This window comes from Malurus melanocephalus, unplaced genomic scaffold (genome assembly GCF_030028575.1).
Source record: "Malurus melanocephalus ecotype Western Australia unplaced genomic scaffold, MMel_1.1 scaffold_59, whole genome shotgun sequence".
Lineage (NCBI taxonomy): Eukaryota > Metazoa > Chordata > Aves > Passeriformes > Maluridae > Malurus > Malurus melanocephalus.
The window spans coordinates 1298593-1352217 of NW_026623291.1; the positions used below are offsets into that span (position 1 = coordinate 1298593).

Genomic DNA, 53625 nt, shown 5'->3' on the forward strand with positions numbered 1-53625 from the left:
AAACCAGAAAAAACAAACATTTCCTAGGGTCTTGTGTGAGCTTCCCTCCAAGGCTGGGCTGACTGCTCCTCACCCTGGTACTGCCAGACCCTGAGCAGCCCACGCTGCTGGACACCCACCAGCTCACACTGCTGGATCTCTGCCAGCCCCTGACAAATGATTTTGCCATTTCATGAGGGAAAGGAGACATTGATTAACTCCAGTACTTGCCTTTCTGGAAAGGTTATGGCTTAATTGGTCAAACTTGGGAGTCATAAATCATGTACTGAAGGATCAGCAGAGATAAGAAAATTTTTGCAGAATGTTGCAAAACACTTTTTGGTAGGAGGGAAGGAGCGATCCAGGTGTGCCCACCCAGCTGTGGGGGCTGATGGTTCTTCAGTGTCCAGGATTCTTCCAGGGAAACGATTCACCCTCCAGCCACAGGCTGGAAATTCCCCTTTCTGTTATCAGCTAAACTCATTTGCAAAATATCCTTTTTTATTTTACTTATGGAAAAAGAAAACAACAGGAAAGTCATTGTTTGCTTTACTCAGACAAATCGCAATTCCATCTGGTTTGAAAAATGACTCTGCTTTTCACTGGAAAGTGCTATTTCTCCAACCTAAAAACTGTAATGGTGGGGATACAGCAGATCAGCTCTCAGCAGAGCGGAAAATTGAGCARGGGAACTGTCAGGCTTGGTTTGGAATGATGCTGGAGGCAGATTTTTGTCTCTCTCARTGAGCTGGGCCCCATCCGGGTGGGCACGGCTTGCACTGGCCACATGGGATGGGGAGTGGGCACACTGGGCTGGGGGGAGTTGGGATGGGGAGCAGGGACATATCAGGAAAAGGTAGAAATGTCCTAGCTCGGTGACCTTGGTGCTGTTCAGGACATGGCATTATTGGAGAATGGGATGAACTCTAGGCTCACAGAGGACAGGATGTGCAGACCTGTTCAGGGTCATCTAGGACAATGATTTTTAAACCAAAAGGAATGGGATGGACTGACTCAGTGACCAGGATTTCAGTGGAGCAGGGACAGAATTATCAGTAGGGAAATCAGCGTTGAGCTGGGGAAGGTGGAGTCTAAAAAAATTACAGGGAGAAGGCAAACAGTTGTATAGGACTAGGAGCGGTGACAGGCTGGAGGTCCTGTGTCAGGGCAGGGCTGGGGCCGGTCCCATTAATTCCTSGTTAATGACCCAGACAGGAGGAGGTGGCGCCCACAGGGGGCAGCTGGGGCCGTCACCTCCCGAGAGGAGCTSAGCGGGGCTTGGCTTCGGGATCTGGCAAAAACAAGGCTGAGGGGGGTATGAGTGATGCTCAGCCAGACTGGGATGGGCGAGTGCCCTTTGCCGAGGCGCAGCATGCACGGGAGGAGGGCTGTGTTTTTCTGGAACGGCTTCCAAGGCAGAGGGTGCTTCTCCTGCGGCATCTCTTGATTAGCTCATGCTGTGCCTGCCCAGGGGGGTGGCCGGACGGTGCCGGGGTCCCGCCTGCAGTCAGGGTGCCCAAACGGGCGGTGCAGGACACGCCTGCAGGGACAGGATCCCCTGGGACCTCAGGCTGATTCCGACTGGGATCGGCAAGGTCGCACCCAGGCCAAACGGGTCCCCAAGGCTTCAGGACGGCGCGTTCCCAAAACAGAGTGGGGAGGCTGGGCAGGATGACACCACTCTGCTCGTGTACTGGGAGGGAGAACGAGAGGCTGAGGTTTACCCTTACAAAAGGGTCCTTTGAGCAGGAGCAAGGGGCTGGCAGCAAGCAGGAGAGCCAGGCTGTGGGCACAGCCAGTGATGGGGGCACCAGTTGCCTGTGGGCACGGTGCTGAGGTGGTGGGAGCAGCTGGAGCCTGGCGGAGAACCCCAACACTGGTTCTCAGTGGGACACAACTTCTCAGTCTCCTCCACGAGGACCAGCCAGGTGTTTCTTTTCAGGTTTATTGATGTTAATGCAGTTAGTCCCGTGTTAATGAGCGCACACAAACGCAGGGCCCATTGCTGGGGCTCAGCCAGGGTAAAACCACCCAGGAGAGCAGGGAGCAGTCAGTGTCAGAACATCTACAGGTCTGCACTCCCTGGGATGCTCCAGGCACAGCTTCCAATGCAGGAGCCCTCCCTACTGCCCGAGACACGGCTGGCACTGGCAGGGATAAAGGCACTTTAGGGAGAATTGCTACACTCCTGGTAGACTGTGAACRAACCTCGTGAGCGGGTGATGGGGTTACTGCTGACACACAGCAGGGAGAGCACTAAGGACAGGGAACCAAAGATTCTGGGAACTGAGGATGGGGTAAGAAGTCCCAGCACCCCAYCTCTGAGCATGGGAAGTCTCAACCAGTTGATGATCAAGACTTACACAGCTGGACAGAAACAGCTTCAGCTGGGGGGACTGGTTACTTGGCATCTGCTTTAGCTGAACTTTCAGTGTGGTGGTTCTCCAGGTATATGATCTGGGGGAACTTTTCAGAGGAACAGGGTGGTCTGGGACTCTGGAGGTCCCTGGGCAAAGCCAGGCTTGCTGCTGGGGCCTCTTCCATGGAGTTCTGTGAATCTGAGTCTTCAGAGGAGAAACTGCTCTGGCTGGAAACCTGGAAATACTGGGCAGCTTCTGCCCGTGGCCCTGCCGGTGCACCAGGTGTGCTGGGATCTGAGGCAGCCCCACAGGGCACAGCASTGGCACACGGTGGGTCAGCACCTGGGAAGCGTGTCCAGGGAGGCAGGGTGAAGAGACGCCTCCGGGGGGGCTGGCTGCACTCCTGGGTGAGGTGTCCTGCTGCTCCCAGGCTGCCTTTGCTCTTGGGTTTGGGGTGGAGGGTGTCAGCAGAGATGTGGTGCTGAGAGGTGTGGGCACCCTGAGGCCCCAGCTGGCAGTGAGGCTGCAGGGAACTCTGCTCCACACCCAGTGTGGAGCCAGGAGCAGTGCTGGCCTGGGGCTGTCCTGGCCCCTGGGGCTGTCCTGGCCCCTCAGTGCTGCTCTCTGGCTGCTCTGCCACACCCCTGCCCCCCAACACCGCTGGCTCAGGGCTGGGGGCTGCTCTGCACACTGGGGCCTCTGTGCAACACACCACAGACCCTGGGCTGGAGGAGTCTCCCTGCCCATCGGTTTGTGCTCCCCAGGCCTCCTGCAGCTCCGCCAGCATCTCCTGCAGCACCYGCTGCGTCTCCTGGTACCTGTGCCGTGCCTCTGTCCAGGCTGCCAGCCCTTGGCTGCTCTGCATCCTGCGCACCTGAGTCTTCATCTCCTGCAGCTTCTCGCGGGCGAACTCYGCCGAGAGCTTCTGGAAGGATCTCTGCAGGCACCGCAGCGCCTGGCCCTCCCCTCGCTGTGCCCGGGCCGAGCACTGCCGGCAGTCCACCTTCAGCCCCGCCACCTACAGAGAGGTGAGAGYGGCCGGTTTCGTGGCCATCACAGCCCCAGGTCCTGCAGGGGAAGGAAGGGAACTCCATGTGCTCCAGGTGCTCCCTTCACCCACCTTGTTGGAGAAGTGGACGAGCTCCTGCAGCAGCTCCCGTTCTGCCTGCCGCCGTTCCAGCTGCTTGGAGAAGCTCAGCAGCTTTGTCTGGAAAAGGGCTGCAGCCTCTTGGAAGGCGTCTGCCTCGGGGAACGCCGTGTCTCGGACCTCGGCCGCCTCCCGGCACAGGGTCAGGCCRTGCTGGTACTGAGCCTGCAGGGAGGACGGGAAGGAACAGGCTGCACTCTTGGGAATGGTGCTGACCTGGGATATGTGCACAGGGTCAGCACTGGGTATCACCATCACWGATGCACGGCAAACACTTCTGGGCAAGTCAGAAGAAACAAAGGGATGGGATTCTTCTGCATATGTCTGCTGTGTCCTGGCTTGGTTCAAAATGCACCAAATGCACCTCCTGTCCCTAGTGGGGTCACCATGCCTCGCCCTCCCTGCAGTGTGTGTGTGACTAAAGGGCCTACACATCCAGGGGAACAGGAAGATCCTCATCACAATGTTATTTGTTGTCTGATGGATGCCCAGGCTTTGCAGGAGAAAGGAGCTGCATGGATGGAGCACAGCAGGGRCTGGGGACAGCAGACCCAGCCCAGCACACCAAGGAACAACACAGCCACCCCCTCACTGGAGCAGGACCACCCAGAGTCCCCCCAATGCTGAGTTTGACAACTGCAGTGTGACTCAACAGCCCGGGGACACCCARYTCTGCCCAGAAGCCTCTTTCCAAACCCAGGGGATGTCTGTTACAGAAAAGTCCCTCCAGACGTACTGTGGCCTGGGCGAGGAACTCCTTGAAGTGCTCAGCAGAGCCTGGGCAGCTGTCGGGACTCCACTCCTCAGTGCCCATCTCCTGTAGCCGCGCTGCTGCTTCCCCTTCCAGCCAGGAGCTCAGCTGTGAGAGAGCAGAGCAGGGATAAGGTGGGACYGACCACGGCAGCAGCGTGTCCACAGCACCTCCCCTTCCTGCCCCCGCCAGCCATCMCAGCCCAGGCACAGCCACACACACTCACCCACAAGGAAAACCAATGCTCAGGCAATCCTGCCATTCTCCAGGCTCCCACCATCATCAAAAACAAAGGAAACAGGACCAAAACACTCAACCGTGGAACACCACAGAGGGCAACTTCAACTTGTGGCACCACAGGGACACCCAGCTCACCTTGCCAAACTCGGTCTCGAGCTCGCGGACCTTGCGGAGGAACTCCAGGTGCTCCAGGCAGCTGTTGGACTGGGACACGAGGTCATGAAGCTCTTCCTCTAGCTGGCTGTACAGCCCCTCAGCCAACTCCATACCGGTCCTGGGGATTGGGAGGAGAGGGGCCATCAGTGCCAGGTGAGTTTGGTGATGCACAAGATGGAGGGGACCCGTTGTGTTGATCAGCTCCTGAGCCCAGCCCTGCAGACACCTGGACATCTCCCCATCCCATGGAGTGACATGGATGGCAGGGACCATGGGATGGGAAAGCCTCATCTATCAGGGCAGCCCAACCCCTCTGAGCGAAGGGAACAGGAGGGAGCAGTGCATCAGTGCTGCCTGTGCATGCATGGATTATGGAGTAGCGTGGTGTGGCTGGACCAGTGCAGCATCTCCAGATGGGTGCAGCATCTGCAGATGGGTGCAGCATCACCAGATGGGTGCAGCATCACCAGATGGGTGCAGCATCACCAGACAAGAGCGACATCACCGGGTGAGTACGGAATGGCCCGATTACAGCACGGCTGGAGGAGTAACAGCACAGCCAGATTACGCCATCACTGGATGAGTATGGCACGTCCAGGTGGGGTGACATCACTGGATGAGTATGGCATGGCCACAGTACAGCATGGCCAGATCGTGGCATCACTGGATGAGTGTGGCATGGCCAGACAAGTGCGACATCACCAGACGAGTGCGACATCACTGGATGAGCACGGCACAGCCGGCCAAGCGCACCACGGCCGGGACTTGGCCCCATCTAGTGGCTTTTCCTGAGCCCAGCCCGAGGCATTACTGCCGGCATTGCACAGCAGTGACGGATCTGGCCTAGGGCAGGAGACCCTCCCAGGGGTCTGGAACCTTCCCCAGTAAAGATGAGTGGACTCCTGTAATGGGCTGTGCCAGACATGTGCTCCGTGCTCCAGAGCAGGACAGAGCACAGCAACAGCTGGGGCTCATGGGGACGGGGCTGTCCGTGGGGAGGTGGCTCTGTCAGCCAGCAGAAGCCGGGGGTCCCTGGCCTTGGCACCCCTTGACCAGCAGAAGTGCCCTGTCCTACCTGACGTGGTCAGAGGCGCGGAGGCGAGCGGCCTCCCTGCGCAGCCTGGCCAGCACGAAGCCGCCCTCGCGCTGCACCCGCACCAGCTGAGGGTCGCTCAGCACCTTCTGCATCAGCTCCTGGTGCCTCCTGATGCCCGCAGCTGCATCCTGAGGAGGGAAGGAGGGTCAGAGTGTCTTACCTGGTGTCTCACCTGGGGCCTCAGCCAGCACAGGACGGGTACCTGGGGMTGCACCCCAGGCAGGAGCAGAGGGGACAGGGGACAGCCCCATGGCCAGGAGCGGCCAGTCTAGGAGCAGTTGTGCCACGTTTTGGGCTACTGGAGTGAAATGTTGCTGTGGCTGCACTGCAGATGRGCACTTTGGGAATGTCCCCAACCTGTGGCACTGCCACCCCTGTTACCTGTGTCCCTGCCAGTGCRTCTGTGTTCCGCAGCTCCTGGATGCACCACTGCAGCAGCTCCGATGCCCGCCTGAGGCCGGCTGTGAAGGGATGCAGCTTCTGTGGGGACACACACAGCTGGTCAGCAGGGCAGCAGGCCATGAGGAGGAGGAGGAGGAGGATGAGGAGGTGGAGCAGTGCCAGGACAGAGCAGGGAATATTGTGAGGCACTGGGTTAAAGCTGGTAAGGAAGGGAGTGGAGGTGGATGGGCAGCTGCAGGCAGGAGCAGATAGGAAGGAGCTTGACCCTCCCGTGCTCAAAGCTCTCCTCATTCCCCTCTCCCAGCCCTTCCTRTCACTCTTCCAGGGATGTGTGTGGGATGTGTAAGATGCAGTGGGGACAGAGGGACACAGGGGAGGTGAGGCAATGGCTCATGGCGTGGTAACAGACACCTGGAAGAATTGAACCCACTCGCCGTGGCAGTAGGGGAAGGCACCATCCAGCTCTGGGGGCAGCTGGGAGCTGTCGATGTGGCGGCCCAGAGCCTTCAGCGACGTCAGGGTCTCCACCTGCAGGGCACAGGGTTTGTAAGGCTGCCTGGAGCAGGGAATAACCCTGTCCCACCCCAGCCCAGGACACAGGGACAGGCTCACCTGCACCCCAGGCAGCCTCTCACGGTGGGACAGCAGCTCCTTCTCGGCCAGGAGCAGCACGCTGTGGATGCAGCCTGGAGAGACACTCTATGGGAGGCAGGGGAGGGTCACCAGGGCAAACCCCACGTGCAGCCCTCAGGTCACCCATGGCAGTGCTGGGATTTCCTGGGGTGGCTGAGGCTGGTGAGCTGATTGCAAAGTAAAAGGCTCCCATGCTCATTGGTGTGGGAGATGGAAACAGGTCATTCAGGCCATGACCTCACCACAGCCACCAGCTCCCTGGCAAAGGACTSTGGGGAGACCCTCATGARYGAACCCCTTCTCTCACACCAGTGASRCTTCTCCATGTGAKGAGCATSAGGGCTGACATGGGTTTTATYAGGCATGCAAAGGCRAAGGGTGCTGTGGCAGCRGGGACCCCCTGGCCTYTGGACAGCACAGGGCACTCCTGTGACACARCCTGGGCACTGGCACGAGGACTCTGCCAGGACAATGGACTGTCACTGCAGAGCCCATTTCCTGGTGAGTTCACACAGCAGGATGCTGGAGGGCTCTGGGTGATGCCACAGGGCTGGGTGATGGCAGGGCTGGGAAGGGACTGTTGGGGATCGTGTGACGAAGTGGGCACAGGGCAGGCTCTGAGGGACCCCCAAAGGGTGGCAGCACTCCCTCTCAGACAGGGGCACCCTGGCATGTCTATGGCATGGACACACATACCTGGACGGAGCGGAGGGCTGAGAACAGGACAGGAGCAGGCGGCTGCTTCCGAGCATCCACCACGAGCGTGAGCCCAACATCCTTCGCTTCTCGCCTCTCACCATTCTTCACTTCTTGCCTAGTGAGGGGAAACACAGCAGGAGTGGGGGTCCTTCCCTGGGGCAGGGCCCTCTCAAAGCCCCCTCCCACATTCTGCAYCCCCAGGCAGGCAGGCAGGAACCCACAGCCACAAGCACTGGCCTTGTCCCTGTGGGATGCTGCAGCCACGGGCTCAGAGCGTGTGCCTCTGGCAGGGGCATGGTCCAGGGTCCTCAGGGATGWGCCCAAACCAGCGTGTGTGGGATGCTGGGCACCCATCCCAACTCTGCCTGGGAGCCCTGAGCCTGGCAGCAGCTGGGGATCCCTRGCAGGTCCTGCTGGCCCTTACCTGGGGAGGGAGCAGAGGCAGAGGATGAGCCTYGCCAGCTCCGCAGCTGAGCACCACGCAGCCCGCCAGGCACTGCCACTGGTGGTCACCACGAGGAGGGCCCTGCCCATCCTGTCCGAGCTCCCTGTGGGGAAAGGGTGAGTGACCCTCCTGACAGCCCCCTGCCACACCTGAGCACCCCACAATGGGCTGGGGCACCCAACTCAGCTCAGGGCGGCCATGGTGCAGCCCCTCTGGCCCTTCTGGAGGGGCAGAGCCAGCCAGGGGAGGGGGGTTCCAGTGAATGCCTGTTCCAGAACTGCTGGGGACATTTTTCCTGAGAAAAAGATGGTTTTTGTTACTGCGTTTTGGTTCTTGGGAAAAAGAAGGAGCCAAATGTTTAGTGTTTGGCAGCTAAAGCTGAACAGCTTCACTGGAGAGGAATGGTGTGGGAGGGCTCGGGGCGGCTGGGACCGGGGCAGCTGCACTGTGCAGGCTGCTTGCATTTATATGTTTTTAATGTTTTTGCCCAGCTGAAAGGAAATTTTCCGCTTGGAGTATTTCTGGCCTCCAGCAAAGAAAGCCCTGAAACCTTCCTGTGGAACAGTCTCTCCAGCAGCCCATGTTTCCCTCCAGAGACCTCTCTCACCATGCCAGCTCATGATGCCAGCGTACCTGGCAGGCAGATGATGCCSGAGCGCAGCAGCCCAGCGTGCAGGTCCTGCCAGGCTGGGGGCTCCCGACCAGCAGTGCCCGTGCTGGGCACAGAGGGACCGTTCTTGCAGCTGGCACTTTCCAGGGACCGTTCCTCCATGGGAGCAGCAGTGGCTGCATTCGTACCTGGGCACGGGGAACGAGGAGAGAGGAGCTGCTGACACTCAACAAAGCAGAGGAGTAGCAAAGCCCCAGCAGTGCCTGCTCAGGCCCTGCAGCCCCACAGGATGGTACCTTTCCCTGCTGCCCTGGCTCTGCCCATCCTGGGCGAATAGATGGCCGACATCTTCTTCCAGGCCCCCTCGTGCTGGCTGGTGACTCTTTCATCCACAGGGGCTGCCCCGAGCCGTGCACCCTTCAGGAAGGAGAACTTGTGTCTGGAACCTGGGGGGAGCCGGGGGCTGCCCCGCTGCACCAACCCCCCTTGCCCCGGCACCCCAGGAGTCGCTTGGCAGGACCGGCGGGTGAGGAGCGTGGGGCTGCCAGCCCCCTTCCTGTGCTCTGCGGGGCTCTCACGGGGGGTGGCAGGGGCCAGCTCGGGGCCGGGGCTGTCCGGCTCCTCCAGGATGGCCGCCATCAGCCCAGAGCCGAAGCTCACCGGGTTCTGCAGCGCGGCCATGTAGGAGTCTCGCTGGCGGCACTTTGGGCCATGTGGCCCTGGCTCCTGGCTCAGCCTCCTCCCCAGACTCGGGCTGCAGGGATCCTCTGAGCTCAGTGYTCCTCCACAGGTCCAGGCCTCTGGTCCCGGTCCCCCATTTGCCCAGGGGAGCATCACCTCGGCCCCAGCCCTTATTCTCCCTGGAGGGCAGGTAGGCAAGAGGGATCTGCTCAGGAGGTCCATGTCCTCCTGGGATTGCTCCAGCAGGTCCACATACTCCCCCTCCAGGTTCTGGCTGATGATTTCACAGAGGCTGGGCACAGCCAGCGTGGCCGGCTTCTTCCGCAGCCCTGCCTGCTCCACCTTGATGAGTCCTGGGTATCGTCCCTGGCCTGACTTCCAGGAGGTGGCCTTGCAGCCTGGGATGGTGCCCACAATGTTGCTGTAGGGCGTGGGGACATTGGCTGTGCCATGGGGCACAGGTGTGCCGGGTGCTGCCGGCTCAGGTGCRGGCTCAGGAGCAGGTTCATGCCGGGCACCCACGGACACAGTGTCAGCTCCAGCCCCGGGCTTGTCGGTGAACTCGGGCATGGCAATCCGGCTCCACGGCAGTGGGGTGACRCCGTTCTCGGTGGCCACCAGGCAGGTGTGCAGGGGAGCCCCRGCCCAGGTGCTGTTCACCTCCTCCAGCCACGCATTGGTGAAGAGCAGTGCGTGGGTGGCCTCGGGGACCGGTGTCTCCTCCACCGAGCGCAGGTCCAGGGACAGGTGCTTGACGGTGACACGTGCCGTGTGCTCCTCGCAGGGCTCTGCTTGCAGGTAGAAGTCCCCGGGACGCAGCAGGAGGGGGTTGAGCGGCGCGAGGTGCACGACCACCTTCTCGTGCAGACACAAGGGCCAGCCTTCATGGAGAAAGATGCGGTTAAAGTAGGGAGCCTGGGAGGGAGGAAGAACAGAGCGCATGAGAGAGCCCTGCCAGCTGGGAGCCTCCCAGCCACCCCCACGCGCTCCCGCTGCCCGGCTCCCAGGATGGGGGTGAAAGAGCCTGGTGACCCAAAGGATGTCCCTGAGCCAAGCCCYTGCAGCAGAGCCCTGCAAGCCCACCCTGAGCCATGGCTATTCCCAGTGTGGGGAGTCTCCYCATGTGCTTACAGAGGGAAAACCCCTGCTTAAGCCTCTCTAGGATCAAGACAAGATGACCCCAGAGTCTCCCTGCCCTTATTGCAGGGACTGCGTGTGCTGACCAGTCCCAGGGAGCTGGGAGTGCCATGGTCCCTGTGCAGGATGGAGTGGATGTGCAGGCAGGAAGCCCAGAGGTGAGTGTGGCCATGCAGGCAGGACTCCTTAGGGCAAACCCCCCGTGTGAGGCACCGTGGTGGGGCACGGGGGCTTACGCAGGCCGCCTGCCGCAGGCGCTCGAAGAGCCGCTTGGCCGGGATGAGGAACTGGAGCAGGCAGCAGAGCCCATCGCCCTGGTAGCTGGACTCCAGCAGCCGAAACACCTGGCCCAGGACGGTGGGGGCCGTGGCTTCGAAGGGYGGGTAGAGGGCCTGGAGAGCACTTTGCACCGCYGCATCCAGCGTCCCGGCATCCTGTRGGACAGAGGGAAGTGTCACTGGTGGGAGAATGGCCCTGCAGTGGGGACACYGTTCCCCTTGAGCCTGCCTCTGCCCACCATCCCACACTGCCCCTTGCCGCTATCAGGCCCTGGGAAACCCACACTGGTGATTCTGCTGAGCTCAGGTGCTCCAAACSCTCCTGGGCTGGATATGGGGGGAGCTGGCAGTGGAGCAGAGCAAGCACGGCACAGGAGGGGCGTAGCAGGTCCGATTCCCAGGGCCGAGTTGTGGAGTCTGGGATAAGCCCTGCAGGCAGCAGCCGCCTTGCTCGGCCCCCGGCCATGTGGAGGCGGAGGAGCCGTAGCAGCCGAGGGGTTAAGTGGAGTCAGACCCGACAGGACAGATCGTGGGGCTGTGCCGGGCTCCGCAGCTCGCTGCAGGAATGCRGCAGATGGGAGGACGGACAAACATCTGAAGATGGATAGGGTGTTTTGGTCCAGACTCATTGCTGAATTCGCCAAACTCAAAATTACTCCTGCATTTTCTGGGAAGTGTTCTGCTGCATTGCATCCCCCCGCGCTGCCCCAGGCTGGGGTGAGGACACTGAGTCTGTGTCATGTGTGAACCAGCAGTTCCCAGTTCGTTCTCTCGGTGCTGCTGGAGCTGTTGGCTGTCTGGGCAGAGCTGGCATGGCTGGTACACGGAGGGAAGCCATCCCACAGCTCCTGTGATGCCCAGGCTGTGCTCCAAGCAGTGTGGGGATGACTGGCACAGCTGTCCAGGGGACCCCAYTGGTGAGTGAGGGAGAGGAGCATCCTCCAAGCAGCTGGGTCCTGCTCCTATGTGAGCACCCAGGAAGTCCCATGGGATTAGCTCAAGGTGAGCATTAGTTTCAGGCAGCTAATCCCTGGTCCAGGAGTCCATATAGAGACAAAGGGGCCACGGTTAATTCAGCTTAATTAGTTTTAATGCGCTTTAGYTAAAGCACTTTGCAGTCATGCTCTGGTTAATTCTTCATGACTTTTTTCCATGTCTCAACACAGGAGTCTCCTCCCCTTGCACCTGACAGGAGAAGTCACAGAGCTGGGCAGAGGAAGAGGTGAGCCAGTCCTGTCTCAGGGCCCTGATGTGCCAGTGCATGTTTCCTGTCCAGGCTTTCTGCCGTTGGACCTTTCTCCTCAAGCTTGGTCTTACTGTGTGCACAGTTCCTAGAATGGACTGGAGATCTCTCTCTGGAAAATCCCTACTGGGCTTTGCCCATTCCATGTTGCTCCAGTGGGGCACCGGTGCAGCCACCTGGTCCCCAGTGCTGAGCCCACCCAGGTGCCCACCACCTCCATGCCCAGCACTGCCAAGCTCAACTTCCTCCCCATCCCAACACCGAGGTGATGATCTGCAACAGAACGGAGGATCTATCCAGCTCCAAACGCTGCCATGAGAGATGAGCCAGGATGGCCTGCCCTGCCTTCAACAGTCTTTTAAATCCTTCCAGGGRYGGTGACTCCAGCACTGCCTGGGCAGCCTGTGCAAGGGCTTGACAGCCCTTTGAATGAAGAAATTTTTCCCTARTATCCAATCTAACCCTYCCCTGGCTCCACTTGAGGCTRTTTCCTCTCGTCCTATCACCCAGGACTCCATCCTGGGCAGGGACCACGTGAGCCAGTGCCAGGGGACAGCCAGGGACTGATGGAGGGATCAGACACAGCCCGGGTTGTGCCGGGGAATATTTTGGCCTGGAATGACTGACTAAAAATGTTTTCATGGAGTGTCACAAAGCACTTCATCACTGGGGGAGGCTTTTGGGGTAACCATGGTGCAGYGGCTCCAAGTTTGTAGGCGAAGCCGCATCTGGGCCGGCCAGGAGCCCATAGGAATCCAAAAGCAGCCAGTTATCCCAGTCCCTCCACCCGCTGTGAGGGAGCGGAGCTGGAACAAAGGCATTAGGAGCATAAGGAGATTTACATTTGCAAAGCTATTTCCATTTTAATAAGCCAAAGTGCTGTTAAATAGAGATTGATATTTCTCCCCAAATACTCATATTTTTAAAGTGGTTTACACCAACAAGACAGGCTGGGCTTTGGGGTTTTGGTGCAGGGAACTTGTTTAACCTGTGCCCAAAGCCACAGGGTGACTCAGCTCCAGCTCCTTTCTCCCCCCTGCTCAGGAAGGAGYGAGGTTTGAGCCTGGGACCAGTCCTGAATACCAATTCCTCAGKCTCTCCGGCAGCTCTTGCTGTCACCATCTTTGGCAGGACGCGATGCAAGCGCTCAGCCTGGCCCGGAGCGGGAGGCCGCGCTCAGCACAGAGCCCGGGGCAACGGCACGTGCCAGCCGCGGTGACAATGATCCGCTCGGGCTGGCCAGCATCCCCCTGTGCTGGCACGGCTCTCGCAGCAGCTCCCACTCGCTGCTCCCAGCCCCCTGACAAACTTTGCAGGGAAGTTTGAGCATCGCAGGACGCACCTGCCCGAGCAGCCGCAGCCACATCCTCCTCCACACCTCATCTCCAACCTCGCACTGACCTCCACCCTCACACCCAGCGTCCACCTTCACACTGACCCTGTTCCAAATTCACACCCAACCTCCACGTTCTCATCTATCTCTGCCTTCCCACCCACCTCTGCCCTCACTCCCACCTCCCCACCCACTTTTGCCTTTGCACCTCCTTCCACCTTCGCTCCCGACCTCACTCTTCTGTCGYTCCYGCTGCCCACCCSKTGCCCRCCCGGTGCCCACCCGGTGCCCACCCGGTGCCCGCGGGACCGGCAGCCACGGGGAGGGGCAGCGGCAGGGACGGGGATGCCACAGGAATTACCATGTTTCCCAGGAAGTGGCAGAGGGGCCGGGGGCCGCCGCACCGACCGTCCCGTCCCTCCTCCTCCTCGCCGGCTCTCCCCGGGCCGGGGTTCCCGGTCGGTCCCCGCTCCGCCGGCCGCTCTTCCCGGCGCCGGCGCCTCCGGAGCCGCGGGTGGGGGCGGGCAGCCCCGGCCCCCCCGGCCCCCTCCGCCCGCCGCGCCTCTTCTGGGGGAAAAGAGAAGGAAAAGAAAAAAAGAAGGAAAAGAAAGAAACGGCGAAGAAAGCGGGAGCGGGGCGGGGCGGGAGAGGGGAGGGAGGGGGCTGGAGGGGGTGGCCCGGAGAGAGCCGGGGGGGGCCGGGGGGCCGCTTTCCTGTGCCCGCGGGCGGGAGCCCCCCGTGCGCTGTGTCCCCTGTGTCCCCGCGGGCAGAATGGGATGGGATGGGAGTAGAGGGAAAAAGAAACCCCGAGGGGGTGGCAGGAGGCGGCTGTAGCGGGTGTCCTCCCCCAAACCCCGCCGGCCCCCGAGCAACTCCAGGCGGAGGGTCCTGGATACACCGAGAACATGCGGAGCTGCACGTGCATGTGCGTGCACATGTGTGCAGATGTGTTCATACATGCATTAGGTGGGAGTCTCCCTCTTTTCCAATTCCCCCAGGGTCAGTGTGGTCCCCTGGCACTGATCGGTGTCTCAGATGCATCCTGTGGCTCCCAGTTCCCATTCCTGAATTGTCCCAAAAGTGCAGCAGCAGGACAGTGAGTGTCTCTCTGGAGATTTGAGCTGTTCCAGGGATGGGAAGGACCAACTGAGGGGCAGGATCATGGGATTCAGCCACCAGAACTGTACAAAAACAACCAGCATAAGAGCCAAAGCCACAGATTTGGCGTCTGCTAAGGCAAAGTGCTGCTTCACAGAGCCCTGCCAGTCCTGGGCACAGACACCTCTCCCAGCACCAGGCATGCTGGGCACAGCTCYCCCAGCCCCAGGCACTGTGGGCACAGTGTCACCAGCTCTGCCAGCGCTGTGCACAASGTCCAGCACTCTGGGTCTCTCTGTGCCTTGCTCAGGCTGGARTCATTTCCACTGTTACATTCGTGGGAATGGGCTCAAGGCCGGGACGAGGGCTGGGAAAGGAGACAGCAGCCGGGCGGGTGGGACAGCCACAGCGTGGGCTGCAGCCTGCCGGGGCAGTCTCGCTAGTGAACATTTGTCCAGGGATCAGCGAGCGGCCAAAGGACACGCTGTGAAAACAAGCCGAGACGGGAGGAGGTGCAGCTGGGCTGCTGGCGTGTGGGAGGGAGGACGGCGCCAGCGAGGCCTTCGCGTTTGCTTCCCATTTCCTCGGGAGCTGGCGAGAGCTCTCCCGCTGCCCAGAATGGATCACCAGCACTGCAAAGGCTCGGGAACCAGCGATGGTGGGTGGGCAGAGGCTCGGCTTTGGGTACCAGGCTGGGRTGCCCAGCTGAGCCCACTGCAGGGCTGGCCCTTGGCTCCAAACCCTGCTCAGCATTCCCAATGCCAGCTGGGACCAGCTGGGCAGCTCCCTCTCCCCACCAGTGGCCAGTTGCTCCTGTAATTGTGTCAGTTCACTTACCAGCTTCAGGTTGTTCGCAGTTCCCCTGAGTGGAGGGGAAGGTGAGCTCAGGGCTGCGACCCTTTTTAATCACATGGTCACCTCAGAAATGAACCCAAGAGCTGTGGCTCTTGCATCTCTTGATGGCCACCAGGGCCAGGAGAGCAGGTTGAGGGCAGGGAGGACAGTGTGACTGACTGTGTCCTGTCACCAGCACAATGGATCAGTCCCTCTGTGATGCTGGTGAGGAGACAGACGTGGAGCCCAGCCCAGAGGGACCCCACCACCCTGCGCCAGAGTAGCAGCTCCCCACCTGCACCTTGAGGTGTCTCTTGCCTTCCTTGCTCAGCTGGGCCACCCTGTGAAGGTAACYAGTGGGTCCAGCTCTGCATCCCCACATCCCCCAGAGCAGCTCCCCRTGCCCTCCAGCCAGCCTCAGACAGCAAGGCTGGGAGCCGGGAGTTGGGGTGCCTGGGATAAAGTCCAGCAAAAGGCAGAGCTTCTGGGGGCCACCCGGGTGCCCCYAGGGCTCCTGACCCCATGAGCTCACCCTCTTCTGCTGCTCCCATTCTCCATGTCCTGTTTGTCCCGAGCAGCTGCTGGGACAGGCTGCATGTGGCCTCCTGCCCTGCCCCTCCGCCGGCACAGAGCCACCATTCAGATCCCCCCAGGCTCTGCCCGAGGTCACCATTCTTGCATTTTTATTTTTACTTTTYTGCAAAATCAACCCCCTCGGCTCTCTGCGTCCCCTTTTGTCTCCCACGAGGCTCCCAGACCTTGTGTCACGAGCTGGYGTGCTGCGAGAGGAGCCCGCCTGTCTGGGGGAATGCAGCTCTTGGCGGGGGGAGACTCAGTGACTGTAGTGCTGGTCCCAAGGGTCCCCTGGGATGTCACTGGGATGTTGGGGTGAGGGCAGTGAGCCCAGCATCAGGACTGGTGTCTGGGGCTGGCTGCTGGTGGGAGGCTCGTGGCGCCCACCCACATTGCCACATCCAGGGTCCTGGTCTGTGCCCCATGGGAGTYTGGCTGTGTGAGCTCTGGGGTCCCCGGGTGTCCCCGCTGCCTGTGTTGGATGAAGTGGTCAGGGCTGGCGTCAGCAGCGACCCCGTGCTGGCCCAGAGCCCTCCCGGCTCCAGCAACAGCCGAGGCTGGGTCATGCTGAGCCTGCAGCTGGGAAAACAACTGTGGAGGAGCCCCCACATGTTCCCCAGCTGTATTTTTAGATGCTGCTGGGTCAGAGGCTGTCAGAGATGTGCAGGTGACAGTGGACAGTGACACCACACGTGGTGCAGTGGGCAGAAGCTTCAGCCCCCCACGCCTCGATGACAGGGTTTCTCCGAGGTCTGATGAAGTCCCTGTTGGTCTGGGGGYAACCACAGTTGCCATGGGTCCTGACCACAGCCCACTTCTGTTGGTGACAATGAACTTGTCCAGGCTGGAAATGGGTGAGGGAGGTTTTATTTTGGGCTGTCAACTTCTCTTTCCAAGTTCCCTCCAAACTCTGCTCTCGTTTTTCTTGCCGAGTCCCTGGGTTTTCCCCAGCCCACATACACCTGCCAGCTGCACCAGTCATTCCTCTGGCATGGCCCAAGCTGCCCAAGGAATTCCCAGGTGTGGTTATGGCACTGGGGAACACAGATGTGTCCAGATTTTCTTGCAGATGGCAAAAATGCTGGTGTCCCTGCTCACAGCCCAAACCCATCTGCTGTTGTCCCTGGGTAGCCCCAGCACGTGGCTGCAGGGKGGTTTGAACTGTGGCATCACGAGAGAAATGTGGAAAGAGCTGGGGTAGGACAGGGAACTGCCCACACGTGCCGAGGAGTGTGTGGGGCAAGAGGGACTCCTGACCTGGGGACAGTGGAGAGAGGGGTCCTGACCTGCAGTCCTGGGCAAAGGGCAGCAGCAGCACAGATGTCCTGCAAGKCCCTGTCCTCCTGGGCTCCTGGTTCCCATCTGACCATTCCCATTCCTTCACCAGCAGTCTGGGGGAACCTGCTCTTCAGAGCAGACCCCACACTGCCAGAACAGACAGAGCAGCTCGGTGGGAGAAGCCTTTACCTGTCCGAAGGGTTGGGTCAGGCAGGGCAKGATTTCCTGTTCCATTCCATCTGTCACCCCTTGCAGGAAGCACTACCGGAACCAGCACAAATGGTGAGCTTTAGATGTGGTTTTGGTTGTTCCTTGCCAAACACAGCAGTGTTTGGTCAGGGTTCAGCTCTTTGAAGGTTTTTTTAGTTTGACTTCAAAATTTGCTCAAAACCAGGGGAAGACTTCCTGGTTTTGCTTCCTCTCTGTGCTGCTCCCTGTAGCATTTTGTTTCTCCTTATGGAAGAGTTCTGGTTCCTCATTGCTCCTTCTGAACATCTTGAATATTGTTTTGAAGCAGCCCTTCAGTGAGATGGGGTATYACCATGGCAGGTTTGGGAGCTTCTGCTCTGAACTGAGCCAGACCCAGCAAAGAGCTGATGATGGGTGACAATGCCAAGGATGCTGTGAGTTGGGATTTGGCCTTTTGCCTTTCTCCTCTCCTCTTGGATGCTTTTTTTTTTTCCACAAAAGGAACTCTGGGCAAAAGGAGTTCTGCCCACAGGCTCCTGGCTCCCAGGGATGGATTAGGCTGGCACTGATGGAGGGTCACAGCCTGTGGGTGGTGATGGAGGTGCCTGTGGGACACAGCCCTGCCCTGGGTGGGTGGTTTGTCCCTCTCTGCAGGGACCATCCTTGCCATGTCCCTGTATCCCAGGGGGTCCCAGAGCTGACAATGACTGCGGTGCCGCTTTCCAAAAACCCAGTGGGCATTTGCTGGATGTCTGCCAGGAGCCTGCAAGTGACCCTGCTGAAAACTTGTGGGACAAAAGGCAAAGAGGAGCTGAGTGTCTTGGTCTCTCCGTCCTGGGTCTCCACGTGCCGAGTTCCTCCAGTGCAGACACACAGGACCCCGTGGCCTCATCCCTTGGGGTCTCCTGAGGCTGCAGCACCGCGGGATTGCTGTGCTTGAGCAATAGCTGCATTTCACAACATCCTTGATGGGTTCAGGGATGTTGCCTCTGGCAGCCAGGACTTCCCTGGATCCAGCATGAGATCTGCCTGCATCAGCAGCCATGGGTTTCCTGTGCCTGGACCCCAACAGGAAATGAAAGTAACTGAATCATTTCTTCTTCCCTCACTTTTGTCCTGCAAGGAGAGCCCAGCCAGCCCAGCTCTCCTGGSTGGGGGGCACAGGGGTGTTCCCCCCTCACCTTTGCCTGGCTGTACCCTGGTTCCTGCCCCTGTCTCGAGCCATCTTGACAAAAGCTGTGGCATCCAGAGGAGGCTGCAAAATGTTTAAACTCAGATGTATTGTCTTTGGGGCTTGGTCCTGGGGCAATGGATGTCTCCTCCTGTGTGTGACTGCCCCGTGACAGGCCCTGGAGGTGCAGGGCACTTCACTGATGTTGTTACCCTGGTGCAGCTGCCCAGCCCAGGCAGGTGCCCCTTTGCCATCTCTTCTGGGTGTGGGCATCTCCAGGGTCTGCTCACATGGGGTCAGAAGCTGTGACCTTCCTTCCTTAGCCATTGCTGTGACCCAAGGCTACTCTGGTGTCTTTGGCAGGTCTGTGGTGTGACAGCAGCAGCTCACAGAGTAGTCAGGAGATTCATAGCACAGGGACAGGGATGGGGAGCAGCAGGGCTGGGACACTGCTCCTGGGCAGCCTGGGCTGTTCCCAGCTTTTGCTAGGTGCAGGCTGCAGGAGTGTGGCTCTGTCAGGCTCAGCTGGCAGTGCCAAACCCAGCTCTTCTCCACTGAGGATCTGCTGCTGACACAGTCAGGGACTGCTGGCACTGACAAAGAGCTGGAAACTGGGCTGCTGCCTCCCAGTTTCCACTGTCCCTTCCCTGCCATCGGTGAGAGGCACCAGGTGTGCCTCTATGCTGGKCTGTGCCATGCTGCCAGTGGCACAGAGGAGCAGGGCGGTGGCCAAGCAGGAAGTCCTGGGGACGTCCCCTGTTGTTCCACACACCACCCTCRCTTGTGGTTCCCGTTTTGGCAGGGATATAAAAGTGGTGCGGGCAGGAAGAGCCYAGCACGGCACGGCAGGAAGCCAGGATGGGAGCACAGAGCCTGGCAGTGGCATGTGGGGCACTGGCCTTGTGCCTGGCACTCACCRCAGCCACCAACCCYGGCTTCGTRGTGAGGATCACCCAGGCAGGCTTGGACTACGGTGGGTTCTGCTTCTGATTTCTCTCCTCACAGATGTGCTGGGGGCAGAGGTGTGGAGCCAGGTACCCTGTGAGAAATGCAGGATCCTGGGCCAGGATGGGGGATCCTCAGCCATGGGTGCCCATGTGAGGAGCACAGGGGCAGGACGRAGAAATCCTTGGACAGAGGTGCCAAATGCACCATCGCCCAGGGCTTCCCCTGTTGCACCTGTCTGACTCRCACTTTGCAACCTGATGGAGTCCCTGCAGAGGGGACCAGGGGGCTGCAGCCAGGCAGTGTTGGGGGCTGGCACAGCAGGAGGGTCTGGTCCCTGAGGACCACATGTCCAGGCAGCTGAGCCGTGAGCCGTGGAGGAGAGAGTGCAGAGGAGAGGGGAGGTGGGGTGGTTCGAGTGGGGCAATGACAGAGATGGATGGGCCACGTGCTGTTTTTATCGAAGCGGGCAGAGCCCCGGCTCCAGCAGAGCGCAGTTATAGATTGAAATACACTGTGTGAGAAACAGCTCATTTACCCGGCAGCTCTGCCAGCTGAGTGCGAGGGAACGTGGCTCCCCTTCCCACACAGAGACAGGGATGCAGCACCCACTGATGCCGTGCTGCACCCTGAGACTTAAACTCCATCCATCTTTGCCTGCTGGCACTGGGTACGGAGTGGTCCAGTGCCTAGGTCCTCCTGCACACCTCACCTGGTTCACTGCCTGGACACTGAGGACTGRGACCTCTCCTTTCTCTGGTCACCACCTTCTGCTGGGTTTGCAAGCAGGGCACCAGGCAGCATTGTCTGTGTGCTTGCAGGGCTCTGTGCATGGAGGTTTGCTTCAAAGCCAGCCCAAGAGATGGAAAGCAGCCAGGGCATCACCTGGATGTTTTCTTTGATCCTCCCACTGTATGCCCAGTGTGTGCTCCAGCTCCTGCAGTGACGCTCTCCCTGTGTCCCYACAGCCCATGAGCAGGGCATCACGATCCTGGAGAAGGAGCTGGCCCGGCTGAAGCTGCCAGACATCTCGGGTGACTCTCGTGTCATGCACGTGGGGAAGGTGCGCTATGAGCTCTCCAGGTGAGCCCTGCCAGTGCCTTGGAGCCATCCACTGCCCCCCTACTCAGGCAAGGGGCAGGGAGGGTGGGGAGCCCCCAGAGCAGCAAGGACCACCTTGTCCTCTCCCCTGCTCCCTGAGATGTTGGCCCCAACCTTGGCACAGGTTGAGATGTTCCCATTTCACTCCCTGCCCAAGGGGAAAAAAGGAACCGGGGTGATGGTACTCTGAGTATGGGTGGATTTTGTGCAAACAAAGCCTGGGTGGCGGAGATGGCCTTGCCTGTGGGACCTGTTCCCATATGGAGCAGGCGCCCAGCCCCTGTGGAAATGCCAGCTCCCTGCTGCCCCAGGTGCCTCTCTGCTCCTGCTGKGCAGGGTTTGGAGCTGCTGTGGAGGCTGCAAGGCCACATTCCCAAAGGTGCCACTCTGCTCTGTGTGTCCCTGCCAGGCACAGCTTTGCAGCAGCAGAACTGCAGCTGGGGATGCTGTGTCAGTGCAATGACTCCACTCCCTGCCTGCCTCCCTGCCTCTCTCCCTCCCCAGCCTTCTGCTTGGGTGCAGGAACCATTGTAATATGACTTTTATATTTATTAATTTATTTTTAGACTGCGCCTTCGTGATTTCCACTTGCCGCACTCCCGGATAACCCCAATCTCCAATGTGGGCCTGCAGGTCTCCATCTCCAATGCCTTTGCTGAGCTGGATGGGGACTGGCGGGTGAAGTTTCTCTTCATGTACGTGTCCAGCTCTTACTCTTCACATTCTGGCACTGACTCTATGTCTCCCTCTCTGGATCTGGACAGGTTTTTTCTCCTTTCCCTCTCCTTTTTGTTTCAGGTACCTGTCACTTTTCTTCACAGATGCGATGGATAAAAYGGGGTGGGAGGCAGGAACGAGGGGAGCTATATATGGACTCCTGGGTTTCTCTTCCACCTTCCCTATTTGCTCTCACTCCCCTATATTTAAAGGTTACCTCTCCTAGTTTATGTGCCAGTGAAATTTGTTTCCCCTGAGTTTGAACATTTTGCCAGTCTCCTCTGAGTGCACTATACAAGGGGGAGACTGAGCTAGGTAGGTTCCTCCTGAAGCTGATTTGAGGCCCCTTCCCTAGGCCTTGGCATTGAGAAACATCCCTTTCTCATCCCACTCTCCCTGCAGCCGGGACCATGGCTCGTTTGACGTGAAGGTGGAAAATGTCTACATCAAAATCAGCCTGAGGCTGGGCAGTGACACCGCTGGAAAGCCCACCATCAGCACCTCAGACTGCAGCACTCGCATCTCCAATGTCCGGGTGCTCTTTTCGGGCAAGTTTGTGTATGTAACTTCACTGGAAGATCTGGAAACACAGTGTGCTAGCTCACCTGCCATGGGAATGTGGGTCTGCCATTGGAATGCGGCCCTGGTGCAAGGCGTAAATTGTTGGCAAATCTGAGGTTGCCTGGTGTTAAAACTGGCCTGAATTTCTCCTGCTGTGACTACRCATTAAAAGGGATGGGTGTGGTTAAGGCAGACACCAGACTTCTGTGGTTCACCAGCGAGTCTGTTTGCAAATGTAAACCCTGGGGCAAAGCCAGATGCCAAATTGATGTGGGATTGATGTTCCCAGGGTCTTGCATCTCTGGAGTCTCCCTTTCCTGGGCACACACTTCTGCAATATGGCTCTGTGTTTCTCTGCAGGTGGCTTTACAACCTCTTCCACAGCGCTATTGAGTCCAGGTTCCGAAAGATTTTGGAGACCAAGGTATGTGAGCAATGGAGGGCAGGGYCCTGGGTTTTTCTGGGAGTCTTTAGCCCTCACTTGTAGGTGACATGCTGGAAGGATCAGATATAGGGATGTAACCAGAGCCAGAGTACAGGACTGTGTTGCCAATTCAGTGAAAGCCAAAGGAATGGGCATTGCAGGCTCCATAGCATAGTGTGGCTCAGGATGAATTTGAAACCTACAGGCTTTGCCAAAGCTCAGCATAATTGRTTCCTAATTAACAAAGACTTTTCTTTCCATGTGGTCAGTTAATTAGATCTTATGTCTCAGCCAAGCTCGCTGTAACCTGATCAGAGCTGTCCTTTAACCAGCCATGGTCTGCAGGGCTTTGGGGAGCAATTGGGGGGAAACTCTCATTCCTGGATTTCAGACATTTGTTGTTTTGTTTTACTGATGGGGGTCAGGGAGCTCTGGTACCACAGCCTGATACAGACGGTGACATGCAGGAGACCTGCAACAAGACACAGAAACAAGCTGTTAGCAATAATTACTACAAGGATAACTGGCATGAGTTGCAGCCTCTCTGGAGGTGAACCTTGCTTGGGAAGGAGGCAGGTGGAGAACAGGCAAATCCCACTCTTGCAACAGATCCCATCCTATTCCCAATTCCATGCAACATGTTTCCYAAGGCCCCTGGGGTCTGTGGCAGCAGATGGTCTGGCAGCAAGAGCAACACAAGGCCCTTTCTGCCGTTTTGTCCCCAGGAAGAAGGGCAGCTCTGGGATTGCAAAGGAGCTCCACTGCCCTCTGCATCTCCTCGGAGCCCCCTCTGCCCCACACATGTTCCTTGTTTTTGTGGAGTGATGATGCAAGAGGCAATGGGCAGGAGAGGGCAGGGCAGGGATTGAGCTACATCAGGACCCCAGGGCACAGCCTGGCCCCAACCCAGCCCAGGCAGCCTCCTGCAGTGTCTGCCTCCTGCTCTTGCTGCCATGCTTGGGCAGTCCCTGTGCCCCCAGTCCTGGGACTACAGGGAAATGCAGGTCACAGGGAGATCCCACTCATAGGGAAATCCAGGTCACAGGGAGGTCCCACTCATAGGGAAATCCAGGTCACAGGGAAATCCCGGTCACTGGGACCAGGGCTGCATTTGCCTGCCTGCAGCAGCATCCTCACAGGCATTGATTGGGCATTTCCAGCACAGATGGAAAAATGTCACTGGGCATAGGAAGAGCTACAACCTACTGTCACTGAGGCCATGCCCAAGGCTCTGTCCCCTCCTCGTCAGTGTGGTCACTGCCCCTCTGCAGCGCTGTATCTCRCCATCAGCTCTGTGGGCTGCATGCCCAGTCAGAAAGATGATGGGCAGATCCTACCCATGGTAGCTGCGATATTACAGGGAAAACCCTGAAAAGAGCTTGTGCAGGTTTCCTCAGCCGTCTGGCAGGATTGTGCCCCGCAGTAAATTTCTCAGGCTAGTGGTGAGCCTKCAATTAAATCCCCACTAATGCCAGGGCTTCACTCATGGATGACAGAGGGATGCACTCTTCGATCCTGGCACATAGAGCTGTAGGAGCTCAGCAAAGCTCAGCTTCARTGCAGGCAGTGCTCCTGCCCCTGCGGGGTGGGTTAACCCTTTCACTTGCTCTGCTTTGGCCAAGTCCTGGCTCCTCAGCACACYTCATTCCTGCATGGGCCATGCGAGATTCCTTCCAAGGGTCTCCCTAGAGCTGAATTGTGCAGAGGGAAAATTGCTGCAAGCAGATGCTTGTAGGTATAAACTCTGCTTGTGTCTTGGACACTTAATGTGATGTCTGATGAATGGAGACAATCTTTACTGTGTGCTGTTTTATTTAAACAGGTTTTGTCACAGAGCAGGGAGTGTGGCCGAGGCTCCCAGTGGGGGCTGTGACCTGGCTGCCCCCGCCCAGCTCTGTGGCTTTTCTGTCCCACAGGTCTGTGACCTTGTGACCAAGTCTGTGCACAACGAGCTCCAGGAGTACATCCAGACCCTGCCAGGTACTGAGGGGCTGCACGTGAAACTTCAGAAGCGGTTCTTCCTAGCTGTTCCTGGCCGTGAGGAGTGTTTTACCTTGWGTCCACCCCCTATCTCTCTGTATTCCTGCACCCAAACTGGAGCTGGGGAGCACGTTCTCAGCAGAGATAAATCACTGTGTGCCCTGTCTGGATCTGTGTCCCAGGAATGGTGGGGGCTTGGGCTGCCTTAGCTGGGGGACCCAGGCCATTCCTCAGGCCCAGAAGCTGACTGAGAAACATCCAGGAGAAAAAAAAAAAAATTTTTCTTCTAAACAGAAGCAAGCACAGGGGCAGTTGATACTGARCTGATGCACCAGGAAGCTCAAGTATGGCACTGCCCAGATGCCAGAGGAGGCCATCTGCTCCCAGCTTTCTCATCTCCTTCCCACTCACCTCTCTTCCCTGTGTTTACAGTCACGGCCAGGTTAGATGCCAAGACTGGGATCGATTACTCCTTGGTGGCACCCCCAAGAGCTACTGCCCAGTCCCTGGACGCAGACCTGAAGGTGAGAGGCTGCCCTGGAGACACCTGACTTGGCAATGCCATTGCCACAGGCAGGTGGGAACTGAGGTTTTTGTAYCTGCTGCAAATGCTGTTTGCCAGCCTGAGTCAGCAGGTGAGCCCCACTGCTATTTGTACCTTTTCCCCACCTCTCTCCCTTCTCACAGGGTGAATTCTACTCCCTGGCCCACCGCTCCACCGTCCCCTTCTCACCACTGCCACTGGCCTTCCCCTCGGATCACGACCGCATGGTTTACTTTGGAGCCTCCAGCTTCTTCTTCAACACTGCCAGCCTTGCCTACCACAAGGCCGGGGCACTGGTCTTTGAAATCACAGATGCCCAGGTGAGTGGCACGAGTCAGACAGGGCCCCACACCCCGGCAGTGGTTCCATTTGCTGAGGAACTCCAGGGGCCGCCAGCAGTGTTGGAGAAACCCCAGTGAGAGAGCTGGGGCTGTGGGATGGGGCTGGGCTGTCGGACACATGTGGGGATGGGAGGGCTCACCATGGGCTCCTCTGTGCCACATTGCCCTGGTGTGACAGTCCTCTCYCTGCAGATCCCAAAGGGTGCTGACTTGCACTTGAACACCTCCATGTTCTCAGCCTTCATTCCCCAGGTGAGCGGTCTGGCCCTACCTGCCCAGAGCTCTTGCACACACAGGCTTTGCTCTGTGCCACGTGTTCCCCCCAGGAGTGGGGGTTTGTGTGGCTGTTCCCATCCTCTCCCTACTCCCACACAGCTGGAGGAGATGTACCCAAACATGCCAATGAAGTTCAGGCTGTCCACTCCCACTGCTCCGTTCCTGACTATCGGACCAGGAGGAATCTCACTCAGGCCCATTGTGGATGTCCAGGCTTATGCCATCCTTCCCAACTCCAGCCTGGCTCCTCTCTTCCTCCTCAGCCTGGTGAGTTCAGCACAGTGGGGCAAAGAAGGGAGTTTGAGCTGTGCCCGGTCCCATTGCCCAGATCCTGCCAGGGGAGGTGCTGGGCGCTGTTCGGGCACACTGGGGGTGTCCCCAACAGAACAACCCCTGAGCTGGCAAATGCCAGGTTTAATGCGGGGTGCAAACACGCCCCTGGATGGGCAGTGGTCCCACYGTGTTCCAGCTGCTCAGAGCCCTTCCTGGGTGTCTGGTTAGGGGTGAGGTGGGGTGAGCACTGCCAGAGCTCTGTGCTCTCTCTCAGACAGGGAAYGTGTCCGCTGTCATCAATGTGAGATCTGGCCACATCGTTGGGAGCCTGGACGTGGGCAGGTATGGAGGGGAGCAGCCACTGGCTGGGCAGGGGGTGGCTGGGGGTGTTTCTAATTTGGGGGTGGGAATGTCTCAGGGATGTGGACTTGGTGTGGAGGGAATGAGCTGGGGCTGGAGGAAGTGGGATCTGCATGGCCATCAACAGATGGAATTGCTCCCTCCCTTGGGACATCCTCCACAGCACCACTTCTGTCCCTGTGCAGGATCAGGCTCTCTCTGAAGGATTCAGCTGTTGGCTCTTTCCAGGTAAGCTATCCTTGACCATGACCAGAGCCCCCACCACGGAGCTGGGACCCTTTTGGGGGCCAGGATGAAGGCTCATTCYCCCCTGGCCCCCAACATGGGACCTGAGGGTGCACCCAGGACCCCACATTGACCCCACAGCCACCTCCTGCCTCASCCTGCAAGGCTGGGAAAAGATGTGGAGCCAGATCCATTGCTGCTCTCTCCCCGACATTTCCTACCCCGCCAATGTGGCCAGACAAAGCTGCTGGTCTCTGGCAAAGTCTGTGCCCATCCCAGCTCCTCATCTCTTTTTCTTTTCCTAATTATCCTCCAGTGCCTGCATGTCTCCTGTCCTGCAGACTAAAGCTTCTCCTTCCTCCCCAGGTGCGAACGATGCAGTCCTTAATGAACATTTTGGCTGCCAATGTCCTGCTCCCTCGTCTCAATGGTGAGAGCCTGCTGAAGGGAATGGGGGTGCTGGAGCACTCTCCACTCGGTTTGCTCCATCCAAGTGGKCCCAGCTCGCTAATTAAATCCTCATTGCCCAGGCTGATCCATGGGAAAAGCGCGAGGCAGCAGTGAAGTGGTGGGAGCCTCTTGCTGCTCTGACAGGCTCCCAGCAGCAAACGCAACGGAAAAAATGAGCCCTATGCATATCCTAATGCTTTCCAGACCCTCTCCCTGAATCCCTGCTCCTCCTGYCTCGCCAGCAATTCGGATCAGAGCAGGGCTGGTGGCTGGAGGGGCCCARGGGGGTGTCATGGCACAACACACAGCTCTGCTGTGGAGCCTGGGAGGAGTTTCCTCTGCCTGTCCCAGGAAGAGTGGAGGAGAGGAAARGTCTGGGGGAAAGAGGTGGTCACCTTCTCTGTGTGCTCTATGCTCCCTTGAGACCCATTCCCATCCCAATGCAGACACGTGTGTTGTCTTTTCCAGCCCGGTTAGATGAGGGTTTCCCTCTGCCMCTTCTGGACAGGATTCAGCTCTCCAATGTCCTCGTGAGGTTCCACCAGGTGAGTGGGGGGAGCACCTGGTCCCAGCTGGGGCCGATCCTGCTGCCCCTAAACCCCTGCCTACCAGCACAGCCTCCAAATGCAGTTCCCCCAGCTGTGCTGGGAAGTGACAGATGGGAGGGTGCTCTTGGCCGAGATTCCAATGGCCCAGTCACAAACCAGAGCACAGTGGCAGGCCAGTGCTTTCTCTCTTCCTCCCAGAATTTCCTGCTGCTTGGAGCAGACGTTCACTTCCAGCCSAAGGATGGAAATAAGGCGAGGAGAGCCGTTCAGCACTGAAAATGCTCCCTTCACCCTTCCCTGCCCCTGATCCCACTGCCAGAGCCAAAGACCACCGGTCCTGCTGCTGTCCTGCACTGCTGCCTTGGCCCAGACCTCCATCCCCACACTGGGACCTCACCTGGTGCTACCAAGAGCTGGGGGTCCCCTGCCCCGAGCCACCCATCCCCTCCTCCCTCTGAGCAGCAATAAAGGCGCTGGTGCCAGGGCTGAGGTGTTGGTGTCACTGTCTGTCCCTCAGGGGGCACAGGGCCAGGTGGGAGCTGGATACGTGCTTCGGCTGTTTCCATGGCTGTGGCCATGGCRAGGCACCATGGAACACCYGTGTCCCTCTGTCCTGTCCCTGGGCTCCAGGCTTGKGGCAGAGTRGCTGCAAAGWACCCGCTGGAAARGGYCCTGGATGTGCTGGTCAGCAGCAGCTGAACGTGAGGCCCAGGTGGCCARGAAGGCCAAGGGCASCCTGGCCTGCATCAGCCATAGYGGRGCAGCCAGACCTGGGAASRGACTSTCCCCCTGGCACTGGAGGSCACRTCTCAARTCCCTCACTTCAAGAAGGACATKGAGGGGCTGGAGCATTTGCAGAGAAGGGCRGTGRAGCTGRGGAAGGGGCTGAAGCACCAAGAGTGRCTGAGGGAGCAGTGGGGCTCAGGGGGGACMTTTTCTCTCTCWYCAGCTCCCCAACAGGAGGGCACARCCAGGTGGGGGTCARGCTCTGCTCYCAGGGAACAAGGGACAGGACAAGAGGACACGGTCATAAGCTGTTCATGGGGAGGRTTAGGTWGGACATKAGGAAGAATTCCTTCACAGAAAGGGTCATTAGACATTGGAATGGGCTAATGGGCTGTGCAGGGAGGTGCTGGAGCCACCATCCTTGGAGGTGTTTAAGGAAGGACTGGACCTAGTGCTCAGCGTCCTGGTCTAGTTGACATAGTGGTGCTGGGTCACAGATTTAACTCGATCTTAGATCTTTTCCAACCGAATTAGTTCCCTGATTTTGTGATTCCGCGGCGGCGCCGCCCGGCAGCGGGGCGGGCCCGGAACGGCGGCGGGGCGGAACGCGGCACTGAGGGGCGGAGGCGGCGGCGGGGCCGCTTTGTTGTGACACGGCGGGGCCGCCCCGTCCCGTCCGTCCCCCAAAGCGCCCCCCCGGCCATGGCCATGCTGCCCGGGGCCCGAGCGCTGCGAGCGGCGGGGCTGCTCCGCCCGCCCGGGGCCGCTCCCCGCACCGGGGCCCGCAGAGCGCAGTGCGGGTCGGGACAGCGGCCGGTGGGGCGCGGCGCCGCGCTGCCCCCGGGGCCCGACCTGCGGCACTTTCTCAGGGCAGCCGCCGCGGGGCAGCCGGGGCCGTCGCCGGAGCTGCCGCCTGAGCCGGGCTCTACCCCCGGGACCCCTAAAGGTCTGTGGGTCTGCGTGGCCGGAGCTGTTGCCATCAGCCGGATCCCGCGGCTGTGGGCTCGCTGCAGGGCCAAGGGCAGCCGTAAGGCCAGTGCAGACAGTGGTGCCCCGCAGCCTGAGCAGAGTCGGGGAAACGGCTTGTTTGGCAGCTTTTGGAGCCTTCAGAGGGTTTTGACACTAGAAGAAGTTTAGTCCTTGGCTTTAAGGCGGTGTATGTCTCTCTCCGTGGATCTGGACAGGGAGCAGGTTGTGTGTCCCCATCGTTTTGCTGAGCAAGGAGTGAGTTGTGTTTGTCCCGCTGTGGACCTGGACAGGGAGCAGGTTGTTGTGGCACCTGCCCGCAGTGTGTGCTGGGCTGTCAGCAATGGGGCTGTGGCAGAGCTCTGGCTGTGGTGCCCTAGCAGGGAATGGTTTCCATTGCCATAGTGTTGTACCTCAGGAGGGACAGAGCTGCTGCTGCTGCTCTGCAGTCATGGCCCAGCCCTGTCATGTTGCAGAGAGGAGTTCTGAGCACATGGGTTTCCCAGAGTCTGCCCTTCGGTTTATCCTTTGTGGGCTGCTGGTGAAGGCAGCTTTTRTCCTGCTTCTCTGACTCCAGTGGTGGGGTTGAAGGCTTCTTCCCGTAGAGCAGGTGACAGGACAGGTTGTGGACGGGAACTGAGCAGGSTCCTGCGTCACACGCCCTTTGTTGCAGTGTACCTGGAGACCTACGGCTGCCAGATGAACGTCAGTGACACGGAGATTGCCTGGGCCATCCTGCAGAAGAATGGCTATGCCAGGACAAAGGAACTGGATGAGGTAAGGCAGCACCTTGGCAATTCTCCTGGAGCATAAGGCTGTGGGGCCCTCACGCCCTGGCTGTGCCTGCAAGTCCCAGTTTTCTCTGGAGTGCAGTCCTGTGGGATGAGTTTTCTGAATTCTGTGGAGTGAAGGAAACTCCTTAACAAGTGTGGTAGAAAGCTGTGGGTTGTCTTTTTTCTTTAAACTACTGGGCTCCCTCTCAGTTGGAGAGGGATTGGACACAGCRGGATCCTCCTGTCTCATCTCTGAGTTTACTTTTACCATTTAGTGGAAGACTCTGCTTGTCTTCTGTTGCTTTCTTGCACCTCTGTTTGTTGAAACCTGCTGTGTACTCAGGCAGGGTTTTTTTCTCCAAGTTACGTTTTACTCTGCCTTTTCAGGTTGCCTGGGCAGAGCATGAGAGCTTATCATTTGGATTTTATACATTTTTCCTTTTGTTTTGCTTTCAATTTAGGCAGATGTGATTCTTCTTGTCACATGTTCCGTCAGGTAAGAGAACTGTCACTGCTGGGCTTGGACAGTTTTTAAGGTATTACCACTTGAAAGCCAAGGCAATAAATGTGTTGTGTGAGGAAAGGAGTGTGCAGGTGTGAAACCGGCAGTTTAGTTGAGGGTAGAGCTGGCTGATGCTACGATTTATAACATTAATTATGCTATAAATTGCTTTTCTATTAAGTGATAAGTTCTTTGGTAGTGTAAGCTCTGTCTGTATGTTACAGGTAGTGAGAAACCTGCACAATTCMTGATTTTATTTTTAAATATTCTGTATTCTCTTGAAGCAGCTGTCTAGTACAGGGTATGTACTTCAAAAACATGAAAAATATGTATGGGGCAATTTGATATAAAGGAAACTTTGCTTCTTTATTTTGAGTGCAGAAGATACCAAATGCTCATTGTCACTTGCAGCCTACCTCGTACAGTGGCCAAGGCAGTTTTTCTCCCCAAGAAAGAAAAAGAAATACCTCTCCCCTGAGGTATTTCTGCAGTGGAGATGTTCTCAGGCAAGCAAAGTGATAGTAGATAAGATAGAGTCAAAACATAATCCTCACACCACAAATGGTACTTTCAGGTACCATTAGATCCATCAAGTGGATGATTCCCTGGCTTTAGCTGAATTCTCCTCACAAAGCTCTTGGGCTGCATAAGGCTGGGGCTCTGCTCAAGCACTACAGTTGGAATACTCAGTTTTGCTGGCTCCCCAGGGAGAAGGCAGAGCAGGCCATCTGGAACCGTCTGCAGCACCTCAAGGTKCTGAAGGCCCGGCGGCCCCAGGCTCGTGCTCCGCTCCGCATCGGGATCCTGGGTACGGCTGTGCTGCCTCACCTGCATCCCCCTGGCAGCACCCACCTTTCCCTGGGTGAAAGCAGCTGGAAAGGGCTGCAGGGGAGTAACGGAGGGCAGGCACTGCTTCATGAGGACCCTTCTCCTTTGTTGGCAGGATGCATGGCTGAGAGGCTTAAGGAGGAGATTCTGCACAGGGAGAAGCTGGTCGATGTGGTGGCAGGCCCTGATGCCTACCGTGACCTTCCCCGGCTGCTGGCCGTGGCAGAGTCTGGCCAGCAAGCTGCCAATGTCCTGCTGTCTCTAGATGAGACTTACGCAGACATTCTCCCTGTCCAGACTAGTGCAGGTGGCACGACAGCGTTTGTGTGAGTATCTTTTCCCAGTGCTCGTTTCTGTGGCTCTGGTTTGGAAATCTGCTGTGCAGAACAGATGTGTCAGTGACAGCAGCTGCCCAGGAGATTCAGTGCCTGGCTGCACTGTGTCTGCCTGAGTTGTGTGTGTTTGCTGCTGCTTTGCTGTGTGGTCTGTGTGTGAATCTGGCTGGAGGCAGCGGTGCTGGGCTCACCCTGGGCAGGATGCAGCATGGATGGTTCTTCTGGAGCTGTTGTTGTGTGACTTGTGCTCTACCCCTCGGCAGGTCCATCATGCGGGGCTGTGACAACATGTGCAGTTACTGCATMGTGCCCTTCACCCGAGGCCGCGAAAGGAGCCGCCCCATTGCCTCCATCCTGCAGGAAGTGAAGATGCTCTCGGATCAGGTGAGGCAGAGCTTTCTCCCATTTGTCCCAAACCATGGGAGGAAGGRTGGCTCCTGGTGACAGCGTTTTCAGTGATACTTTTAACCAGTGTCACTGCTTTATCTGCAGAGATGAGGTTACTGTGGAGTTTCACCAGTGACTTTTTGATTCCCCTTGTAATACTCCATGACAGACAGGGAAGGGARTGCTTCTGTTGAAAACTCCTTGGAGTAAAACCGTGACTGCTCTTGCAGCTTAGCCATCCTGTCAGTGTTTTATTTTTCCCTCTSTTTATTTTGTAGGGAGTGAAAGAAGTGACCCTCTTGGGTCAGAATGTCAACAGCTTTCGAGACCTGTCTGAGGTGCAGTTTCAGTCATTGGCTGCCCCAGGCCTCAGCCGTGGCTTTAGCACCATCTACAAAGCCAAACAGGGAGGTTTGCGCTTCTCACACCTGYTGGACCAGGTCTCTAGGATCGATCCAGAAATGAGGATACGTTTCACCTCTCCACACCCCAAGGATTTTCCTGATGAGGCAAGTGTGAAATAATAAACACCTGGGCCTCTGCTTGTAGGCATGGAGGCAGCTCTGAAATGTGAGTTATGGGCCGTGCTGCCTTCCTCAAGGGAATGTGAAATACCAAACTGGGAGCAGCAGCTCCTGGGAGCTGGGTGTTGGGACTAAAGCTGGCAGGTTTGCAGTTTGCTGTCTTTTACCCAGGGAAGACTCTTCCCTTGGCACCCTGGTACAGTTAAGCTGTCTGAGACATCTCCTGATCACTTMCCACAGGTTCTGCAGCTCATCCAGGAGCGACACAACATCTGCAAACAGCTGCACCTCCCAGCCCAGAGTGGGAGCACACGAGTCCTGGAGGCCATGCGRCGAGGGTGGGTCACCCCAGGAGGAGCCCTGTGTCCTGCCCTCTGATTTGGGCTGTCGGTTGTTGGTTTCTCCTCACTGATGCTGTGGGTTTCCAGGTAGCAAATCCATGTGCTGTTCATTGCAGATACACAAGAGAAGCGTATTTAGAGCTTGTGCACCATGTGCGTGACTCTATTCCAGGTGAGTGTTCCTTTGGCTTGGTCCAAACTCGGCACAGCTSTATCTCAGTGTCCTTTCCCGAGTGAAGCATTCCTCTCTTCTGTGAGGGAAGTGTTCAGCTACATCTCTGTTCCAGGAGTGAGCCTGAGCAGTGATTTCATCACTGGGTTCTGTGGAGAGACAGAGGAGGATCACCAGCAGACGATGTCCTTGCTGCGGGAAGTCCGCTACAACGTCGGCTTCCTGTTTGCCTACAGCATGAGGCAGGTGAGTGCYGGCCCTGGTGGAGAAGGCTCTTATCTCTGGGTGTGTCACCTAAATGCCTCAGTGTTGTYTCTCACAATAACACATTTTTTAAAAAGCTGTTGAATTGAAAATCATACCCAAACGCTGGGGATACTGGTAGGTTTCTTTTCTCCCAGACAACACTGGTAGGGWATRTGGTTCTGTARGGGCTGTTGTTGTGCCTGGCAGTCYTCCAGYTCYTCTGTAGGAGTGTCAGGTTTGGTTACTGCTTGGTGACCTAGCTCTGCAGATGCTCCASGCTAATTGCAGGGAAGCAACTGSGTCACTAGAGGCTGGGGGTATGTTATTTGCTCATGAGGAATGTGCTGGTGGAGCTGGGCTAGAGCCCAGCTGTAGGGACTSAGTCAGGTCTGGAGGGAAGTGGTGAATTTTTGAGAAGGTATTTCCATGAGAAGAGTGTATAGTTGATAAGAGTCCGTTAGCATGTTCTCTAGAGTATATGATACCGTCAGGGAAGAGGACAGAAGGTTGGGATTTGGATCACCATTCAGTACTTCGATAAGAAGTGGCATCTATTGCCTGTCTGTGGACAGACAGGCACAGGCRTATCCTGCAACAGGAGCTGCAGAACTGTTTCACAGCCACTGGTACTCAGTGCCCTGCATCAAACCTTCTGCCTAAAAGGTGGAGGAGAAAAATGTGAGGAGTGCGAGGACATGGCTGGTGCTGAGCACCTGTAATAGTTCCTTTTGATACAAACTGAAATGCTGGGAAGATGTTCCTGGAAGAGCAGCTGAGCTGRCTGGGTCAGACAAGGCTCTGAGCTCAGGCTGGGTGCTGAGGGGCTGCACTGGCTCTGTGTGTGTGCAGAAGACCCGGGCCCATCACCGGCTGCAGGATGATGTCCCTGCGGATGTGAAGAAGCGGCGGCTGGAGCAGCTCATTGCCACCTTCCGGGAGGAGGCTGCGAGGGCTAATGCAGCACTGGTGGGACAGGCCCAGCTGGTGCTGGTGGAAGGGGTGAGTGTGCCTGGAATGGAGCTGTCCTCCTCCCTTCTTGCTGCCTCTGAGGCTGTGCACTGCAGTCTCCACTCCCTTCTTGCTTTCCCCTTATAATCCCAGGTCTCCCAAGACCGTTTCTTCACACTTAAGCAGACAGCCTGACTTTTCCAGAGCACTGAGCTGAGCACAAGGGATGGGATTGGTTAGGGATGCGTCTCTGGCCAAGCACAGACTCAGTGCATTGGGATGTTAGCATGCCCCAGCAGCTCTGGCCACAGGGCTCTGTTCCAGGGCTTGGTTAATGTGGGTTTAATACTGTCAATAGTGCTCAATTAATTCYCGAGGCAATAAAGCCCAGCAGTGAATCAGAGCAATTGCAATGCAGGTAATGTTCCCTGTCCTCTTTCCAGCCCAGCAAACGCTCTGCCTCGGAGCTGTGTGGGAGGAACGACRGCAACATCAAGGTGATCTTCCCCGATGCTGAGCTGGAGGATGCTGCTGACTGCGGGGCTCCGGGAAGAGCCCAGCCGGGGGACTATGTGATGGTGAAGGTGACCTACCTGCAGTGCTCATTTCCTTGCACAGTGCTGTTCTCTAGGGCAGCTGCTGCCAGAAGAGCCTAAAATTAGAATGGATCCTCCCCATCCTGTGTGTGCCTGAGGACCTGTGCTGTTTCTTTCAGGTAACCTCTGCCAGCTCGCAGACCCTGCGGGGAGTTCCGCTCTGCCGGACCACCCTGTCCCGTGCTGCTGCTTCTCGTTGAGGGATCTCTGCTGCCCCAGGATGGAAGCAGCAAATATTCTCCAGGAAGAAACAAGGAAGTGTTGTCAGGTGGAGATATGGTAGAAAAGGGGAGATATRTATGTATATTAAAATTTATTTATGAAATAATAAAATACGTATGTGTTTCTGCTTTGATGCCAACTTACCCCTCATAGATGCTTGCAGGTTCAAAGGGATGGAAGCTGTTTGTGAACTTGCAAAACCCCAATACTGTGAGATTCTGGATTTTGACTTGCCCTGAGGCTTGTCTGACCCTCACAGGGCTGCAGGTCTGTCCTCTGGTTGTGATCACATCCTCTGACACAGCCCAGCCTGGGAGATGGATGTGCAGAGCAGGTCTTTCCTATGAGCTCAGCTGAATTTAGGAGCTGCAAAAGCTGGTAATGCCTACAAAACACAGCTCCAGTAGCTGCTGGAGAATGGCAGGAGTACTGTCAAAGGGTAGAAAGAACTGAGAGAACAGAAGATTGATGAATTCTTTCCAAATATTGTCAAAATGCTTTGGAAGGGGGATGCAAAAACCCACACCACACTTGTCATTGGAATGTGGCGCTGGACTGTGGAATGTAAAATGGTGTTTAGCATGCACAAGTGAATCTCTTGTGTTTGAAGCTGAAGGAATGCAGCCTTGCCCTGGTACTGGGGAGGACTGGATCTTGTCTGGAGAAGATTTCTTGTTTCCACGTCTGGGGGATGCAAGGGTCATCTCTGGCCTCTTAGAACTTGGGGTGCAGTTTTGTAATCCAAACATCTATGGATGCCCTTCCTTTTTCTCACTAGGAGAAGTGGTTGTACTGATTTAAATGGTCAGTAAGTTCTTCGAGTGCATCTGACAGTTCCTTGTTTTCATCAGCCTGCAGCTGACCCTGGCTGCACAGTGTCACATTCCAGCTTGCTCTGTGAAATTCAGACAAGGAYCTGTGACCTGCACTTGTGAGTAAACTGAGATGTGAGAAAGGATCTATATTTTCATATAGATAATCATGTCATTAAAATAAATCCTTGTGAAAGGCTCTATCCAGTGACCAGTTTTGAGGRAACAGCTGGTACCAGGGCAGTCACAACATGAATTTGCAGAATTTTAAAATAAACATGAAAGGGTTTTGCTCGAAAGCTYTCTCTCCTGCTCAGCTCTTTCTGGGCTATAATTGTATCTCTTTGAAAACAGCATGGTTCACTGAATATTCATTAGGCTTCAAGAAACAAATACATTTTGCTTATTATCTCAGAGTTGAGTCCCTTCTCCTAGAAGTGAATCTGCACAGTCAGCGCAGTCCGTGTGAGYTCCGAGGTGCTGACAGGCACACAGAGCTGGTCTGCCCTCCCACTTCCACATGGGAAAATGTCTTTGGCCCAAGCTCACAAACCAGGGCCTGAGCTGCTGGCTCAGGCAGCAGAGAGCTGCTACCCCAATGAGGGTCAGCTTTGGCCCAGAGAGGTTTCAGGAAGAGGCAGCAGTTTGGGGTAGAATCCCAGAGGAAGGAGCAGGATCTAGAAGCATCACCCCTCAGAAGTGATGGTCATTGAGGCTAGTGCTTGGCTAATCAAACTCACRGGGTAATGGCTCAATTTAACTGCTCTATGGCAATTCTTTCAGCTCATGATTCCCAGGTATTTTGTGACCAGGGCCCAAGCCAGCACCCTGGAAAGGGCTGACACCCACCTTTCCCTGCTCGTTTGGACCTCCCCAGGAGCACCTATTCCAAGTGGGAAATGCAGACCACAGTATGCCCTCCCCCCTCCATCCTGCTTTGAGGCCAGCTGCGGCCGTTTTACAATCATTATTTTAAGAGCRGGAGACTAATGAGGAGGAGAGCTGGGTTTTACATTTTGATGAGGAGGTGATAATGCTCACTGTGCGGACTCCCCGGGGAGCCGTAGCACTCACCATTTGCTTCGGCTCCTTAGTTTTTATAGGCTTCGGGAATGAAGACTGAGGTTTTAAGGCAGCAAAGCATCCATTAGGAAGTGCTTACGGTGACCTTGGAGGCTGAGTCAGTCCTTTGGCACTGCCTGGAAGAAGGAATGCATTGTTTTCCTTGAGGGCTAGAGGTGGGATGAGGTTTCTGTGTCGCCTGTCAGGTTTACTCCCTGAATCCTGCTGCTGCTGAGAAAGCTGAAGTCGTACCGCGTGCTCTTTTTGCACGTTTCTGTTTCCATCCTGAGCAGGGGTGAGAGCCCTGAACTCTCCCATCTCCTCCCATCTCCCACGCTGGTACATCACACCTGTGCCTTCTGCAGGTCAAAGCAGTGCCCTTCCAGCCCTTCTTGCCCCAGTTACACCCATGGGCAAACACCGAAGAAGGCGTTGGGCCGATCAGGTTTCCCAGTACAGACCTGAAGTGCTGGGATGACATTTACTTTCCAGCAGCAGCCGTGCCCTGAGGGTSTTTCCTGACACCGGAATTTCGTAACACACAGCCGGCACTTTCCTTTCTGCTGGCAGGGTGTGTGGGCGAGGCTGGGCATCACCCGCACGCACAAATAGCTTCACCTGGCAGAAAGGTCGCTGTCAGGGAGAACAAGAGCCCGTTTGTTCCCCGGACTCCCATCAGAGAACAAACTTGTTTGCAGGTCTTGGCTGTGCTTGGGGAGTGGAGGGAGACAGACAGACAGCAGCGGGCGCTCACAGCCCCTGTTCTCTGCTCAGCCCTGGCTTTTCTGGACCTAAGGACAGTCTCAAAATTGATATCCATCAATGTGATAGTGGAGGGAAGGATGGAAATTTTCCCTCATGGAAGCCTGTTAAGTACACTTTACTTTCGGTCAGCTGGAGCCTTGCTCTGCTGAGGCAGTGGCAGGTGCCAAGGCATTGCCTCTGAGTGATGCCAGCAGCCTGCTAGACTGTGCCAGGGGAAACGCTTTCCTCCCCTTCTCTGATGGGTTTTCACCTGAGCAGACAGGCTCCATGTGCCTGCCAGCCCATTCTCCCAGGCCTCCTCCTCCTCCTCCTCCTCCCTGCCCTGGGACTGTTGCGGGCTGGGGGTCCAGGGAGTTTTCCTTCAGTTGCTTTTCATCACCATTTCTGAAGCCAGCTCTTTGCACAGAGCTTTGGGATTTAATGCAACATAAAGAACTTTCAAAACTGTTTTCCMCTTCTAAAACCAGTTCTATCTTTAGCTCATTCATTTCTGGAACTGGCAGTGGTTGGGCTCTGGCAGGGCAGATACAGCTGCTCCTACAGGCTCCTCTGCAGCCGATGGTGAACTCTGCTGTGCTGGAAATGCAACGAGCTGTCCATTGCTACTGCTTGGCGATTGTACCCCCAGACCAACCCCAAGGTGCCTGAGTTGGCATTGTCTGTCCCCAGCCTCCCTCCCTGTCTGTGAGCTTTCCCGGAACACTGCTGGGCTGTGACCTGCATGGCAATGACAGAGGCACTGCTGGTGAGTGGCAGCTCCGAGTTCTGGGGGTTTGTGTATTCAGAGGGTATCTCACAGTCTGTCACAGGCACTGCTGCTCTCTGGGGCCCAGGAGTCCTGTGGCTTTCCCTCCTCCCTTGTGAGCAATTTATTTCCTTTACTGACAGACAACTATTGACTTCTCATTCTCCTGAAGATGAGATGTCTTGTCTCATCAGGTTTAAATTAGTTTTATCTTTAGCCTTTCCTATTAATAAGCTCTCATCATGGTGTCATTACTTGATATCTATTTTCTGATGTTTTTCATTAATGACTCTATATCTTCCAGATATTTTTTTAAGCATTTTTTCCCCTGCTGCTGAGTTATTTAACAGTCAGACACAGATCAGAGAAGTGAAGATGGTCTGATGCTGATCAGGGACAGCGTGGAATGGCCCAGCACCACTTGGTGTGCAGGGCAGGGCACTGGGACTGTGGTGGGGCTGCACTGGGGCTGTCAGGGATGGTCACGCATTCCCTCCCTGTCTTTCTGCATCCCTCTGATCCCAGCCTGAGCTCTGACACGCCTGGGGCTCTCAGGAGCACGAGTCAATAGAGTAATTAAAATGCCTCCCRTGAGGCGAAGGTGCTGCAATTCCTTTGGACAGCTGTATCTGTGAAAAACAGAGGACTGCTTTCTGTGCTTCGTGTGCCTGCCAGGGCTCTTCCCTTCCAGCAGAACTTCCACTAGGAAATGTGAAAGGGAATTATTTCACATTATTTCAAGGAGGCCTCTGCCCAGGGTCCCTGTTCCTGCTGGGTCTGAGCCACTTTCTCCAGCAGCCAGTCTGGTGCAGCTGCCACTGCCACCAGGAACACAGYGCTGGCAGTGCTGACAGCCTGGGGACAGGCAGGGCTGCCAGCACAGGGACAAGCATGGTGGCCAGCCTGAGAACAGGGACAGGCAGAGCATTCTCATTGTCTGCAAGGGTGTCAAAAGCAAAGTCCATCAACATTGAAAACATCCAAATTTCAACCTTATTGCCCTACATTTACTTCTTGCATTAAGGAAGAGGAGAAAAGTGCCCAATTCCTTAAGAGCAAACCCAGGGATGACACCAGCCTGATGCAGGGTAGAATGTCTAATAAAGCTGTCAGGGTGCTCAGGGACACTGCTGGGGGTGTGTGCCACCTGCAGAGCCAGGTCACCACAGCATCTCTCCCTGGCATCCCTCGATGGCTGTGGCTCCCATTCAGGAATTACAGAGCAGCTGCAGGATGGGCAATTTGCAGCAGAGGGTTGAGGATGATTAATATTCGGCACACTGCTGTGAAAATGAAGAGCCAGAAAGGATTGTCCTCCTCCCCTTCCTGCATCCATGAGGACAGTGAGAGGAACGGAAATGAAATTCACTTTTGGTCAGGCTGATTATGGGGTTTTGACACTAAACAAGGTGCTTCATTCTCTTTGGGTTAGTGTCTTTTAATCTGTTTCTTCTTCCTTTTTTATGCCATCTTTCTGTTATTTAATTATAGGGAGTTTAAAAAAGAAAAGTAGAAGGCTTTGGTTGAAGTTATCACAACCAAACAGGAGGCAATTCCCAAACCAGTTTCTCTTTAAAAAGGAAACATTCTGACATTTCATTAAAAGAAGATTCTTTCCATAATTTCTTATCCAAACTGCATTTTGAAGAGGCCTTGTACTGTTGGTGGGAAAGCTTCCCCCATCCCATGCTCAGCAGCCAGCACAGCAGAGCCTGGCAGGAGCAGTGGCAATGCTGACAGCAGCCCTGGGATGCCCCAGACTGCAGACAGGTGTCAGTGGGTGCAGAAGCCTGGGAAAGGCTCTGAGAAACCTCCACAGGGGAACCCAGTAGGGTGAGAAGAACCTCCAGAAAACCCCAGCAGTGCCCTTTCAGCCAGAGCTGGCAGATATCTGAGCTGTTCCAGAGTCACCCATCCTGGCACGCTGGGGCCAGGTGGTGCCAGCAGCAGGGACATCCCCCACAGCACTGTTTTTATTAATATTGGTGGGTCAGATTGCTACAGATGCTGCTGCTGTCCATGCAGGGCTTACAGTGGCTGGTGGCTGCCCACCCCTGGCTCTGTGGCAGTGGAGGTGGGACCCAGCCCTGATGGCATCATGCCACCTGAATGGGTTTGGCATTTTGGCTCTAGGGTTACTGAGGAAATATTTACACCTCTCTTTGCAATCATTCACAGCAAGCGAACCTAGGATGGGGTTTGGCACGTTGCTTCATCCTCCTCCTTCTGTTTCCTTAGGAACTGGAAACTGAGGGTGCCCAATGAGGCGTTACGGATTCAATATCTTGGGCCAAAGCACTGGCACCCATCCTGTCCTCCCCTGACAGCTCTGCCCCTGTCATCAAAGGGCACCTGGCATCTGCCCTTCCTCTTTGTGCTCTGAGCACAGGCAGATCATCAGCACCAAGATCCATCCCCAGAGCCCCCAGCATGTGGGTGTGACTGCAGCCAGAGYGAAGTGCACTGGTGCAGCCCAGATGTGCCCAACGCCTACATCTCGTTAGCGTTGTTACCTCTGCTGTTAATTGAAGGGGCAGGGATAGCATTGGCTGCTTGGGGTATGGCTCCCTCACAATGGTGAGGTAAAGGGAGTGAGGAGCAGCAGGAGCAGCTGGGCTGCAGTCCCATGGCGCTGGTGATGCCACACCATTACCCTGGGCAGAGAGCAGCCAGAGCCTCCAAGGCTTTTAGGGAAACAGCTTCTCAGAAGATGTGAGCAGGAGCCCTGGCCCTGGGAGCGTGGTACCAGGAAGTTTGCTGGCTGCAAACTCTCAGCTGACAGCACCAGGATTGCCCTGTGCCTGTAGGATGTAGCTCTGGGGCCCTGGGTGGGATCTGAGGGCACAGGCAGAGGTGGATGTTGCTGCTGCCCACCAGGGATGCCCAGCAGAGCCAGTGTGGACACTCAGAAGTGGATGGTGATCCATRGTGCTGTGCCAGTGGATCTGGAGGCTGCAGGGCTCAGGAATCTGTGCCTGGCCCCAGCACCTCTCACCACGCAGCCATTCTGCTCCAGGGCTGTGTCACAGCCAGCCCCAGGATAAGTTTTGATGCCAGTCTGGCTGGAGTGAGCTCCTGTGCCCAAGAGCTTGCTGGCTACTGCCACTGCTSTCCCCAGGGTCCTGGGGTCCCAGCCCAGCCTGGGGGCAGCTGTCTCCCYGGGGCCCCAGGGATGTGTTTGCTCATGTCAAACAGCTCCCAGCTTGCTGGCAACAGGCAGGAGCAGGAACACAYGCTAAAAGAACCAGCAGCTCAGGGCCAGGAGCAGAATAAATCTGCATAAATACAAATGAGGGGAATATTTATTTGCCACATTGACCACGTTTCTGTTGCTACTTTAAGCTGTGAGAGTAGAGGTCCGGCAGCCTGGGCAGAGCTTGGGCTCCACTCAGGCCTGGCTCTGGGGCTGCAGCCCCCGTGGTTCCTCACCTTTCCAGCAGACTCACCTATTCARTATTCTTCACATGTGAGTTACTCCTGTAGCTGATGGGAGAGATAAATAACAAAACCCTTGCAAATGCTAAAATCCTTTGGCAGTTTGGAGAGGAACCAAGTCACGTGCTGAATGCAGATGAAGAAAAATCATTTTTATTGTAAGGAGTAACAGAAGGGTGTGAATCTGCCTCAAATCCACCTCACCCACAATGCAGCACATCCAAATCCACTTGGAGATTACAAGGTAGGATAGCGTTCGCTCTGATCAGTTCAAAGCATCACTGTTTGGGAACAAATCAGCTGAGTGTGTGCTTGGATTAGGCTGGGGGCTTTTTTGTCTCTTTTTAACAGTATGAAATCACTGGAAACAGCAAAATTCCCTTTTGAAATGGTAAACCAATCAAGATGCAGAAGGAGGGCAAAGCATTTACAGCTCATTGCATTTGTCCCTTTTCTCTGTTCTCTTCTCAAAATGTTTTGTGCAGTTGGTGCAAACTCATGAAATTCCTTCGGGGACCAAACCCCTGCCTGACTGTCTGCATCCAGCACCTGGAATGTCCCTTCTGTGCTRTTACCTGGCCTRAACCCCAGCCCAAGTGAAGCTGGGRGGGACATGAGGAAGAACCAGGGGGTCAAGGTCATTCCTTCATTAGTGTGTGCCATAACGAGTGGTTTGTGGTAATGCTAGCCAGGAAAAACACAGACAAGACCTGGGGCTCCTGTCTCCACAGTCACAGCATCATCAAAGTGGTTAATCATCAGCATGGTTAATTATTGACATGRCTAACCATTGACACAGATTATCATTGGTACAGATAACTCTGGGTTGGACAGAGACACCAAATCTAAGAAGGCTGAAATGTAGAGCAGAAGAAAGAGTGTGTTCTCTTGGTTGGGTTTCTCCATTTTCATGTCAATCCTCCACATACTGAGTCGTTTTCCTCCCTTCCCTCCTCCTCCTCGGGAATCACCTGCAGGGGCACCTGGAGGGATAGCAAAGCTGAGGTTTCAGGCAGCCCTGTGTTACCCCTGTGAYCTCCCATTACCAGGTAGCAGGGTCAGGACTCTTCTCACCCAGCCCAGGCACTGGCACCTGCAGAGCTCTGAGCCAGCTGCCCAGCCAGCAAATCCTCCTTACCCCAGAGTGCTCCAGCCCCGCAGCTACAGATCGCTCCCGGGATCGACACCTGCGACTGGGGAGAGGCACCAGGTCAGGGCACTGCCTTCCCCATGTCCCTGGAGCCCCACAGTCCCCTGGTGTCCCCCACCACAGGGCCAGGAGCYTGTCTGGTGTACCAGAGCCTCCGGCTTTATGGGCCGAGATGATTTAGTGCCCTCAGGAGTACGGCTCTGGGGAAGCTGGGAAGACTTCCAACTCTTCCTTCCCTTCCCTATATATTAACTTTCCATGCATATGAAGCTGAAAGCTCTTCCAATCACCTCTGCAAATATTAATTAATCCTTGCAGCATCCTGAGGACCATTATTCACTCTTATTAAGCAAATATTATTGAATCYTTTTATAAGAGGTGAAGTGACTTTTCCAGGGCTGTGCAGGGCATAAGTAGGAGCGCAGAGACTTCCTCTTGCTTCTGTATGCTGGAGCTGCTGCTGCACAGGGTCAAAGCTGAGCTTGGGGCCATCTCTGAGGACCAGAGACCCCAACCACCCTCAGCACTGCCGTGCCCTGTGAGGTGCAAGTGCTCTGTGGGACTGTTCTGCCATGCACCAGCACCCGGCAGCTTTGGCTGCACCCACAGCCAGGAGAACCCTCCCCACCCTTGGCCACTGTCCAGGACTGTGTCCCCCTGGCAGCTGCTCTGTTCTGGCTCACAGACACCATGGGATCCCCATGGGAGCACCAGGGCCAGACTTACTCCGAAGGAGCCAGTCGATGAAGGTGCCTGGGAACGGGGAATCCTGCAAAGAACAAGGAGGAGTTAGAACATGTGAATGTGGAGGGAAGGCAGCAGTGCAGAGAGATGGGATGGGACACAGGATGGGACACAGCCATACCTTCAGATCCAGCTCCACGAATTGCCCAGTTGTCACTGGAAATTTGGAGAGGGCAGAGTAGATTTTCCCCAGAAGCCCAAAGGAGAGGACACCTGAGAGGGGGAGAGGGAGAGGCCATCAGGGCTGGCAAAGTTGCCTGAGGGTCCCTGAGCCTGACAGAGCCCTCTGGCAGAGGCTGGGAAAGCACTGTCCTGCCCAGCAAGGAGGAAAAAMCCCTTGTCCTTCCTATAGATCTCAAAGCCCATGGAGTCCAAAGCTTCCCATGAAAGCTGCTGCCCTAGAGCTCCCAGGTGCAGATSCCATCACAGGGGAAATATTGGGGGTTAAATGAGGACAGCTCTGCTTGCAGCTCAAGCAGCGACTGTGACATGAACAGAGCTGGGGAGGGGAAAACCTCTGGCTCTGTGGAGATGCACCTGGGGGTCCTGGCATAGCCAAATCTTGGCAGCAGCGTGGGTCTAACCCTGGTTAGAAAAACACCCTTGAGAAGAGCAGGACCGTGGTGTCTGGCAGTGGCAGTGAGCCAGGGCTGTGCCAGCCACAGCGGCTTTGCCAGAGAAGCAAAGCTGCTCCTGCTCCATGCAGAGAGACCCCTGCTCCCACAGCTCTTCTGAGGACACCTGCTGCTCGTGGAGGTGGCCAGACACACAAAACCCAAGTGGTACTCTAAAACTTGATATAGAAAAAATATGTAATGRCTTACGGTTGAGGAATTGCAGATTAAAGTTGATGATGCTGACCCAGGCGTTCACTACTGGGCAGAACTGCAATAACAAGTGGCACAGCTTTGGTGAAAACACTGCGGATGCAGCTGCARCCCAGCACTGCTCAAGTTTCACAGATCTAAACCAAGATGGGACAATCATCCTGATTTCATCCTAGAGCATAGTTCTTCCATGGAAACAGAGCCATATGATTTGTTCAGYTCCCTTCTCAAAATGGCACAGGATCTACTGAACAAGGTAAAAGATCCTCTCAAAGTCCCCTTTGCTCTAAACAGAGCTGTTGCTTCTGCTCACCCCCACAGGGAGCAGCTGAGTACAAATCATCCTKTAACACCGCATGATGGAATTGAAATTACTCCTGACCAATAAATTCTGACTGCACGGAAGATCAAGCAATTTTGTGTATTTCCCTTAGAGGCTGCAGGCTTGTATCTGGGCATTCACAAATATAGATATTGTGTGTGTGTGTATATATATATATATATGGTATATATGTTGTATATATATTGTAGATATATTTGCAGGGGGATTGGAACTAACTAACCTTTGAGGTCCTTTCCAATCCAAACTGTTCTGTGATTCTGTGTGTGTGYGTAAATCTGCCAGGCAGCTCTGGCAGGAGCACTGATTGCAGCTGAAATGCAGCTTCACAGCAAAGAATATTCAGACACTCACCAGCACAGGGAGAAAGGACTTCAGAGACTTGTTCAGCAAGCCGCTCACCAGATTGGTGAGGAGCCTCGGGAGAGAAAAGACAGACAAAAATTACCAGGGAAGCTGTCAAAACCCAGGACTTGACATCAAGACAAAACTGAGCTCTTCTGCACGGCTGTGGAGGAGCCCCCTCRTCTTCTCTCCTCTGATGTTAAGAGATGCCACAAGCCCACAGCTCCCCCAGGCTTCAACAGGAATTACAGATGCTCAGGTCTTTGTTATCTGAATYCAAAATCTGCACGTTATGCTGTCAGTCCGTGCCCAGGTTTGAGACTGAAGTTCTGCCCCGCTGCCAACTTGCAGGGGCTGACCCCCACACTCACCCCTTCCGCAGGCTGACACTGAAGCCACCAAGGAGGTTGTTGCAGTCCTTAAGCACCAACCTGAGGTCACCAGGGGTGTCCTGGGTCAGGGCAATGTGTGATGTGATGTTTGCTTCTACTGAGGATCCGCTAAGAAACTGAAAAACACTGAAAAAAAGGAGGTGSCATAGAGGGTCATGGAGGAAACCAAAGCAGCACTGGAGAGTAATGCCTGTGACAGAGCCACAAGTGTGGCTTGACTGGGACAGTGCTTCCATTTTGGGACTTCGGTCATACTCGTGATCCTGTGGTCACAGAACCACAGAATTAACATTGGAGAAAATCTCTAAGATCACTAAGTCCAATTATTAACCCASCACCACCACCATGTTCACTAAATTGTGTCCTCAAGTGCMGTATCCACACATCTTTTTGAACACTTCCAGGGATGGTGAGTGCCTGTGGAGTKAGGACAGCTGGAAATGGCTCCAGGGAGAAGCAGCAGCATAGCCCAGAGCTTTCCTCTCCAACCTCTTGCTCAGTGTTTGGGGATGTTTGTCCAGCACCCAGGAGTGTCCCATCCTCCCCCAGGTCCCTGTGGCCTCACTGCCCAGCCCCACTCACCCTGGAAAGCGRAGCACCAGCTTTGAGTACAGGTTCAGCACAAGCTCACTCCCACGAAGGACCTTCCATGACACTCGGGCATTCTCGAGGTTCAGCACCTTCAACCTGGGGGTCGACACCGAGGCAAAGCCACCTTGAGATGGCAGGATCAGCAGGAGCAGATCCTACAGCCCCATCTCTTCTCATACTTTGACCGGTGGATATTCCCAGTGGATATTCCCAGGTAAACATGRAGGTGGGGAAGGGCCAACCCCTCTCTGAGAGCAGCCAATCTCAAAGMATGGTCAGGTTTCTCAAGGCTGTGTCCTACAGAGTCTCAGCCATCTCCATGGGTGGAGATTCCCCCACCTCCCGTGTTGCCCATGGCAGTGTCACACTCCTCCCATGGGTAAGACTTTTCCCATTTCTGGTTGGAATTTCTCCTCTCACAGATCCTCACATGAGCTGCAAGCCCAGCACTGGTGGTTTGTATGACAGGGAGGGTCTGATCCCCTGGATATTTTGGGTCACCCTGCAGTGACTCCCAGCACAGGGCTTCTGACTCACCAGGCGAAGASTGTCATCTTCTGGGAGGCTCCACCACCCAGCAGTCCTGCACCCAGCAGTCCTCCTGCTTCACCCAGAACACCATCAAGACCCAGCAGACTTCCATTGCCTAGGAGACCTTCTTTTCCAAGCAGCCCTGTGCCAAGCACACCTGTCTCTCCGAGAAGGCTGTTATTGCCCAGGAGGCCATTGCCGAGGAGACCATTGCCAAGTCCTTCTCCACCAAGGAGGCCATTGCCAAGTCCTTCTCCACCAAGGAGGCCATTGCCAAGTCCTTCTCCACCAAGGAGGCCCTTGCCAAGCCCTTCTCCACCAAGGAGGCCTGTTGCAAGGCCTTCCCCACCAAGGAGGCCATTGCCAAGTCCTTTTCCACCAAGGAGGCCATTGCTAAGTCCTTCTCCACCAAGGAGTCCCGTGCCAAGGCCTTTCCCACCAAGGAGGCCATTGCCAAGTCCTCCTTCACCAAGGAGTCCTGTGCCAAGGCCTTTCCCACCAAGGAGGCCATTGCCGAGCAGCCCGCTGCCGCCAGGTTGTCCTCCTGCAATGACCAAAACTCTGTTACTCTCCTGTCCTTATCTCCCAGAACCCCTCCTCCTCTCCCAGCCCTACCCCATGCCAAGCAGACCTTGCTCACCTAGGAGACCTGTGCCAAGGATGCCAGCTCCACTGGGTTCATTTCCTGCACCAAGGACACCTCCACCTTCTGCTCCACTTGGACTTCCTTTGCCCAGGAGGCCAGTGCCAAGCAGCCCACCTTCACCAAGAACATCTCCGCCAGGCAATCCACTTTTTCCGTCGACCAGACCAGTGCCAAGCAGACCTGCACCAAGGGAGTCCCGGTTAGTGATTAGACTTCCACTCTTGGATTTCATTGGAGGATTTCATTGACAGGAAAGGTGGCCACATTAGGGTGCCCTGCTGGTGAGGTCTCACTGGGACCCCTGAGTATCCTTGAGCAAAGCTGTGTTCCCCACACGATGAACCTGCCAGGAGGCAGCTCCCCGATGAGCAGAGGGACATGCCATGAGCCCAAAAGGACACAGGACTGTGCCCCAACCTCCCCTGGAAACACAGAACATCTCTGAACTCACCATCACTGGGCTGCACCGGGTTCAGAAGGTTGAGGAGGCCCTGGGAGAGGGGCAGAAGGCCCCCAAGAAGGATGAGATACCAGAATGGTGGCATCTCCTGACACAGCACCTGTGGAAAGACTCATATCAGCCCAAGAACCAGTTCCAGCATATGGGTATCAGCATCCTGGGCACTGGTCCAGCTCTCCATCCTCCGTGTGCAGTGCCCTGGAGTGGTGGGGGGAGATTCCCCATGGACCTACAGCCTCCAGACACCATCCCCCATCCCAGGAGGTCAGCCCAGACCTGCAGCACGCTTTCCCCACTGTTGGTTATCGGGGAGCAGCAGAAGCCCAGTGCCATGCTGCTCCAGAGCCATCGGTGTCTCCATGCCCAGCTGGGCTCCCCCACAGCAGAGCTGCGTGCCTGACACTGCAGGGAAGTGAAAATGCCATTTTAAGAGAGGAAGAGGGATGGAGATGAGGCACAAGGACCTTGTGCTGAGAGAGACAGATGGCTTCCAACCACTCTGAAATGGCCCTGAAAGAGGAACRCTCACAGGGGCACAGCCAAATAAAAAATGACGAGTGTCACAGCCGTGTCCTTCTGCCTGCTGTGAAGAGCACCCTGTGTTATTAAAGCTCAAAGCACAGCCAGAATCAGACTCACTTTCCCGTGGGCAGGTTGTTTGTTTTTCTCATCTTGCTCCACTCAAGCTGTGAAAAGAGCCCGTTTTCCCTGTGTTTGATCTGCCCCCAGCCAAAAGAAAGTACCTCCAAGGACCTTGTGTTCCTCCCGAGCTGGGTTTCTCGGGGTGACAACGCAGGTTGGGAGTGTTTGTTTATGCATGGAAAGGTGTTTGCAAAGAAATGAGAAAATGTTCCATCTGCAGCACTGCTGGGGGGGTCCCAGCTCCAGGAGCACCGTCCCAAACAGACACCTCACCTTATCCCTCCCAAGAAAAAAAAACAATGTACAAGGTGCAGATTGCAGAGGTTCAGCACTGAGAAATAACATTATTTAGGTCAGACCGAACAACTTCTTTATCTCTTCCAGATACTTTTAAAAAATCCCTCTATGACAGTTTTCGGCACAATTAAATTAGACTTTAATTCACTCGACTGTCTTTTACATTTTCCCTTTGATCAGCACGTAATGATGCACAGCTCCTGTAGCTGTGATTATTGAACAGGGGAGAAGGAGAGAGGCTCGAGCAGCTTCTATTGAAAATCGTGTCAAATAAAATCAGTGGGATTTGTTGGAGGGGCTCTGCAAGACGTGTGCAGCATTGCAAAAGGGTGCCAAAATGGATGTCAGGGCTCTTAGGAGAGCTCTTAGAGAAAATACGTGACCAAGCAGGCACCTATCTCTGCAGTTATTAACAATATCTACCAGGGTGCTGCTCCTCGGTCACACACATTTCACTGAGCCGAGCATCTTGCACATGCAAAAGGCAYGTCTGGCTTTGCAGATAAACACTTATTTTACACCAGCTGAGATGAGGTCTGGAGAGCTGAAAATTGCTCTGAATTCTGGTCACCGAGATCATGAAAAAACTCCCAGTCCTTTCTGCTAGCTTAGTCATTATCRCAAACTTAACAACAACAGGAATAAATGTGGAATTTAACAAGCAAGAGCTCTGCTAGCTTTAAAAATTAATTTTCATAAATGATTAAATGCTGCTACAGAAATCAAAGGAAAGCATCATTAAAATTCCTGCTTTTTAAGCCAAGTTGGACTGTGATGTAGGTTGCCTGATGAAGCCGGCACGGTGGCCACGGTCCTTCAGTGCCACTTACCTGGACCCTTTGATGTCGAGGTGGAGCAGCCCATGGTCACGGCTSCTGGCAGCTGCTTTTATATCCCTGAGCTGCAGGAATGAGGAAAGCCAAGRAAAGGATGGAGCGGGGACAGTTCCTTTTTACTGGCTGTGAAGTGTGACCCCTGCAGCAGCCTGGCCCTGAGCACCACATGCACCCAGCCAGCCCAGCAGCTCACCCCTCACCCTGGGCAGGGTGCCCACCAACTCTGGGGAGTGCCCAGGGTCGGTTCAGAACAGCTCTGCACCATCGTGTGGAGCAGAATGAGACCAAGTGAGAAGTGAGCAATTACCTCCCAGTGAGTTAATTACATGCAGAAACATCACAAATTGCAAACCAAATGAAATAGAATATGGGTTTGTGGCACACTGTCTGCTCTGAGAAAACTGCCTGTGCCCCAGAGGCAAGTAGGAGCTGGCTGTGTGTCCAAGAAAGATCTCCACCATTTAAAGGAGGCTTGGGAGGCAGCAGATAAAAGAAATATAGAAGGGGAAGAAAAAGGAACATCAAAGATGACAGAAAAATCTGATTCTGGTGTTACAGGTGTGATTCAGGGTGGATCTGGACTGGACCAGGGCAGRACAGACTCACAGACAGTGATGTTACAGCTGTCCCAGCTACTCCCTCTCACCCCAGAGCAACAGGTGGCTTTACAGCCTTGAATTTGCAGACATTTCATGTGGCTCATGCAGAGTTCATGAGCTTTGCTGGGTGTTTTCCCCCRCGGGTGCCCCCTGCACAAAGCCCTAGTAAAGCCCAGATGGTGTGATGGGTGCTCAAAGGGAGCAAGATACCCACAGCTTTGGGTCCAGACCCTAAGCAGTCTGACAGGTTTGGGTCAGACACAGCAATCGCTGGCAGAGCCCTGAGCTGGGGGTGGACAAAGGGAACTGCAGCCCTCCCCCTGAGGGTCAGTCCTGAGCCCAGGGGTKTCACCAGAACCGGCCATCCCCACAGGTTTGAGTACCTACTGCAGCTGCAGAGAGGGCTGGACTTTACTGAACCTGAGCCCAGGAATGCCAAGTACACCCACACCCTTCCGAGCACCCACAAAAGAGTCCAGAATGTCCAGCGGAAAMCGATCCATGGAAATGTTCCATGGAAAACCACGTGTGTTCCTGCTGYTCAAGCAGTGCAGGCAGGATGCGACATTTACATGGGTAAGACTGAGCTGCTGCTGTGCCATGTTGGGTACAGAGACACTCAGTGAGGTCCTCAGGCACATGAAATCCATGATGCTGAGCAGCCTGGGGAGGGGACCCCCCTCTCCCAGCACAGCTGTGGGACACAAGCCAGCCCAGCTCAGCTCCATGGGAGGGGGGTCACCGCCAAACTTCTCCCCAGGTCTCAGTCCCAACTCCATCCCCTCTGTGTGCAGCCCCTGTCTCCTCAAGGAGGTGTCCTGTGGTCAAGCAAAGAGGTCAAGGCTGGGTGGCTCCTCCAGCCCCTGGCCAGGCTGCAGGTCAGTGACCATGGGGAAACTGCCCTGAGCTGATGAGAAACTACTGAAGGGATTTCTGCATGGAGAGATATAACATCCTTCATACACAGGGTGTTCAGGAGGCAGAGGGACATCTCCTGGACAAATCACCATCACCTCTGATGGATCACRCCTGTATTTTTCTTTAAGGTCACCACCGATGCTTCAGGGACTGCAATTTCCATCAGCAATTTATGTGGCTCAGGGTATGCCTTGAGAGCCTGCCAACATGCAAAAATGGAGAGTTTCTGCTGGTGGGAACACAAACAGTGACCAGGAGCCACAGAGCGGGCTGCCCTCTGTCACGATCCGCTTAACCCCAGCGGGAGTCGTGGGGGTTCGTTATCAGAATCTCAGAGTGCAAAAGAAACGAGGGGCAAGTATATATTCAAAATCATGAACAATTTTATTGGATTTTTGCAATAGAAGAGGGTGAGAGAGAGAGAAAGACAGAGAGAGGGTAGGGTTATAACCACCAAACAGCTCTGACGAGTCTGCGAGGTCTGGATTCCATGGATTCGCCATCGTGCATTAGGGAGATCTCGTCAGGGTCTTTTCAGAGAGACTTTTTATAGTCTTTTTGAAAGGGTGTGGCAGCAGGCCAAGGGAGGTTGCTAAGTATGGGAAAACCGGCCAAGCAGTGGGGAAAGAACGTCTACTGTTCCATAAGGTGTTCAGCATGGGCTGTGGGCTGTACCGTTCCCCTCCGCCGTCACATCAGGAACGGTGCGACCATCCGTAGCTTACACCTTGATCAGCAGCCTAGGAGCTGGAAACTTGGCAGACATCCCACCTTGATCTGGCTCGGACTCCTTTGAGCAAAAGTCCCCCTTTCTCCCCCTTGGGGGTTTTTGGGGTGTTCAGTCTCTGTCCATCTCGAAGATCGTGAGATAGTCAAGGGACTTACGTACAGTCTCTTACACCCTGTGAGGCAGCAAKTGCACAGTCTGATCCTGAATTCCTGCAATCCAGCACAGCTGGATCTCAGCTCAGGAAGTTCACCAAGAGGCCCAGGGGGAGGAATTGGTGTCCCCTGTGAGTGGCAGGGGTGGCACAGGGCCCATGGGCATTTGGGGACAGTCTCTGGCTTTCCCAGCAGATAGTCCACCAGGCCTGTGGCCACACACCCAGTGACASTGTGGAGTCACAGGGGAGGGAAACACAAATCAAAATGTTTGCAATATTTGCCTTTACGGTCAACTTGACGTTCCCTCGCTGTGAAATGGCTGCATGCACAGCCTCGCCAGGTCAGGCCCCGTGACACTTCCTTCTCCAAAAATCCATGAAACCCAAACCCTGCTGCGCTCTCCCATGACACAGGCGAGAGCAAGGCATGGAGCAGGAACCTCTGCCAGCTTCCACAGCGTCTGCCCAGGTGTACATGGCCCAGGCAGACCTTGGTGAACCCAAGGGAAATATCCCAACCCCTGTGTGCAGATGGAAGGAGAAAATGCAGGTCTCACATTCATGGCCCCTTCAAGGAGCTGGCCAGTTACCAGGAGAAGGCTGGACATAGTGTGAGGGTGCAGCCCAGCAAATCCAGGAGCACCAGTGCTGGGGAGGAGAGGAAAGGAGTCAGCAATTCCCTGGTGGACTCGGCTGCAAATTGCCCCTCCCCTGCCTGGCAGCTGCTTTTCATCCACAGGAACCTGGCTTTCAGTGTGCTCTGGGCAGGAGCTGCTGGGGACCCTGCTCCTGGCACTGGGCAGACCTGGGGCCAGTGGAGCAGGGGACACAAAGGTGTCCCAGTCCTCACTGAGCTCTGGAGGGGAGGTGAGACACGGTGCAAGGCAGGACAAGGAGTGGCACCCACCCTGTACTCAGTTCCTGTGTCCCAGCTGGTCACTGATGAGTCCCAGGGCAATGTCASGCACCAGGCAGGGCTGCAAGAGCTGGGGAGGGCAGTGAGAGCCCACCTTCAGAGCCAGAGAAGGACACAGAGCCCTGCTTGGCTCTGCCAGGCTTTCCCTGGGCACAGCAGCACTGGGCACCTGGACTGGCAGCCCTGCTGGTGCCTCCACCAGCTCTGGGTCTGGCCCTGGGCACCTGGCCCTTCCTCAGAGAAGTGAGGTGGAGACTGGGACCCAGGAACCCATGGGGGATGTCTAGAAAGACCCATGGGCTTTCAAGAGAAAAAGAGATTCCCTTAGTCCCATAGCACAGCCCAGGGCATCTTTAGAAACTCTCAACACTCGGGCAAACCTTGCACTGGGAAGGAGGGAGAAGCTTCTCCCGAGCTGATGCAGACATTTGCTGTGTCCCCCACTAATCCCAAGCCATCAGGCACAAGTGATGCCACAGGGAGCTGCACCACAACTTTTCAGACTCATCATTCCTTCCCAGAATGTTTTATTTTTCCGACTTCGCAGATTAGGAAGAAGTGTGTTCAGGACTCTTGCCAATAAATTATCCACAATTGGGAGCAGGCTGCGGAAAAAATAAAGGAGCACCATGAAAACAACCTGCTGCAAAGTAAATGGGTCTTGTTAAACAATTCCCCGTGAATAGCGTGGAGCACAGACCTCSCGGAGCAAGGCAATTGCAGCAGCAGAGTGAATCGTTTCTGCTTGGATTTTGCATGAGATAACTGTAATTTGCATCCCAAAATAGCCGGTGGGAAATTTATTGCTGCCTTTTATCTGCTAGTGTATAGTCTCCTCAAATGAGCAGAGAAAATCTCAGCCTGAGTGCTTCCTACAATATGTGCTCACATCTCAGAAGACTCCACGCCAAGCCCGTTAAAATGACCTCTGAAGGTGGCACAAAGGACAGATCTGTCCCCTGGGATCTCTGGGACAGCACATCACTCACTGTGGCTGTGTGAGGGGTGCAGAGACCACTGCCACCGCCCTGTGACATGGGACAG

General features: G+C 55.8%; 3 protein-coding genes across 4 annotated transcripts; 2 read left to right on the top strand and 1 right to left on the bottom strand.

The window, feature by feature from the left end:
* Positions 1–492: 492 nt before the first annotated feature.
* Positions 493–14052, bottom strand: KIAA1755 (KIAA1755 ortholog). The gene is made up of 14 exons (XM_057365995.1): positions 13552–14052; positions 10573–10770; positions 8815–10114; positions 8542–8706; positions 7888–8011; positions 7461–7578; positions 6744–6830; positions 6543–6659; positions 6111–6209; positions 5709–5857; positions 4613–4751; positions 4223–4345; positions 3460–3651; positions 493–3357 (listed from the first exon to the last, which is right to left on the bottom strand). Exons 1-14 carry the CDS (start codon positions 13552–13554, stop codon positions 2380–2382), a joined length of 3792 nt encoding a protein of 1263 aa, XP_057221978.1. The 5' UTR covers positions 13555–14052; the 3' UTR covers positions 493–2379.
* Positions 14053–19145: 5093 nt separating this feature from the next.
* On the top strand, positions 19146–27558 carry LOC130573526 (lipopolysaccharide-binding protein-like). 2 transcript variants are annotated; one of them, XM_057365996.1, is made up of 15 exons: positions 19146–19306; positions 20247–20361; positions 20946–21074; positions 21499–21654; positions 22018–22081; positions 23998–24118; positions 24494–24585; positions 24749–24925; positions 25139–25198; positions 25322–25489; positions 25770–25837; positions 26041–26083; positions 26447–26510; positions 26999–27075; positions 27277–27558. In XM_057365996.1, the coding sequence occupies exons 1-15, from the start codon at positions 19192–19194 to the stop codon at positions 27352–27354; spliced, it is 1527 nt and encodes a 508-aa protein (XP_057221979.1). In that variant the 5' UTR covers positions 19146–19191; the 3' UTR covers positions 27355–27558. The 2 variants fall into 2 exon arrangements, with proteins under 2 accessions (XP_057221979.1, XP_057221980.1); XM_057365997.1 differs by having other exon boundaries at positions 23998–24061.
* A 936-nt stretch (positions 27559–28494) lies between these two features.
* On the top strand, positions 28495–35726 carry CDK5RAP1 (CDK5 regulatory subunit associated protein 1). The gene is made up of 13 exons (XM_057365999.1): positions 28495–28750; positions 29444–29547; positions 30005–30039; positions 30753–30853; positions 30989–31199; positions 31472–31592; positions 31874–32104; positions 32360–32457; positions 32577–32632; positions 32748–32878; positions 33728–33877; positions 34270–34410; positions 34542–35726. The coding sequence occupies exons 1-13, from the start codon at positions 28507–28509 to the stop codon at positions 34620–34622; spliced, it is 1704 nt and encodes a 567-aa protein (XP_057221982.1). The 5' UTR covers positions 28495–28506; the 3' UTR covers positions 34623–35726.
* The last annotated feature ends 17899 nt before the right edge of the window (positions 35727–53625 follow it).